Below are 72089 nucleotides of genomic sequence, written 5' to 3'. Positions count from 1 at the left end.
CTCAGAACTGGTCTGCACTTGTTGCCAACAATGACAACATACTACAAGCAATGCCAATGTACACCAACAATGACGTTGCTATGTTTCTTACTACATACATGTTGTGACATACACTTAAAGTTTTTGGGTTTTATTCATGTTGTAAAAGTTTCTTATTCTCGAATTTTCACATAGTAAATAAAGGCTTACAAAGTGTCATAACACCATAGAAGTCCAATTTCAAAATATACATTGGCTTTCTAAAATGTCTAGGGTGTGTTTGATTGTGTAAATCCATAGATTGAAATTTTGTGGAATCGTGATTCTCAATTATTAAAACTCTTTGATTGTGTAATTCCACAGAATTAAGAGAACCACCTGATTCCACTTTTTGTACTAAAGTTGCTTCATTCTTGAGTTCACCTTAAGAGGTGAACTTATATATGGACCACCTGATTCCGTAGTTTATTTAAATATCATGATTCAACGTGGAAGCAACATTTTTAATAATTAATATTTTATTAAAAAATAAAACACTAATAGTTTAAAAAATCTTATATTTTATTAAATAAAATACCATTTTTTAGTTAAATATTATGCTTATATTTTAAATAAAACACTAATAATCAATTAAATAAAAACTAATATTTAATAAAAAAAACTAATATTTAATAGAAATTTTTAAAAAACTAATATTTTATCAACTGACAGACTCAGGGTAACCAAATAGTTTCTCATGAAGATTCATGTCACAAAATCATGATAACCAAATAGTTTATTTTCCAAAATAACGAATCCATAGATAGTAATTCAGTGGATAACATCTAAAATCAATAGAGGCTCCAACAGATTTACGCAACCAAACACACCCTTAATTTAGCCCCTATAGTAAGATTTGAAAGGGAGAAACCCTTAGACGCCTGCATTAGAAAAACGGGTGTCATCGATGGGAACCGTCTACCTAATTATTATATTTATTATGTGTATATGAAGATATTAATCTAAACAAGGATGCACATTATGCAAGCAAGTGGTTGAAAGATAGACAAAGAACCTCGTTTAGAAGATCCTCATCTGGCTCAAAGTCCTCATTCCCATCTTGAGGCAGTGCTATTTGACGAAACAGAGTCATGGAGTCTTGGTGACTGAGTGTTTTCAAAATATGCTTAGAATGATGTTTGGAATCATATGTTTTGAAAACTTTTCTTGATGTAACCAGTATCTTATATCCTTTCGTTTCAGAGAAAAACTTCTTAATAATTGTTTCGTCCCAAACACCATCCAAGACCAGCATTACTGGCTCTGAACTCTGCTCCAGAAGCTGTCGAAATTGCTTAGTTGCATCTTCTTCACTCAAATTGGAGTGAGGCACCTCACCACCAATCTCTTCAATAAGTCGCTTTAGGATCTCCAAGGTGGTAGCAGTCTTTTTAACGGTGACAAAGAATATTTTGTCCCTGAATATGCCTATACAAAACAGAGTATAAAAAAAGTTTTTTTTTTTTGTTTTTTTGACAGTTAAATTTAAAAGAACCGGACAAAAAGGTAAATTTAATGAGAAGGAAATGCTGTTCTTCCTCGGGCAGATGTAAGGTTTCAAAAATAGGGAATTGGATCGGTGAATCGGCTGACACCAATCCCTGTTTCCTTTGTATTTTTCAGTTGAATCGAACCGATTCGATTCCATAATTGGTTCCCAATTCCAAGGAGGATCCCAGTTTCACCCCCATATTTGATAAGAATCAGTTGAATCAGACCAATTCAAGACGATTTCGATCCGATTCCACCCATTTTCATTTTTTAATAAACAGATAAAAAGCTGTAGAATCCTAATTGAAAGTTCGCAGCTGAAAGAAAGCGACAGAGAAATTAATGAGAATTAATGAAAAGATGGTTTTTTTTTTTTTACCTCTGATTTGTTCGTCTCCACAAAGCATGGCAGCTAACGTGGACTTCCCACATCCCACAGGAGCACACAGTCCAAGCACAGTCACATTTTCTTTTAACAATTCAAACTTAAATTCTCTGAGACTTAAATCGAATCCAACAACACGATCTGGGAGCTCAGGAACTGCAATGTTAATGCGGCCCACAGTCCGTTCCTGCTGCAGAGTCATTTCTTTCAACTTACGAAGCAATTGTTGGATTTGGATATCGAGCACTTGCTTCTCTCTTTCGTACCAGGGATCGACGTGCAACTCTTGCCAGTAGAAATTAAGAATAGTTTCATTCAAATTGTGGATCTTACTGGAGTAACGGATCTTCGGGAAGATGTTAAAAGACGAGACTTTGCAACATTTCTGGACCATCTCTTCTCCCTTCCTCAATTTCCCAATGAATCTCTCGAGCCCCTTTGTCTTACGATCGTTTGACTCTAAATCCAATAACCTCCCTTCTTCAAACAGAGGAACCACCCGTTGGAGAGTATTTTGGAGGCGTTCAAGGTCTTCCCTGAAATTGAAGGCTTTATCCTTCATTTCTAATATCACATCCAAAAGCTTTTTCGCAGGAAACAAACCCACACCCACGTTACCGACGGAGCTCGAACCTTCACCCATACTCCCTCCCTGATGCCGAATCAGTCCTTCCACCTTACTTAACGATTGTTGGAAATCGCACATCATCTGTTGGGAGTGACGCATCATCTGCGAAAGTGCTTCCACTTGACTTTCCAATTGTTTGTTGTTGAGCAGAAGCTGTTTGTTCTCGACCCGAAGCTGTTTTTGGTCACGAAACATTTCGGCCTGCAACTCTAGCTGGCAGAACCTAAAAATGGCTTTATCCAAATCGGTGATCTTACCGGAGTAAAGGATCTTCTTGTATAAGTTCCACCACCGGACATTGCAGCACTTCTTGACGAGCTCTTGTCCTTTCCGCAACTTCTCAATCAATTTATCAAGCTCATTCCGGTTACGATCGTCTAACTCTAAATCCAATCTCCTCCCTTCTTCAAACTGAGGAACCACACTTGCGAGAGTAGTTTGGAGCCGTTCAAAGTCTTTCTTGAAATTGATTGCCTTATCCTTCCATTCTGCTATAAAAGGCAAAAGCTTTTTAGCTATGTCAACAAAACTGCTGATTCCGTCCGCCATCTTCTGTTTCTCTCTTTCCCAAACTCAGGAATTTCAAGTCTCAGTCGATGAAGGCAGACTCTCTTCCGATTGAAATTGGAATCGGAAGAAATACTTGCAGAGATAGAATCTGGCTTCACCATCTCAATAATTTCTAAAAGGAAAAGAAACCGCGTATCACATTTCACTTTCTTGACTTTGTTACCATTCTTATTCCCTCTGCTAGCTAGTCCTGGTCGGCCGATGTAATTTACACATTGACTGACTTTCGTTCTGTGCAATTTAACGTGAATTTCCCATTTAAATATTTCGTCCGCTAGATAAAGGTCGTCCCGAGTCCCGACGAGGTTGAGAGATAATCATCAGTCCTATTTTTGTTATTTACAAGGGGAAGAAGGGTATATTGACATAAAAAGGACATGTGGTTACCTCTCAATGTACATTCTTCTGTACCGATGATACATTTTCGTCCAGGCTTGCTGATCAAGGGTATGTTTGTTTGGCAAGAAATATATAGAAAAAAAAAAAAAAAATTTATTTTTTGAATTTAAGATAATAGATAAACACATAAATCAATCATAGTTTTATTTTATTATATATATATATATATATTTCATTTCTTGACAGCCCAAACATAGAATTATAGTTTTAGGTGAAGTGATTCCTTCAACCTACGTTTGGTTGGCAAGAAAACAAAAAGCATAATAAAAACAAAAATTATGGGGAAATAATGATTGAATTATGTGTCTTTCTTTCTTTTCGATTTTGATATTTTTTTTTTAATTAATCTATTGTCATATATGCCATCAGATGAGGAAACTAGAGGGCCAGTTGTGGATATGAATGTAGACTAGTCCAAGACCTAATGGATTTTCAGGTCAATTTTATGTTTCGTGTTGAGACAATATCAAATGGGAGCAGTTTTTTGTACGAGAGTGTGGCCTACGTCAGTACTCCCATGAGTCTATCTCTCTCCTCCTTAAAACAAGGTGGCAAATGTGTCTTTTCACATGGGGAGGAGAGAGATAGACTCATGGGAGTGCTGGCATAGGCCACACTCCCGGACAGAGATCTTTTTCCCATATCAAATTGGATCTTTGTGCGATTTTTAGAGAAATTATCTAAAGTGGCAACATGCCGTAAACAATCAACTTAACATTGATCTTTCTTATTCCAAAAAGGGAGAATACAATGAATTTTTATCCACTGTTGTAACTAGAGCGTTGCTGTGCGCATCGTGCGGCACGACCGCTATTTTTAAGATTCCATTGGATCGTTGTTTATTCCCACTGAATACTGCTGAAGCTATTTTTAAGATTCCACTGAAACAATGTTGATTGCTAGGATTCTTGATATTGCCCTTTTGCGAAATCAAGGATTTTGACAACCAAAGCTACTGCATACAAATACAGGAATTGCATTGGAGGTAGTATTAGTAAAGTGGTTTCTTGTGATTATCAAAGGTGGTGGTCTTTCATTTGGAAATTAGGAATCCACCCTAAGTTGAAAACTTTTTGGTGAAAGTTATTTATTCAAAGTTTACCAACCCAAAATAGAACCTTTAAATGGTCTTCAGATTCATTGTGCGTTTTTGCAATAATGAGGTTGAGTCTGATTGGCATTTATTCTTGGCCTGTCTATTTAGTAAACGTATTTGGGTTGCAAGAGTACTAGGTGTTCACATGGAAGGCTGGTCAAATGAATCGCTATTAATCTTGTTTATGTCTCTAATTCATTCTCACTCTACTATATATGTTCTCATCAGTTTTAGACTGCAAATGGTTTATTAGTGTTGCGTTGATTACTTATTATTTCATTTGGGCTCAAAAGAAACCATGTTGTTTTTCGAGGGATGACTCCTAATCCGTTGGTGATTCTTCATAATGTTTCTAACTAGATCCATGATTTGCATTTATATGATCTTATCTCTTCTCAGTCCCAAGACTTATGGGTCTTGAATTGTTCTGACTTCATCTTTAATAGTTCTTCTTTGGTTAATTTGTTGTCTGAGCTTCCAGATGGGGATCAAGATGTTATGGTTGTGGATGGTTTTTTAAATCATGCTAATGTGGTGGCGGGATGGGCTTCCACTATTTGTAAAAGTAAAACGGATAATTTTTGTGGGTAGTCTTTTCCAGTAGATTCAAGAGACAAGAGTTAGGATTAACTTCAATTGAGATCAGAACTAATTCGAATTAAATGATCCAACTCGCATCTTCCTCTAAAGGCAATGGATGGTTGTGGACCTATTTCAATATGCTTTTGGATATAGTCTTTTCGAAGAATTTCTTGTGTCTTTGGTCTGAGATAGTGAACAATGATATGGTTTTTTCTATGGTTTCTTGATTAGTTAAAAATACTATACACGATAGATTTAGAGGGGATGTATTTGAGAATTGATTTTGTAAGCTTTATTTTTTAATGATTTTTATCATAAAAAGTTACAATAGAATAAAACATAGGAATTTTTATCCTCTCAATTACACTGTCCGCACTTGACCGTCAAACACATCTAATAAAAGGAAGTGGACCTCACCTCAAATAATGTATTCGGACAGGGGATAGGATAATCATTTCAATCTCCTCTGTTAAATGTACGAACAATATAATTGAGAGGATAAAGAGCCTCAATTGTCACATCAATTGAAAGTCTAACGAAACTTCCTACTTCTACTAATATTGAACTGTCCATTCATTTCCTTCTAAAGATAAAAGATAGCCTCAATTGTCACATCAATTGAAACTCTAACGAAACTTCCTATTTCTACTAATATTTGACTTTTGACTTTGTCCATTCATTTCCTTCTAAAGATAGCCTCAATTGTCAATTGCCGTGGAAACTCTAATAATAATGTCAAGACTTTAAACAAACATGACAAAAGTTCCTCCTAATACCAATATCTAATATCCTTCTAAAGTGCATATATAGTTTTTGATAAAAATCCTCAGCAGTACAAAATCAGGTAATGCATGAGCTTGTGTGGTTTGTGTGATTACATTTTCATCAAAAAATAGAAAAGGTATGTGGGTTTAGTCCCACATCGGGTGTGTGAGTGTGATGTGTGTTGTGTATATTTATCATTTCACGGTCCTAAAAGTCGATTAATTTTTTGGGATTAGTGTATGATTTGTGTGATTACACTTTCATCAAAAAAAAAAAAATCTGGCAATGCAGCCTCCATTGAGCACCTCGTGGCAACTACAAATCGTGCGGTTGAAGATTGTTGCACATAGTTTCAAATGTGTAGACCCATTTCACAACCCGTTTTGGGATCTTACCCGCCTCACTATGGAAATCAACTAGGTTTCATGATACCCAAATCCCCTGCAAAATCCGAGCTTTCTCCTAACCTCTTCTGCAATCAAAACTCGAAAGACAAGTTAATTTTAAAGCCCATGTCATCACTTTACGTGCTATGGTTAATGGACTTTTTTTTTTTTTTGAAAAATATAAGGGGTGTACAAGCGGATTTTTTGAAACTTCAGGTTTATTAGTACTTTAGGCAAAGTCCAAGGGGTGTACTCGGAATTTTCCCTAAAAAAAAAAATAATTTAAGAATTCTGTATAATAATGCGTTTGAATGGTACTATAAAATTTTAAGACATTAATGATGGAGCGGTGGAGGGGTGCATTTGTAGGTTGCTTGGTTAAAAAGGGTAAATTTGTTATCACTATGTATAGAACTGTCTCATAGATAGTTGGACTCTGGTTATGCAATTCAACCATATGAATATATAATCATCCTTGTATGAGTATTTTCTTAACCTTTTATACAGTCTTGTTCCTTTCTTTTCAACTATTTTTTAGAGCTTTCTTTTGGAAAAAGATCCTGTCCATAATCTCTGAGTGCGGTGCAGTTCGGGGTCTGGAGCTCAACACATGGAAGATGCTAAATCCTACGGCACCGAGCTCGATTTGATTGAGTAGTTTTTTTTTTTCTTTTTCGGAGCTTAGCACCATTGGATTTAGCATATACCATGTGTCGAGGTCCAGACCCCGAGCTGCACCGCACTCGGAGATTAAAGAATTGGTGTTGTATTATTATTTTATAGATGCACTTTGGGTCAAAGCACTTGTTTCAAAAAGCACTTTTTCAAGTGTGTGTCAAAGTTTCAAAATTGTGTTTTGTTTCATTCCCTCCTTTTTTGTTTCCCTCCTCTATTTTGTTTGAAATTGGTTGTACTCTCTTGTGTGCAAGAGGCTATAATTGAGCTCAAGAATAATCCCACATTGGTTGTGGGAGAGTTACTTGAGGGGTATATATATAGGATTGTTTCCTTAAGGTGTGAGCCTTTTGGAGAGGAAGACACCCTACTCTCTAGTGTGTGGGGGGTCCTTGGGATGCTTTTGAATCGCGCGCGCGTCGAGCCGAGCTGGGCCGGGCCGTGGCCGAGGTCGAGGTCGGGGTCGGGGTCGGGGTGTGGGTGTGGATGTGGACAAAACCTTATAGGAGTTTTAATGTTTTGTTTAAAACTCGATTTGGTTCACCCGTGGTTCATCTATACGGTTGAACCACACTTGTCTATTCGTACATATATATGAATAGTTACACCCCCTCCCTGTACGTGGAGGTATACATACTGTATTTTCGTTTAAGTAATAAGAGGGTTGTATAGCCGTTTGATATCCTTGGTACTCGTATTAGGTTCTACAACCTATACGTTTAGGAGTTGTATTTATCTTGGAGGGTAAGGTGCAAGGTCAACCCCGCTGCGTAAGAGGGGGCATCTAAATCCTTAAGGAAAGTATCTTACGATACGACTCAACTCGATTGTCCGTGCTTCTTCCTTTCTCGGTTCGTTTCACTCTGCAATCGGTGTGCGATAACGGTATTTCTCTATTTCAGATATCTGCTTTGTCTTACAAGATATGCCTAGTATAACAATCTTAAGGATTTAGATCTTATTTGGCTTATTTTCTGTGTAAGACTATGGTGGGAATAATCTGTGGATACTATCACATCGTGGACCTTCCCCTACTGTCGCCGCGCCCAAAATATCTCTCTACCATACAACCGAGTATGGAGAAACCGAGAATAGTCTCGAGTTTGATAAGATAGCACAGTTCACCGGCAGAATTTTAAACGGTGGAAGAGATGATGCTATTTGCATTAACGCAAATAGGGGTGGCGTTGCATTGATCGATGCCAAGCCTTCGGATAGTGAGGATATTGATCTCGATATGAAGAGGCTTGCTTGGATCGGCTGATTTTCAATGCAAGAACAGGATTCTAATGCTCTATCGAATGAATTGTATAATGTTTACAATTCCTTTGATCATGCCTACATGATTTGGAATGCTTTGATCAACAAATATACTCCGGAAGATGTTGGCTTAAAGAAGTATGTGGTGTCAAATTTTCTCGAACTTCCAGATGATCAAGGTGAAACCATCTCTTCTCAAGTAGATAGATTCCAGGTTATGGTTGGAAATTTGGCTAAAGAGAACATGATTTTACCGGATCTGTTTGTCACGAGTTCTTTAATTGATAAACTACCGACTCTTGGAAGGATTTCAAAACTACAATGAAACACAAGAGGAAGGACTGGTCTTTTGATCGGTGGCGTTCGCATCAAAATAGAGGAACGGAACCGCATTAAAGACAAAGGTGAAAAGCCCATTGGATACATTCGATCCAATGCCCATCCGGTGAAACAGAGAAGAAACCAAATCTTAAGAGGAACGGCAATCCTGCTCGAAAAAGTTCAAACTCAAAGAGGAAGAAAGGAAATTGCTTCATGTGCGGCAAGCGGGTCACTTCAAGAAAGATTGCAGGAACAAGAAGAAGGTTTTGCCAGATAAGGCAAAAGTCAATCTTGTCAAGAGGAAGTCTTTGCAGCAATGATAACAAGTATTTTTGGTTGAAAAACCAAATGACTGGATAATAGACACGGATGCTACGAGGCACATCTGTGGGGACCGAAACTCTTTTTTGAGTTATTCTATTTTAGATGATAAGGTCTATATGGGCAACTCTCAATCAACCAAGGTTATCGGCAAAGGAAAAATTACTTTGAAGCTCTCTTCAGAAAAAGACACTTGTTTTGGACAATGTGCTGCATGTGCCGGAAATAAGACGCAATCTTATTTTAGGGCCGCTTCTCAACAAGGCAGGAATGAAGTTACTTTTTGAGTCTGACAAGCTTGTAGTTATGAAAAATGATGTATTTGTGGGCAAGGGGTATCTTAGCGATGGTTTATTTGTACTAAGTGTTTCGAGATAATAAAAGAAAAGCCTAGTGCTTCTTCCGCTTACTTTATTGATTATTATGATTTATGGCATGGTAGATTAGGTCATCGCAATGCATCTTATATTTCTTATATGCATAAGAAAGGCTTAATAGACAATCATATTAAGCAACCATTGACAAAGTGCCCCACATGTGTGGAGGCAAAATTCACTAAAAGACCACATAGGTCAATGGAACGACAAAGTGGCCTTCTTGATTTAGTGCGTAGTGATCTTTGTGACTATAAGTCACTTGAATCTAGAGGAGGTAAAAAATATGTTGTTACATTCATAGATGACCACTCTAGATTTACCATGGTTTACCTTCTTAAGTCCAAGGATGAAGCAAGTAATGCTTTTATATCCTATAAGGCAGAGGTGGAAAATCAATTAGGAGGAAAGTGAAAAGGCATAGAACCGATAGAGGTCTCGAATACTCTAATCTTTCTCGGTTTGTGAGGACCATGGTATTATTCATGAGACCACCGCCCCTTATCAACCTGAGTCTAATGGGGTGGCAGAAAGGAAGAATCGAACATTGAAGGAAATGATAAATTCAATGCTCATAAGGTCAGGGTTACCCCTAGACATGTGGGGGGATGCCATGTTATCGGCATGTTATATTTTAAATAGAGTTCCGCACAAGAAAACCGTATTGTTACCCTTTGAATTATGGTATGGAAGAAAACCTACCATAAAGCATTTAAGGGTATGGGGTTGTCTAGCCAAAGTGGCTATACCAGAACCAAAGAAAAGGAAACTAGGACCAAAGACATGTGATTGTGTTTTTGTTGGATATGCACTCACAAGATCTGCATATCGATTTATGGTTATTAAAACCATAGATGATGTGTTTGCGAAAATAATATCATTGAGTCAAGGGATGCGTAATTCTTTGAGAATGTATTTCCTCTTAAGTCTAACCTATTAGAAAGGAAGGTTGATAGTAGTGTATCATCTTTTGGCCAAGAAGTGTCAAAGAATATTGAACCTATATCTAGTGATTCAAGTCAATTACGGAAGAGTAAAAGGCAAAAGAAAGCTACTTTTTCTGGATGGTGATTGGGTTGCCTATCTTTTAGACAATGATCCTTTATCGTATAAAGAAGCGGTGACATCTTTAGATGCCGTGTTTTGGAAAGAGGCCATCAAAAGTGAACTAGATTCCATTTTAGCCAATCACACATGGATATTAGTTGACTTACCTAAAGGTTCCAAAGTGTTGGACATTAAGTGGATATTTCAAAAGAAATTGAAACCGATGGATCACTAGATAAGTTTAAAGCCCGGTTAGTAGTAAAAGGCTTTAGACAAAAGAAGAATATAGATTACTTTGACACATTTGCTCCAAAGAGCAAGAATAACTACTATACGAGTAATGATGGTGTTGCATCTATGTATAATTTGGTTATACACCAAATGGACGTGAAAACAGCGTTTCTAAATGGCGACTTGGTAGAAGAAATATACATTAAGCAACCTGAAGGTTATGTTGTGCCTGGACAAGAACACAAGGTATGTAAGTTGGTTAGATCACTTTATGGACTCAAACAAGCTCCAAAACAGTGGCATGAAAAACTTGATTCGGTACTTGTATCGAATGGTTTTCTCATAAATGATGCTGATAGGTGCTTGTATAGTAAGTTCAATAAAGGCAAAGGTGTGTTCATCGTACTTTATGTAGATGACATGTTGATAATGGGAACGAGTTTAGACATTGTAAAGCAAACTAAAGGTTTCTTAATGTCTAAGTTTGATACAAAGGACATGGGGAGGCTGATGTAATTCTTGGAATTAAGATCATCGAGAAAAGAAAAAGAGATTATATTATCCCAATCCCATTATGTTGAAACCATACTAAAAAGTATGGTTATAATGATTTATCATCGGTTAAAACACCTTTGGACATTAATTGTTTTTACAAAAGAATTTGGGGGAACTGTCTCCCAAAGAAATACTCACAAATCATTGGTTCATTACATATCTAATGAACTGCACTGCACCGATATCACTTTAGCGTTGGGAAATTGAGTCAATACACTCATAATCCAAGTATAGAGCATTGGCATGCTATGACAAGATTATTGCGATATTTAAAGGAACGATAGCCTATGGCCTTCACTACAAGGGAAGACCAGCCGTGTTAGAGGGCTATTGTGATGCTAATTGGATTTCGATACCAAGGAAACATTAGCAACTAGTGGATATGTTTTCACACTAGGCGGTGGAGCGATTTCATGGAAATCGGTAAAGCAATCTGTGGTACGGATCCACCATGGAAGCCGAGTTTATAGCTTTGGAAAAGGCGGAACAAGCAGAGTGGCTCGAAACTTTGATGGCGGATATTCCATTGTGGCCAAAACCATTGCCTTCGATATCACTTCATTGTGATAATCAAGCGGCAATAGCTAAAACTAAGAATAAAATGTACAATGGAAAGAAGCACCACATCCGCCTAAGACATAATTTTGTACGGCGATATATTAATGAAGGAACAATAGCTATTGATTTTGTGAAATCGAAAGCAACTTAGTGATGTTTTCACAAAACCGTTGCCTACAAAAATAATTCATGATTCATCTAAGGGAATGAGCTTAAGGCTGTGACATAGGTCATGTGATGGACACCCAACCTATATGAAGAGGTAAATTCCTGAATTAGGTTCAAAGGGTACAAACGAAGTCACTGGATGACCTGTCTAGTACTACTACATTTTTTGCTCATTCTAGATAGATAGGAAAAGTAGTACCACCACAAAGGAAGGAGGATGAGTCTTATAGACTCTTAATCTAGTCGGATCTCATGTAAAGTGGGGTGTGTTAAGCGTGGTGCACACTATGGACTGACCTAAATAGATGTAGGAGGTGAGGCCGCCTCGATGAGAATTTTATAGGCGAATTCTCTAAACATCTATGAGACCAGGATAGGGGACAAGGCCGTTAAAAATGTCCATCTTTATAAAAGGGATATCACAAACGGCACTAGTAGGATGTGGGGTGAACTAGTCGACTACACCGATGAGGAAAGGTTCAAGAAGTCGACTTCACCGTGATTCTGTGGCGTAGTTCATCGGACCTAGTGTAGGTTCAAGCCACGAAGACACCGCAACGATGTGTCCTACTATGTCTAATATACTTATCACTCGATATGTATCACTATTTTGAAACTTGTGGGGGAATTGTTGTATTATTATTTTATAGATGCACTTTGGGTCAAAGCACTTGTTTCAAAAGCACTTTTTCAAGTGTGTGTCAAAGTTTCAAAATTGTGTTTTGTTTCATTCCCTCCTTTTTGTTTCCCTCCTCTATTTTGTTTGAAATTGGTTGTACTCTCTTGTGTGCAAGAGGCTAGAATTGAGCTCAAGAATAGTCCCACATTGGTTGTGGGAGAGTTACTTGAGGGGTATATATATAGGATTGTTTCCTTAAGGTGTGAGCCTTTTGGAGAGGAAGACACCCTACTCTCTAGTGTGTGGGGGGTCCTTGGGGTGCTCTTGAATCTCGCGCGCGCGCGCCGAGCCGAGCCCGGCCGGGCCGTGGCCGAGGTCGGGGCCGGGGTGTGGGTGTGGGTGTGGGTGTGGACAAAACCTTATAGGCGTTTTAATGTTTTGTTTAAAACTCGATTTGGTTCACCCGTGGTTCATCTATACGGTTGAACCACACTTGTCTATTCGTACATATATATGAATAGTTACACTCCCTCCCTGTACGTGGAGGTATACATATGGTCACACCTCCCATGTAAGGGTTACACCCCTGTACGTATATCACCTGTATTCATACGGATGTATCCCTTCATGAAAGGGTACTCCAAGATATATATATACACCATGTCATGCCTGTTTTTGATATAGACAACAGAGACGTATTGTCCCCGCAGATCCGTTCGAGACGGATACTATATTTTCGTTTAAGTAATAAGAGGGTTGTATAGCCGTTTGATATCCTTGGTACTCGTATTAGGTTACGCAACCTATACGTTTAGGAGTTGTATTTATCTTGGAGGGTAAGGTGCAAGGTCAACCCCGTTGCGAAGAGGGGGCATCTAAATCCTTAAGGAAAGTATCTTACAGATACGACTCAACTCGATTGTCCGTGCTTCATCCTTTCTGGTTCGTTTCACTCTGCAACTGGTGTGCGATAACAGGTATTTCTCTATTTCTGTATATCTGCTTTGTCTTACAGTATATGCCTAGTATAACAATTGGACAGGATCGTTATCTCTTTCTTTTGCCATTGCAAACTCTAATGCCAGATTTGGGTACCAGGCAACCAGCCATTTGGCAGTTAAAAATGGTCAGTCATGCCAAGCTTGCAGAATGCTAACTTTATGTGCCTTTATTTTAGTTGGATCAAGGTTCACTCTCTAGCCATGATCTTTTGTATTGGCAAAGACCCTCTGTATTCAAGTGTGGTAGTCTTGACCACTTGTAAAAAATAAAAGGACGCACGTTTTCTGTCCAGGAGCGCATCTAGGCGCAGCCTGTGCCCAGACACATGGGGCGGGATTTTGGGCATTCAGGGGGCAGGCCGGTTATTTAGCCCACGCGCGATGTGTTTGGGTGCACCCTACGCCCCCCCGATGCAGAGAACTTTACCCCAAAATAAAATTATGCAAATAAAAAAAACACTGCTGAGAAATACACCAGAAAGGCAACTCCCAACTGCCCTTTCTTTTTCTGCTTTTATAATGGCAATGGATTTCCATAACTTAAGGTGAACAATCATTGAAGCTATCATATTGTTCATAATAAGAGACTGTCTCTGAAGGCATAATGTTATTATTCTACAAATAAGAGACACTAACCTTTTATAAAAAATAAAAAAAAATTTGATAAAACCTTTTATAAAATTGTTGTTCTCACCATTAAGCAACTCTTCATGGATATTCTTGAACTAAGAATGGACAATCCATTTGACAGACCATATTGCTATGCAGACAGAAAAATGAATTCAATTTGATTAATGTGGTTTCAGAAATATGCTGATTGCTTCTTCCACTTGATCAAATTACATGGAACTTTGGTCTTATACTAATTTTAAAAAGAAGAAAGAGGGAATGTGAGAGTATTAGAGAAGTAAAGCAAGAGAAACAGAGGGCTTTTTTTTTTTTTTTGGGTGTGTGGACTTGTGGAGAGTTAAGGGAAAGAAGGAAGAAGAAGAATGATAAGGACATATGTTGTTTTTCTAAGTTCTCTTTCTATATGAATTTGGAGTATAGGTCAACATATATATATATATATATATTATTTTTTCAAAGTTCTATTTCAATTTGAACTTTGAGGTTAGCTTTTGTGGTATATATGATACATATAAAATAAATAAAGTTGAGTTGAAAATTTGAATATTGAATAAGGATTTGATTTATTTTTAATAAAAATTTCTATATGATAGTGGGTTGCCGGGATTCAAACCCGGAACTAGTCGGACGGAGAAAATTATATAACAGGAAGGTACACAACTATATAAACTAATTAACACACTCTTTGAACTCAACTTAAACTGAACCTTTTCACAACAAAACAGAGCTGCTGCACAGATTCTATTTTGTCCTCCATTTGCCCCTCCAGGATCCAGTCAAGTTAGTCATCATTTTCAATCCCTAACCAATCCAAGTTGATGTCCCTTTTAAGAGAAACATTTATTTTTTGGTCCCCAAAGACTAGCTTTGCCTTCATAACAGATCACTTTCTCTAAATGAATAAGATTCATGGCTAAAGGTGGCAGGCAATTCCTTCAATTTTGTGCAACCTCTCATGCCAAGCTTTTCAAACCATGTAACTCACCCATACCTACAGGCAGCATTTTTATATCAAGAAAACTTAGCTTCCGAAGTCCTTTTATCGGGTCTGGTAACTTAGGTAATCCAGTATATAAGAAGAGTTTTATCTTTGGAATGAATTCCACCTTATCATTTGTTGTGATAAGGAGAGGTATTTATAATTGTATTCTCATCTTTTATAACAGCTAGTTTAATTACAATGGATAGGAGGAGTTTTCTCATATCCTTTCCTATCTTGTAGGAGAGATCAAATCCTGAGGAATAGCAGCATCGTTGGCCAGCTCCGACTTACTCAACGATGAATCCAAATTTTGAATATTTGAATTATCCGTTATACAGTACATGCATGCAGCCTGAACAAAACTAAATATGTTATAAATCCAATTCTTTCAGGTAGTGCAGATAAGTTCCAACAGTAAGTAACAAGGAGTCTCTGTAAATTGATGATATCGCAGATTATCCAAGGAGGCAATTCCACCAGATCATCGCAATGACTCATGTCCATCTCAACAAAATTAGGTAACACGGAGGAGATGTTGATGGTGCATTCCATCAAAGCTTGGCCAAAAGCACACATAAATAAAGATTCTTCTGCAAATTCATCAATGGCATTGTGAATTCGTGAAGGGTAGGAATCGAGATTTTATCCAACCTGGGATATTAGTGTTTATTGTATCCTTGCAACAGTTCACCATGTCAATCTTAGCAATCAATAGAACAAAAGGTTGGATCTGATCGACCTCAAATGCCAGGTTTAGGCCTATTAAGGACCCTTCTTTATGACTTGTGTAGGAGACTATTAGAAGATCTTTAGTTATTAAATAGTATTTCTATTTTCAGTAGTTTAATGTAAACAGAATCAACCACATGAGTGGACCTTTTATTTAGGAGTATATGTTTTGTTTCCTTCTTTTTTTTAGAAGTAGGACATTGCTCTATATATTTGTAAGAGCCTTAGTGCTCAGAGATGATTTGGTGAATAAAGAAATGTTTGGTTTTAGAACCATGGCCGTGAGATACAGTGAAGGAGAGAGTCCTTAGCCAGTGAGAGATTGACCAAGGCCATAGGTGAGAGGTCTTGATCATATCCCCATCTTCTTATTCTTCTTATTCTTCTTCTTTATCGATTTCTTTTGTTTCTAGTTTTGTTATCCTATGATAAACAAGTATTCAGAATGGAGTCGAAGCTCTGTTATCAACTACTGAGTTGCTGTTCTGATCCACTGAAGCTTGGTCAATCAAGTTCAATCAGAAACTGCAATTTTTCCCATGCGGATCTACAATTCTGGCTGGGGGTTCTAATTTCAGCAGACTTCAAGACCAAGATAGGGCATCCCCTGTGGCGTGGGGCTTCTCAGTAGCGCGACACAGTGTGTAGCGCATCATCCAATGGCCTGCAGTGCTTGGGCACGCAGCCCAACACAGTGTGCCCAAGCATTGCAGCCAGTTGGATGTGCGCTACACACTGTGTCACGTTTCAGAGGACCCAAATCCATCCCCTGTGGAACTACGCTAATTCAGCCAATCACCTTTTGCGTGTATCTCTTTTTATGGGCGTCCCCTGTATCAGACCTTTTCAGTTTTTAAGGAATTCTTCTCTTTATTGTTAAGAGAATGGTTTCATTTGTCCAATAAAGCATACAACTGTTAGTGGTGAATTGCTTTTAATCTCTTTTCCCTTATTCTATGATCTTCTACAATAGGCTCATAGATTGCCTCACTTCAGTTACTTTTTATGTGACATATCAGAAAGCCAAGTATAGATTTTGAATTCGGCATTTTGTGGGTTTATGGTGTTATAATTTTATTTATTATGTGCATATGGAAATATTACTATTAACAATGATGCATATTATGCGAGCAAGTGGTTAGTAGATAGACAAAGCACCTTATTTATAAGATCTCATCTGGATCATAGAATTCATTTTCATCTTGGGGCAGTGTTTTTTGATGAAAAGAGTCATGAAATCTTGGTGACTGAGTTTATTCAAAATATATATAGAATGATGTTCAAAATTATATGTATTGAATACTTCTCTTGATGTAACCAGCATCTTATATTTTTCTATTATGGAGAATAACTTCTCAATAATTGATTTATCTCAAACATCATCTAAAACCAACGATAGTGTCTCTAAAATCTCTCACTTTATTTGCTTCAGAAGGTATTGAAATTGCTTAGTTGCATCTTCTTCGCTCAAATTGGACTCAGCACCTCACCACCAAACTCCTGAAGAAGTCACTTTATGATTTCTGAGGTGGTGGGTAGTCTTGAAAGAATTACAAAGTATATATTATCCTTGAATTTGCTTGTACAAAACCGAATATAAGAAAATTTGAAATTTTGGACAGATGTATTTAAAAGAATAGGAGAAGGGTCAAATAAGGGGTAATGCTTGAATTTTCTTGTACAAAACAGAGTATAAAAACCGTTTTTTTTCTCACCCCTAAATGATTTGAGATTCTATAGATCCAAAAACATATTGGCATATGGGCTTTGGGGTAATTCAGTTTTGTCATTGTTCATTTTGATATAACATAATTTTGATAGGATTGACAGTAAAAACTAAAAAGAATCAGGAAATCGAATGGGATTCTATTTGATAAATTATAACTTAAAAGTTAATACATAGATTTCCTTTCTTCTAACTGTCAGTCTCTCGTTACTTTTACCTACAGTCTTACCAATGCCGCCCATACCAACGCTCTGTCTCTATTGTGCCAGACCTTCAACCTCCGCTGGCAGAACCTAAGAATAGCTTCATCCAAATTGATGATCTTACTAGAGTAACGAATCTTCATGTAGAGGTTCTACCACCGGACGTTGCATCCCTTCTTGACGAGCTCTTCTCCTTTCCACAACTTCTCAATCAATTTCTCAAGCTCCTTCAGCTTACGATTGATTAACTCTAAATCCAATACCCTCCCTTCCTCAAACAGAGGAGCCAAACATTTGAGAGTATTTTGTGTTAGGGTTTAGGGTTTAAGCACAAGGTTGCTTAAAGCATTACACCCTGAGTATCTAGTTTGGAATACCCAGACTGCTGCTTCCAGCTAGTATATATAGGGAAACTAGGGTTTAGGATTTAAGCACAAGGTTGCTTAAAGCATTACACCCTGAGTATCTAGTTTGGAATACCCAGACTGCTGCTTCCAGCTAGTATATATAGGGAAACTAGGGTTTAGGTCAGATGGGCTAATTACTAGATTACCCCTCACAGCCTGGGCATTAACATAAGTAGGATTATATTAGAACATATAAAGGGATATTACATAAATACCCTTACAATCTCCTCCTATGTTCTACATATATCCATTACACATGTATAGGAACCATTGTTCAATCAGTAATTGAATAAATTGAATATCAATAATCCAATAAATCAAATAAGAAATAAGTAAACTTCAAGAAATAAAACTAGGATTTTAGATCAAAACTAAACCCAACAATAAATCCGAAGTTCCACATGCAAGTGGCTAAACCAAAAGAAATAATCAAAAGGAAAAGTCCTTACAATCCATGTGACTTTACTCATCAAGTAAGTCATCCTCATCGAGATCCAGATTCAACCGTTCTCCTCCATCTTTGTCATTCTCTGTAATTTGTCAAATATGAATTTCATAAGATATTATGAATTCAATCATTTGCACAATAGTATCTAGTTCAATAATAAGAACTTAGTACATTTCATATATGGCTGAAGGTAAATCAAAAAACAATAAGCATCATCATCAAGTTTCTTTACAAGAACTCGATCCTATATAGTCTCTATCATAAGGACCATACCATGTTTCCATTTGGAATACTGTGTTTGTCATATCAGTCATAGATTTATGTTGTATCATCAAATTTGGAATGATACACCATACTATGAAAGACATGTCATCAAATTTGGAATGACATAAAGACTAGCACAATATCATTGAAACATATCAGACATTTTCCATATTCCTTTGTGGAATAACAAAGTAAAGAGACTTCACATAAAAATTTGCTACACCATCAAGTTTGGAATGGTTTCACAAACCCCCATACTTAGTAACCTAACTAAGTTATCTGAAACATGTAAACTGTCCCGAATGCTTACCAAGGCTAGATGAGATTCGAATAATTCAAAATAATACTGGGTTAGGTTAAGACCTGACTAAATGGTCTTTAACCCCATCTCCCCTGTAGTTTTGAATGTTCGATCTTTGTTCAATCCCTTTGTAAGGGCATCTACCGTATTATCCTTCGATCTCACATCAATCAAAATGATAATCCCTTGTTCTGTTTTATAATTCAGCATGGCCTGTTTCAGCCTGATGTGTCTCCTCTTACCATTAAAGAGTGAGTTATTCACAATCGTCTTTGTTGCTTGATTATCACAGAATATAGATATAGAGTTTAACTTAAAACTCCTCAATGGAATATCCATGATCAGATCCTTTATCCACTTTGCTTCATCTCCCGCAGAAGCTAGAGCATAAAGTTCTGATTCCATAGATGACAGAGCAATACTAGTCTGTCTCTTGGATTTCCATGCTACAGCTGCTCCTCCTAGTGTAAATACATTACCACTGGTGGATCTGCTGTCTCCCAAATCTGAGCACCAAGATGCATCAGAATATCCTTCCAAAGTTGGAGGATGTCCAGTCTAACATAAAGCATAACCTTGAGTACCTTTAAGGTATCTCATCAGCCTCGATAGGGTATCCCAATACTCTTTTCCAGGATTACTAGTGAAACCACTCAGCATGCCTACCGTAAAGGCTATGCCTGGCCTAGTACAACTCATTGCATACATGAGACTACCAATCAGTTTAGAATAATCTAACTGATTCACGGTGTCACCTGTGTTAGGTTTCAACCGTTTGTTATAGTCATAGGGTGTCTCAACCGGTTTACAATCACTGTATCCCCAACTAGAAAGTAGCTTCTCAATGTAATGAGTCTGACTAAGGGTGATCCCTTGCTCACTGAAGCTTACTCTCATCCCAAGAATGGTGTCTACCATACCAAGATCTTTCATGTCGAATTCTTTGGACAAGGTTTCTTTAATGTCACTCACTACAGAGATATCAGAACCTAGAATCAACATGTCCTCTATATACAAGCAAATAATCGCGATCTTGTTTGACTCAGACAAAAAATAAAGGCACTTATCCGAGTTGCTGGTTTGATAACTAAGGCTCTTTACTATCTTGTCAAACTTCTCATGCCACAATTTAGATGCTTATTTAAGACCATAGAGAGATTTATTTAATTTACAAACTCTTTTTTTAGAACCTTCCATGACAAACCCTTCAGGTTGGTTCATGTAGATTTCTTCTGTTAGGTCTCCATTAAGGAAAGCCGTTTTTACATCCATTTGATTTACAACATAGTGCTCAATAGATGCTATGGCAAGAAGAATCCTTATTGTTGCCAAATGGCAGACCGAGGAGTAGATGTCAAAATAATCTATCCCTCTCACCTGTTTATAGCCCTTAGCTACTAATCGTGCTTTATACCTGGCTATAGACCCATCCGGATTAAGTTTCTTCTTCTGTTATACCCGCACTCCGGATCATAATTAATTATTATTTCTTCCCCGTGACGTGTGGTTATCACTGCCACGTGCTGGTGAGCTGTTCTCACTGGTGGTCAAACCCAGTTACAAATTATTGACCATGATACGGGCTTACCATTGACACCCCATGGCAAAGGAAATAGTAAGTTCTAGCCCTTAATTTTATTTATTTACCCTTTTCCTCGATGCCCTCAAAGTGCGGGTCAAGATTTAGACCGCCCGGGCTATTTTAGTTGAGTTGGGAATATTCTATTTGTGGGTCCCACTTATTTAAGGGAGCGTGTGATGGGCTTATAATCCCATGGTGGATGGACCCATCCCCAAGTGGGTTCTTTTCTATTTGAAACCTGTGGGCAAACCCATTTAGTTAAGAGGCCCATTCAACTTGAGGGCCCATTTGACTCTATTTGACCCAAAGATGGGTTAACCCATTCCTTTACCCTAAATAAGACCATGGGTCAACCCATTAAGCCCTCTTGACCCATTTAACTTAATCTATCCATTTGGCCTAATGACCCATTTATCTTGGATCCACCCATTTAGCTATTTGACCCATTTAACTTAAAGTACCCATTTAGCTATTTGACCCATTTAACTTAAAGGACCCAAGCCCATTTTCTATAAATAAGACAAAGGGGGGGGGGGGAGAAGCATTCATTTTCATTTCTTCTCCCATCTAACCTAAATCGTGGAGGAGAGAAAGAGGAGAGAAAGGAGAAAGAAGAAAGAAGAAAGAAGGAAAGAAGAAAGAAGGAAGGAGAAAAGGAGAAGGAGGAATGGAAAAGCTTGGTTGAAGGCTTGAAACCTCACCTTGTGGAGCCCTCTACGTGGAGTTTTTCTACATTGGGGAAGGTAAGCCATTGAAACCCACATCTCTTCATCTATTTTGAGTTTTGAGGTTTGGGAAATGGGAGAGATTCGACCTAGGGTTCTCTTTAGACCTCTAAACCTAGACTATGGTGGAGTTATTTCACTCCATTACAAGCTCTAAGCCTAAGCAATCTCTTTCCATTTGAGAAATTTAAGGTTTCTACCCTATTATGTCATAAATTAGATTATCTTTGTTTTTCCTCTTAAATCCATGGGATTACATGGACCTAATGAGGTCTTAGAACCCTAATGGACCTAGGAGGAAGCTTTCTTGAAACCCCCTACCTTTAAACCCCTTGGAAAATGAATCCATAGCAAGAAACCCTTCAATTTTCGATTCTGCAGGTATGTGGTTTTACATGTGGTTTCAGACCTGAGAAACCACACCGCAACCACCCTTGGCGAGAGACCTTCCTAAGCCCCTGGTTAGCTAGGATTTACATGTGGTTTCGGACACGCAAGAAACCACCACAAATTACCTTCCGAGAAGGCCCCTGTGAAGCTCGGATTTACACTCGGTTTCGTTTAAAACCACATCATGCAACCGACCTTGACTAAAACTGTCACGAACCCCGGTTTCCTAGGATTTACATGTGGTTCTGAGAATTTGGGCATGAAACCACTCCTGCAACCACTTTGTTTCTCGAAACCTTATACTTAAATGATTATGGGAGACCTTTTGGGGATCCTTTCCCTTCGCTCGTTTAACCTTATTTCACTCTTTGTTTAGGTTAATATATTCATCTTGTGGCTTATTGCTTGATCGAGACGACAACTGATAATCTTGGTGCTTGGCGTATACGTTGTGAGTGGGTTTGGTTGTTTGGGCTTGATATTATTATTGCATTGTATATTATGTCATCATTATAAATTATTAAGCATGCTTGCGCATATTGCATACTTTTATATATGAATATTATGATGTTAATTGGAGATGCTTTACTTTGATGGGTCTCGTGCGGTGGGTGCGGTGCGTGCTTGAACCCGGATACTATATATATTTATGAAGAAATTATGTTGAATGTCATGTTGAATCGTATGCGCCGTGCTCTAACCGGGCACTAAACCGAGATGAAAAGTTGATGCGCCCGGATTACCTCTCGAGACGATAGGACTTGCATGTAGTTGTGGCTAGGATTTTACACCCTTATGCTACGACCCTTACCAACAGGGGTTTAGGTGTTGGGTAATCGGTACACCGGATTCTGTGGAGGTGGGAGAGGCCAGATCATGGTAGTATTGGTTATCGAGGGCCCTACCGAATGGTCTTGGAGGCTTCGATCGGCGTAGGTCCCAGGTGACAATTGAGGTTTCATTGTGGCGATAAGTTAAGTGACCCACGTGTCTCCCGAGTTGTCACGAGCATATACCTCGACTTAGTTGTGATGTTAGGTGGAAAATTTACTTAACATATGCATGCATCATTAGACTATGTGAATTGTGTGTTTGTGCATCCCCATCCCCTCACTGGCTCAGTGGAGAGCTAACCCCCTCGTGTACACAATTTTTAGATTATGATGCAGTGCGGAGGAGCCGGAAGGCGTGTTAGAGGAACATGGCAACGGGTGTCCTTGTGACAATTGTGCCTACGGGCCGTGAGAATTCTAAGGACTTGTTCCCCTTTTGTTTATTTTAGGGCGTAGGCCCATGTATAAACATTTACTGTTATACCCTTGTTGATCATTATTAGATGGTAATGAAAAATGGATTAACTACATATTTATCATCTAGGCTTTGATCATCTTGTAACTATTGATTTTATACGCTTCCCCAAAACTATTGATCAATTGGAATATAATATTTTTCTTTCCGCACTCTGATATTATATTGTTTTAATATTATTTATGACTGTGCGTTGGGACACTGTGTCAGTGATCCTGGCAGCTTAGTAGGATGACAATCGTCGTCCTAGTCACCCCTTATAATGTATTTTATCCCTTGTTGGGATGGGGGCGTGACAGAGTGGTATCAGAGTAATGATGCTCTGCACCGACCACAGTCTCGCGGACTCTTGATTTACTCTCCACAATTTGGTTCTAAACTAAAAATCTTCAAGAACATAAATGATTGTGTGCAGACATAGGAGAAGACTGGTTGTGGTGAAACAAAAACTTAGAAGATAATAGGCAACATGGCACTTAGGACTTGAACCATAGGCTGTTAAGCTACAACTTTGAAATTGCTTGGTTGAGCCTTAAGTAGGTCATAAATGAGTAACTATATGTTAAAATTCATAAACAATGATGAACCAATTATAACCAAGCATAATTATCAATAATGATTTAAACAAGAAAGAAGTAAGCAAATACATAGAGATACATATAAGATTAATTACAAATATTCAATCGTTCCAAATCTTCTTGGGAGGCAATCATATCCTTCCCATTTCAATATTCATGATTTCATCTATTCCAACAAAGACATATGATTCTATCCTGCTTAATCAAAAGATACTAATATAAACACCATGATTGTTCCAGATTCTCTGCTTCGGCATAACTGTGTCTTTCCCAACTCAAAATGCAAGATCTCATCTGTTCCAACTCAAAACATTTGATTCTGCTTCATCTCGATTAAATATACAAGTCTACCATTTCTAAAAGTTCCCTTGTTCATCCTAAGACAAGAACTATAAGAACTGATCCGGGATAACTTTAATTGTTGAGAGAAAGCGAGCTAGACATTGCACCACCGCCACCATCGCGACCAAGAAAGCGTCGATGTCATCTACCCTCTCTCGATACCCTCTAGGCGCCAAGTCGATTGGAGAGTTGCTTCGTGACCTCATCGAAGCCATCCACCACTCACAGGTTCAGCCGCCGATGGTCGTCAAATGTCAATACCTCCCACTTGATTAAGGTATAGGGATTCCTTCTAAGTGAACAATAGGTCCTTGCTCCTCCAATGGACACGTTGATAACGCCGGCCAACTGTGCTGCAATGAAGGCTATAGGAACCCCCTTGACACATGAAACAACCCGATAGTTTTGTGTGCTCAGGTTCTCGGTATCCGATTTGCATAGAAATGGCGAATGAGTTTCAGGTAGTATGGTTCAGGAAGGTTGAGAATGTTGGTCCACCCCAATGCCTCGAATCTCTGCCCCACCATGTAAGCTTTGAGATCATCCAACACTGCATCCCGCCCTTCCACTATATTTTTGAAGCGGCAGTAGTCTTGGTAAAGCTCTTGGTCCTCTATCTTTTGAAACCATAATGGATCTAGGACAGTTGGTGCAACTTGTTTAACGCATGCACGCTGTGTTCTTGGAGCCATTGATTATTTTAACTTGTATCCAAAAGCCAAGATTGATAGCAAATTAGTACCTTGAATGCTAAGGCCTAAGTAGATGATCAATGTAAGGTTGTGAAGTTCAAAATCTAGCCCTTGATTTTTCTTTCAAAGCAAATTGAATTACAGCAGGATTCTTAGGCTAGAAAATTCTGATTTTATCCAATTGTGATCTAAGAAGTTGGGAAAAAGGGAAGGCATGGCCATTATGTGAATGACATGATAAATAATGAAGATTCATGGTCATATTATGCCTAGGACATGATATATTATACAAAGTAGTAAGTTCAAACAAGAAGTAGACTTGTTCGATCATGGAGCATGCCTTGGGCTTCAAAAAAAAAAAATTTCAGATTTTGTGATTGGAAGTTTGAATTTTGAGAAACAAGTAAAGTTGGCTTGTGACAACTCAAAGGATGTAAACTAAGCCCTATCTAGTAAGACCGATTCATACATGGCAAAAGAGAAGAGGAAAATTCGAGTAGGTTTTGGTTTTTCCAAAATCCAACCTAAATCCTTGAGTTAGATGCCAAGATTGTATGCAAGCCCTTGTATAGGTTGCTTATGATGAGAAATTGGTTAAGATTAGGTTGTGAGTAACCTACCAAGCAAAAGGAAACAAAAACCCCAAGTTTTATAAACCTGAAATCGATTTTGGGGTTTCTCCTTGAGAGAAATCAATGGGAGAGAGATCTTACCCGAATGCGATTGGATGTTGTTGAGGAGTAATTTGGAGCACTAAAATCCACCAAGGAGTGAGGAGAGAGCAAGTATGGTCGCAGTTGGGGTTTCTCCGGAGCTTTAGAGTTGTGTTTTGAAGGAGGAAAATAAACCTCTAAGTCACGGGTTTTAAAATTTTAATTTTTGGGCCATGCGGTTTCACCCGTGGATTCAATTTTGTGAAATCGACTGAGAATCCATGAATTTCTGAGAACAAAATTTGATTCTGTAAAAGCTCGGATTTACCTGTGGTTGCAACTTACTGAAACCACACCTAAAACCGCCCAAGCCAGAAAGGGTTTTCTTGCCCTGTCTTGATGAACCAACCTATGTTAGGCTTTTATTACCTCTATTTGATGTTTTCCTCGCCCCTCTTGTGGCATATCTTACCCCGGTAACTTAAGCTTTATGCTTGACAAATAAAAGTACGGAAGTGAAATGTATACAAGATGTGGAAATGGTATTGTGACAAGAGCATGTAAGGGAAATGAGACATGATAACCATAGGAAGATGTTTGGAGTAAAGAGAAATGAATAAGATCAATGCACATGTAAAATTCATGTGACATTCCTAATGTGTGGATGTGAATAATGAGATCAATGTGAACAACATGTACTTTTGGCTACTTTACATTCCAACCAATGCCAACCAAGCAAGTTGCTGGATGAAAATACCTCAACAAGAGACAAGAATTATTTATTTGAGGAAGAGAGGAAAGATTCTAAGGATTTTTATCAACGATCATGTATACAAGAGAATATGCTTGAAGATAAGACAATGTGATAATTTTCTATGAGATTTTATGGCATGTAAAAGGATTAGATTTGAACTTGAAGAGTTTCTCCAAAATATTGTGAATTGAGGATTTTACCACAACCAAAACCTGGGCATAATCCAAGTAAAATTCAACTAGACATGACAGCATAGTGATAATCTCTAAAATGCTTGCAAAGACTTGAAAGTTTATAAAAGATGCAATAATCAAACAAGGATCCAACAACTTAGTGCCATCGATCAAATAGGACTTGATTTACACCCAAAAACCCTAGTTCCAATCGGTTTGGCATGGATTTGGTGTACATGGTCATGGTATTACAAGCAAAGTCAAGACATGATCACAACTTGAAATGATTCATCCCAAATCCAAGAAAAGAGAAAGTAGGAATGGGAAGAAAGCCATATCTTGAACAAGTGAGAGTTAAACCTTGAGGCTTAAGATTACAAGAAAACCACCCAAGGGAAGCTTGAACGGAAGTCCCTGTAGAGCTTTTTCTCCCTGCGGTTATGTTCCTTTATTTGGAGCCAAAAGTGAGTTTTAAAACTCGCGGCTCTGTTATGTTAAATTTCTGCAAATGACCGAACGAGCGAAGCCACTTATCGTGAATCCGCTCCGCATAAAACTTGAAATTATCATTATAAATCTGTGCGGATCAACGAACGGATCCACACTCATGCATCCGTCCGTAAATCCGTTTGACTTACGCCCTCTCGGCCATTGAGACTTCTGAGATCGGATGAACGGACGGATTTGCATTCCACATCCGCCCGTTAGTCCACTCTCCCTATTTTCGTGGAGGGGCCATCAATGCACCCGCAGTCTGACGTCGCTCGTGAGTCCACCCGATTTCTTTTAGGATTTTTAGCTTGTTTTGGAGACCTTTGACTACACTTATATGTGATGATTATGTGCCTATACCCTAGATCGGACACCCCATTGTGTGACCCATTTGTGGGAACCACCTAAGTCTAGTCAATACCTTGAATTGAAAGAGGTTAGGACTTGTACCCGATTGGGCCAGCTAATAAAAAGTAGCGGGCATTGGTAACCATGTGACTCCTCTCTTACATAAAGGAAGAAGAGTTACCTTTGAGGATAAAGACCTTCGATCCTATGAATTTAAAGACCCGAACCTTATGGATGGAGAAACCTAAACCTATATGGGTAGAGACCCTCAATGGGGTGCGTAGGAAAGGAAAGTAATAGACTGGTTTATTTGAGTAAGCCATGAAGGTCACGTGTATTTGGAAGTCATTCATAATACCTCAAGCTGGTGACGACTCTATTTGAACTTTACTTGGTCCATCCAAACCTTGTTTAGACTCATAGAGAAAGTCCTACACCGTGATTTGACTTTCCAAAAAAAAAAAAAAAAAAAAAAGACTTAGTGAACCGTACCTGAGAACTTCTTGTTCTTGTGGATTGACCTAAATGACAGATATATCCATAGGGATTTGAATGTAATTATTGAATCTATGCCTACATATTGGTGTGATAAATATATATAGATATCCCTTAGAACCCTGGACTTGTGTGACTAGAGTGATTCTCGGTACTACAAGTATGACTTACCTCGACCTTCTTTGTGAAACTAGTTGGAGCGCGACCTTGGTTGACCAAACCTTAGGGTAATGAATAATGAATTTAATGACCGGATAGGTTAAATTATGGAGACTGCTTGAAGAGTTGACTTGGACAAAAGCTAGTAAAGGTTGTTGGTTCTCGAAAGAGGACTGATGTGGACTCTTTCCCGTGGGATAATTGTGTTATAGGTTTAAAGGTTGTGAAAGCTAAAACGAAGGATGTAACAAAACCTTCTCCAACGACAGATATGAATGGGGTAATGGATCACCAAATGCGTTCCCTCCGTCTTGGGAGTGAACAATAGGAGATTCCATTAATATTCCAAATCATTCTAAAGTTGGGTTAGGTAATGAGACAACCAGATGTGAAAGCCTTTAGAATGTGAACCCTATGTTGGGACATGGACAGTTAAATCCTCGTAACCCAAGACTGACCGAGTAGTGAAGGCTAGAATGGTATCACCGATCTGGAAGATTTAGGGAACTCTGTTCCTTGAGACTTAACTTAGTAGTTGGAACCTGTTTTTCTAGGGTTATTGTGAACCACACTCCGTGGTAATGTGACCCTGTAAGGAAAAGAGAATTGTGGAACTTGACTTGTGTGCCACGTAGGCACCGCCTCATCTTGACCGACCTTTGACTTAGTTCAAGATGTGGGTGACTTGGGATGTTGTTATCCAACGTCCTTATCACTTGAGACCCTAGCCGCCTCAAATTTCGGGGACGAAATTTCTTGTAAGGTGGGGAGGATGTTATACCCGCACTCCGGATCATAATTAATTATTATTTCTTCCCCGTGACGTGTGGTTATCACTGCCACGTGTTGGTGAGCTGTTCTCACTGGTGGTCAAACCCAGTTACAAATTATTGACCATGATACGGGCTTACCATTGACACCCCATGGCAAAGGAAATAGTAAGTTCTAGCCCTTAATTTTATTTATTTACCCTTTTTCTCGATGCCCTCAAAGTGCGGGTCAAGATTTAGACCGCCCGGGCTATTTTAGTTGAGTTGGGAATATTCTATTTGTGGGTCTCACTTATTTAAGGGAGCGTGTGATGGGCTTATAATCCCATGGTGGATGGACCCATCCCCAAGTGGGTTCTTTTCTATTTGAAACCTGTGGGCAAACCCATTTAGTTAAGAGGCCCATTCAACTTGAGGGCCCATTTGACTCTATTTGACCCAAAGATGGGTTAACCCATTCCTTTACCCTAAATAAGACCATGGGTCAACCCATTAAGCCCTCTTGACCCATTTAACTTAATCTATCCATTTGGCCTAATGACCCATTTATCTTGGATCCACCCATTTAGCTATTTGACCCATTTAACTTAAAGTACCCATTTAGCTATTTGACCCATTTAACTTAAAGGACCCAAGCCCATTTTCTATAAATAAGACAAAGGGGGGAGAAGCATTCATTTTCATTTCTTCTCCCATCTAACCTAAATCGTGGAGGAGAGAAAGAGGAGAGAAAGGAGAAAGAAGAAAGAAGAAAGAAGGAAAGAAGAAAGAAGGAAGGAGAAAAGGAGAAGGAGGAATGGAAAAGCTTGATTGAAGGCTTGGAACCTCACCTTGTGGAGCCCTCTACGTGGAGTTTTTCTACATTGGGGAAGGTAAGCCATTGAAACCCACATCTCTTCATCTATTTTGAGTTTTGAGGTTTGGGAAATGGGAGAGATTCGACCTAGGGTTCTCTTTAGACCTCTAAACTTAGACTATGGTGGAGTTATTTCACTCCATTACAAGCTCTAAGCCTAAGCAATCTCTTTCCATTTGAGAAATTTAAGGTTTCTACCCTATTATGTCATAAATTAGATTATCTTTGTTTTTCCTCTTAAATCCATGGGATTACATGGACCTAATGAGGTCTTAGAACCCTAATGGACCTAGGAGGAAGCTTTCTTGAAGCCCCCTACCTTTAAACCCCTTGGAAAATGAATCCATAGCAAGAAACCCGTCAATTTTCGATTCTGCAGGTATGTGGTTTTACATGTGGTTTCGAACTGAGAAACCACACCGCAACCACCCTTGGCAGACCTTCCTAAGCCCCTGGTTAGCTAGGATTTACATGTGGTTTCAGACTGCAAGAAACCACCCTGAAATTACCTTCCCGAGAAGGCCCCTGTGAAGCTCGGATTTACACTCGGTTTCGCTTTTAAAACCACATCTCGCAACCGACCTTGACTAAAACTGTCATGAACCCCTGGTTTCCTAGGATTTACATGTGGTTGCAGAATTTGGGCATGAAACCACTCCTGCAACCACTTTGTTTCTGAAACCTTATACTTAAGTGATTATGGGAGACCTTTTGGGGATCCTTTCCCTTCGCTCGTTTAACCTTATTTCACTCTTTGTTTAGGTTAATATATTCATCTTGTGGCTTATTGCTTGATCGAGACGACAACTGATAATCTTGGTGCTTGGCGTATACGTTGTGAGTGGGTTTGGTTGTTTGGGCTTGATATTATTATTGCATTGTATATTATGTCATCATTATAAATTATTAAGCATGCTTGCGCATATTGCATATTTTTATATATGAATGTTATGATGTTAATTGGAGATGCTTTACTTTGATGGGTCTCGGTGCCGGTGGGTGCCGGTGCCGGAACCCCGGATACTATATATATTTATGAAAAAATTATGTTGAATGTCATGTTGAACTGTATGCGCCGTGCCGTGCTGGTAACCGGGCACTAAACCAGATGAAAAGTTGATGCGCCCGGATTACCTCTCGGGACTATAGGACTTGCATGTAGTTGTGGCTAGGATTTTACACCCTTATGCTACGACCCTTACCAACAGGGGTTTAGGTGTTTGGTAATCAGCATACACGGATTCTGTGGAGGTGGGAGAGGCCAGTCATAGTAGTATTGGTTATCGTGGGTCCGCCACTGAGTGGTCTTGGAGGCTTCGATTGGCGTAGGTCCCAGGTGACAATTGAGGTTTCATTGTGGCGATAAGTTAAGTGACCCACAGTGTCTCCCGAGTTGTCACAGTAGCATATACCTCTGACTTAGTTGTGATGTTAGGTGGAAAATTTACTTAACATATGCATGCATCATTGGACTATGTGAATTGTGTGTTTGTGCATCCCCATCCCCTCATCGGCTCTGGAGAGCTAACCCCTCGTGTTCACAATTTTTAGATTATGATGCAGTACGGAGGAGCCGGAAGCTGTGTTAGAGGAACATGGCAACGGGTGTCCTTGTGACAATTGTACCTACGGGCCGTGAGAATTCTAGGGACTTGTTCCCCTTTTGTTTATTTTAGGCGTAGGCCCATGTATAAACATTTACTGTTATACCCTTGTTGATCATTATTAGATGGTAATGAAAAATGGATTAACTACGTATTTATCATCTAGGCTTTGATCATCTTGTAACTATTGATTTTATACGCTTCCCCAAAACTATTGATCAATTGGAATATAATATTTTTCTTTCCGCACTCTGATATTATATTGTTTTAATATTATTTATGACTGTGCGTTGGGACACTGTGTCAGTGATCCTGGCAGCTTAGTAGGATGACAATCGTCGTCCTAGTCACCCCTTATAATGTATTTTATCCCTTGTTGGGATGGGGGCATGACATCTTCAGTACCCACTTACACCCTATTGTCTTGGCCCCTCTAGGCAGATCAACAAGGTGTCAGGTCTCATTCTGCATTAAAGAGCTCATTTCCTCATCAATGGCTTCTTTCCATAACAGTGAGTCCCTAGATCTCATCGCCTCCTTATAGGTGGATGGATCAGCCTGTAAATGGTAAGTCACAAAATCCTCACCAAAATTCTTGGGTACTCGATCTCTAGTAGATACTCTTCTAGATTCTGATTCAAGGAGCATTGTGGGAGTAGTGTCGAAACAATTGGTTCGATTCCAAAGGTGATTCTCAGAATCACTTCACAGACTGTGCAAGGTCGACTTTTATCTCTAAGGAATTTATCCTCAAAGAATATAACATCCCTAGATTCTATCACCACATTGGTTGATAGATCCAAAAACCGGTCTGCAGCACTGTCTTCTGCACAACCTAGATATACACAAGTGTTTGTTCTAGTTCCCACCTTAGGTCTCCTAAGGTCTTGTATCCTAACATAAGCTATACAGCCCCAAACCTTAAGAGTGTCATATCTACAGTGATGATTATGCCATAGTTCATAAGGTGTAGAAGTCAGTTTTGAATGTAATAGTCTATTTAGAATGTGATTTGCAGTCAACACTGCTTCTCCCCAATAGCAAAAGGGCATGTCAGCTGTCAATAACATGGAGTTTAACATCTTTGTTAACGTCATGTTCTTTCTTTCAGCTATGCCATTTGATTAAGGTGAGTAAGGAGCAATAGTTTTAAGGATAATGCCTACAGGGGCACAGAATTCCTTGAACTCTGTCAATTTGTATTCTCCTCCCCTATCACTTCTAAATCTTTTAATTTTCAAGTTCAACTGATTTTCTACCCTATTCTTGAAAATTTTAAAATTTTCAAATGCTTCATCTTTAGATTTTAACAGGTATAAATGACAATATCTAGAAAAATCGTCTATAAATGTTATCAAATACTTCCGATCTCCTTTAGTTGTGTAACTTTTAAAGTCACAAATGTCAGAATGTATAAGTTCAAGAAGTTGAGTGCTCCTAGAAACTGGTCTGAACGATTTTCTAGTTATTTTGGTTTGAGCACACACTTCACATCTGTTAAATCTGATTGAAGTGTCTAATGGTAAATTATGAGTTTTAGCTAGTTTGAGCATTTTTCTATAGTTCACATGTCCTAACCTACAATGTAGTATTTTGGGATCAAGTGAATTATGGTTAACCTGATTTATTGTCTCATTAGCTAAACTCAACCTAAACATACCATTCAAATTATAAGCACATCCAAAATAAAAGAAGTTAACAGACAATGTTACTCTACCACTACTAAAAGTAATAGACATGCCAGCATCAAGTAAAATTCCAATGAAAATTAAATTCTTTTCAAAACCAAGAAAGATTTTAACATTTTTCAAAGTTAATATTTTACCTGATGATAGAACCAGGTTCGCTATCCCTTGTTGAGCCAATTCCACGACGTCTCCATTTGCAACAGTGACAGTCTCTGCTACTTGAACAACATCAGTGAGCATGTCCTTGCTATTGCAAACATGACAAGTCGCTCCAGAGTCTAACCACCAATCTGAAGATGTACTGGCCAACCTCTTACCCTTGCCAACCGTGGTAACAAAGTTAGTAGCCTCAGTCTTGTCCTCCAGCATGTAAACTTCCTTTTGTGGTGTGTCAGTGTTCCCTTTCTTAGGACCCCTACACTCAAATGCATAGTGACCCCATTTTCCACAGTTGCGGCACTTGCCCCTCTTTTTAAAATTAGTCTTTTTGACCTCCAACTGTTGGGGTTCTTTCTTAGGTGGCTTGGACTTCCTAGGATATTTCTTGGGTTGTGAAACCAGATTGGCAGATGCCTATTGTTGTTTCACCATCTCCAAGTTATTCCTGGCTCTGTTCTCATCTTTGATTCTAATGAACCATTTCAGATCATCCAGCCCCACTTGTATTTTCTTTCTGTGCATCTCAGTTTTAAAGGAATGCCAGGTAGAGGGTAACTTAAAGATAATTGCACCCACTAAGAATGCATCAACAACAGGGATGTTTTCTTGGTTCAATTTTGTTTTCAAGTTCTCAAAGTCTGTTACTTGTGGAAGTATCTCCTTATCTTCTTGAAACTTGAAGTCCATAAACTTGTCAACCAAGTGAGTTTTTGATAGGTCCTCCTCTTTTTTGAATTGGGGTTCTAGGTTTTTCCAAATCTCTGTTGCAGACTCATATTTACTATAGGTCTCTGCCAGCCTATCTGACAGACAGTTCAATAGGTAGTCTTTGCAAAAATCCTCATCACTTATCCATTGGGCTTCAATTAGGTCCGTACAATCAGAAAAAGTATTTACTACAGTGTAGAAAATATTGAGATACTTCAGTCCAAACTAAGTCCTCATTTTCCAAGAACTGAACTCAGAGCCACTAAAGCTTTCCAATTTGATCATCTCAATTAGAACAACATGTTTCTCCATTGTTAAGTGATTTGTTTGTATGCCCAAGTAAAAAATTTAAATAAAAATAAATACTTCAAGGAAAATTCACACCTGAGATGGAGAATCTTGAATTCAGACAGCGGAGGAAAGATAACGACGATGCAGCGGTGTAGACACTTGTAACGTACACGCTAATGCAGGCTGCTAGCGCGAATGTTGGCTGCTCGCAGATAATGGCCGAACCCAAAAATAAATTTCTGCCAAAAACTGCTTTTATCCTTTTCTCAAATAAAAAAAAAAAAGAAAAACCAATCGATGCTCTTTGAAGAAAGCTTTCTGGAAACCACTTCGGCTTTTGAAATTGAATCAAAAGCAAAGAATCCAAAAGCAAACGTCCTTCTCTGACAAGTTAATGTTTTTTTTTTTTTTTATAATCTATCAAATCAGCCTGACAAAAGCTAATAAATTGCTTTCTCTCACTTTGGTCTTCTTTGCAATCAAGAGTCTTTTGTCAAACGAATATCTCTGACACAAAAGACAAAAGGGGTTTGCTTACGAATAAACAAAATTTGGATGTTCTCTTTCACAGACACAGAAGCACGATAACCAAAGTGTGAAAGGCGCAAACATAATTTCGATTCAAGGAATCAACCGCGGTTTCCACTTTGCAATTAACACCTGACACGAAAGCTTCATGAATGATATGCCTACGCCAAAACCAATCAAAACCAGAATTGTAGAATCAAAAATCCAAAGCCGATCGCATAGGTCACCTTGCCGTGAATGATAAACGCCAATAAAATCAGAATTGCAAAACCAATCTCCAAAATCAGATTTGTGAATTTCGAAGCCGAACATGAATCCGAAAATCCAACAATCCAAAGCCGATCTTGATCGTAGAGAAATGAAAATAATAATGCTTTAAGATTGTTAGGGTTTAGGGTTTAAGCGTCAAGGTTGTTTAAAGCATTACACCTGAGTATCTAGTTTGGAATACCTGCATCGTCGCTCCAAACTAGTATATATAGGGAAACTAGGGTTTAGGTCAGATGGGCTAATTACTAGATTGCCCCTCACAACCTAGGCATTAACACAAGTAGGATTATATTAGAACATATGAAGGGATATTACATAAATACCCTTACATTTTGGAGCCGTTTAAGGTCTTTCTTGAAATTAAAGGCCTTATCCTTCCTTTCTAATATCAAAGGCAAAAGCTCTTTAGTAATGGCAACAAGGATGGTGATTCCATCCGCCATCTATTAGGGGTGTCAATGGGTCGGTTGGGGCCTCGCCTAAACCCGACCACGACCCTAGAGGCTTTAACCTAAACCCGACCGACCCAACCCTGGCGGGCCAAGAAATCCTCAACCCCGACCCGACCCGCCAGGGTTTTTCCTAACCGCCGGCCCGACCCGACCCGATAGGGTCTCAGGGCAGTTGGCCCCGATTGACCCTATCCCTCGAATCGACTTGACTTTAATTTATTTTTATTTTTTAAATGGTTGTTATGCCCGTAATTTTACTATGCCAAAGTTGATCGATTGTAAGATTTTAAAATTGTCTCCGCACTGCGATTGTCATATTCCACCTCTTGCAAGTAAAATATTTTAACTTAATTTAAAGCAAAAAATGAAAAGATTATAAACAAGTGCACTCAATGAATCTCGTATTCTCGTTAGCTTGAGATCTGAAATTTCTCTCCATTCTCGCTCCTTTCTAAGCTTAATTATGTACAAATGCAACAGGAAAGAAAAACCGTGAAAATCAAAAGATAGAAGATGGATTACAAGAAGAAAAATAAGAGCAAGCATTACAAGTCCTCGCAAATAAAATCAAACATGTTCATACCATCACACTAACCCGAAAGTCGGGTTCCTAAAAGCCACACAAAAATATTCAATAATCCAAAATAAATTTAAGAAAGAAAATTATCTAAGAAAAGACCTGGATTTGGTATGTATCCGTTTCCATCCATTAATTCAAAAGTTCAAGAGATCTCTGCTTTTACATCCTACACCTCCATGCCTTTGGCCTCGCCACAGTAGAGTCGTAAAAATTTATCTACAACAGCCCCATCTCCCCAACCCCTTCTCGATTCCAACAAGAATAACCTATTCTCCTTTTATTACCCCTGTGTAAGCCTATAACAAATGAACAAACAAACAAGCAAACAAAAACCCCGGACTTCCATAGCAAAACACTCCTCCCTTCGACTCTCATTCCCATCTAATTACTTGACCCCAAACCGGATAACCTCTTAAATTTTCACCTAAAATCACCACACCCATTTGACTTAAAAAAAAAAAACACCTGCTCGATTCCCACAAAACGCCCACCACGGCACCACCCCTTTTTTTCCTCTAAAACTTGATTAAACCCTTCTAGGGTTCAACCCAACGAAAAGAAAAAAAAAGGAGAAATAGCAAAGAGAAGAGAGCGAGGACAAAACCAAGAGAAAATACACAAGAAGAAGAACAATCGGACATACCTAATTGGTCCAAACTCGCCTTGCGTTCTCCTCCTCCCTTCTCCTCCAAAGTCCAAACGAGAACGATAGATGAAGCTAATCCAAAGATTCCGTATATCCGGACATCACAGAGGGTTCTTACAACTTCCCTTCCAGCCACCTTCAAGGCGCAGATGTTCAACTCCTTCAGTTCAACGATTCTTCCCTATTATTTTTCGATGTGGGGATAATTTGCGTAAATCGCACAATGGGAAGATGGAAGGCCGAAGGGAAAGAGAAGGGGGAAAGAGAAAAGAAAGAAAAGCGAAAGAGAAGGGGGAAAGAGAAGAGAAACAGAAGGGAAAGAGAACGGATTTAGCCATTTAGGCTGTTTCGTTTGAAGAAGATTTGGAGAAGATTGCAGAAACGGCGAAGGAACAGAGATGGGGTGAGTGAAATGTGATAGGGATTTGAGGGTTTTGAGTGTTTTTTTATTTTTTATTTCTTTAGTGTTAGGATAAAGAAAAAGTATAATATAAATAAATATAAATATCTATATAAGTATATATTGTATATATAAAAATATAAACATGCTTATAAACAATACAGGTCGGGTCGGGCGGGCCGGGCTTAATCCGAGGCTTAAACCCGATCCCGACCCGACCTCGCCAGGGTCAAGCAATTTTAAACTCTGACCCGCCCTTCGGGCTGAAAAATCAGGGTCGGGTCCGGGCAGGGCTCAGGGCGGGTTCGGGCCGAGCGGGCTTTATTGACACCCCTACCATCTATTGTTTCTCCCTTTCCCAGACTTCTCCCTCTCATGAATTTGAGTCCCTAACTCAAGAATTTCAAGTCAGTCGAGGAAGATTGACTCTCTGGCCGATTGATGGTAGGTCGTTCTTGTCTGCTGGCTAGTCTGTCTGGCTCTGGCATGCAGATGGGGTTTCCCACGACATTAATGTGAGAAGAAATCTGTTTTTTTACCACCAAAAAAAAAAAGAGTGAAGGAATCTGCAGTCAGCACACTGCAATAGTGAGGGTCCCTCAGATGCTAATACCATACATTCATATTGATATGGAGCAAAGTTCTCTATGGGGTGTGTGCACCTTCTCAAACACATGGTGGGGGTGAAATGACCGTACCACCCTTTATGAATGGTGGTATTGATCGCCCAGTTGACGCTGTCGCACTCTATCCCATTGACGCCCACATGATTACAGGAGCCACACTCTCCCACAGAGAACTCTTGCCCTAATGATATATAACAAGTTCAACACTTTTTGTAAGGATGTTGCCTTTTCTCACCTCTTTTTATTTTTGGATGAAGAGCTTGCTCTGTGTAACCATATACTAAGACTATCAAATTTTCCTTCCGTCGAACGTGTAAGGAGGAATAATAATGATTGTGCAAGAGATCGTAGCCTGATCACGTAACCCTTGCACCAGCATAGGGGCCAGTGGAGCACGCATAGGGGAATCAACATGGAAAAAGAATGCTGGTTACTGTTTTGAGAGACTTTATATGAGACTACAGTTACTCCATTTTACAGATACATGAATCTCATATAAAGTCTATACCACAGATACAGATTAGATACATGTGGTTACTGTTTTGAGTGATTAGCATGCAGTGGTTACTGTTTTGAGAGACTACAGTTACAGATTAGGCATTGTAGAACCTTTGACTTAAATTAGGGTGAGAGCTCTTGTGTTAGCCTTTTGTCACTCTCCACTTCCATGGTGGGTGACATCTATGTGATTCACACCAGTAAAGTATAGAAAACAAGTTAGGCAGACCAGCCACCATGAGAGGTTCTGTGCTTTTCATCCTTTTGACTTCGAAGAAATGATACGTGTGCACAGTACCACCACTAAGTACATCTGAAGAGAGGCTATAACAAGAAATGGTTTAAAAAGAGAAGCAACTCCATCTGATAAAAACCACAGCAACGAAGGTTTATAGACATGGCAGTCTCTGTGCTTCATCTTCTAGTTACTCTATTAGGGTTCTCTCACCTTCTCTCCTTGAATGCTGTCCCAGTAGCAAGTAAATGTCCCTTAAGCTTTCTCTTTTTTTTTTTTGTTGACTTCACACTTTCTCTTCTTTATTTCCTCTATAAGCATTTATTTTTTATTTTTGTGGTTACAGGGACTAGAAGTCTATTGTCCAATTCTCAAGTTCTTACAGAGTTGGAGACTAACTATCAGGTATTTAACAAATTTGGTGATCAGGGTATTTAGCAAAATCAATGCAATGAGGTTCTTGTGGAATTGTTAAGACCCACAAAATAAATTCGAATTGCTAGTCAGATTCAATTAATACATACTTATTTTTCAGGGAATCACAGAGGAAACCTGGGAAGAAGAACTCATCAATGGCAGGATGGATATGGAGAAACTGGATTATGTAGGATCAGGAGCCAATGACCGCCACACTCCACATCCACCATTAGGAGAAAAACTGAACTAGCTAGGAGTTGGTCTCCTTAGGAGTTTTCTGAACATGAATCGGCTCTTCTAATCGTACCCAAAGGTTTATTCAGTTAGAGGGGAGTGAAGTAGCTTTAGATATTATCAGAACAGAGAAAGACACTCTGTTTGCTACTAGAGTGGCTGTAGTAGTATCTAAAGGTCTAAAGTTTATTATTAGTTCAACAGGAATGTAGGGTGGGCTTGAATCTTTACATGTTCTGTTTTCTCAAAATAATTGTAAATTTCCTTTGAGAAGGCTAATAAAGTCTCATGGAATGAAGGATCGAATCATTTGTGTCCAAGTGAAATAAGTTTCCTGCTTGACTTGACAGAACAAATCTAAATGGATAAGAAAATTAATAAAAGGTTTATAAAATAACCAACTTCCATTAATCTCCCTCCCCAACTCCTAAGCTAGCATATGGGTTGATTGCCGAACTAGTACTGATCCTCTTCATCTATGTGGCGAGTAATTACTTTTCATGTATATATATATATATATCTCTTTCGGAAATGCAAATTTAGTTTTGAGCAAATCTATCTCTCTCCCCCCTCTGCAGCTGACGAAAAACAAATGGGACGGGGTAGAGGAGGGTGGGACGTTTTTACTCGATTTGCATGGTGGGTAGGAGTGGTCGTACAGGGTGAAGGTGAGGGTGAGGGTGGAGCGGGATCTGCAGGGTGGGTGGGATGGTCACGGGTTGCAACAGGGGGTGGAGTGTGGGTGCAGTCAAAGGAGGAGGGGGATGGTTCCCACAACTGCCGGAGAAAGAAGAAGAAGAAGAAGAAGAAGAAGAGGGAGAAGAAAGAACAAAAAAGTAAAAAAAAATATGGGAGAAAGAACCCCACCCGATCGTGCGAGACATGCCGCGCCCCTGTATCAGGACACAGGGACGTGCGAAATGATCGCTGCACCCCTGGTCATTTTGGGGTTCTCAGGGGCACATCGATGGTCATTTCACATGCCCTTGTATCAGGGCATAGGAGTGGCGTGCTCTACTCGACCGGGTGGCGTTCTCTTTCCCAAAAATTTGTGTTATGTTGAGCAAAGAAACAAAATTTGGAAATGAGGAGATGTAAAGTTAAGTGGTGAAAATGAGAGGTAATTTGGTCTTTTCAGAACAACAAGGGAGAAGGAGATATAAAAGTTCACTTTTTGGGGGAATCCGATGTGGAACTTCTGACACGGGAGTTTAAATGAATAAAAGGTAACTTTAGGGGAGTGATAGAAAATTTCCCTACTCACTTCATGTGATTTCATTATAGATGTGATTAATCCATAACTATGCACCATCAAATCCCTGGTTCAATGCTGGGACACAAGTGTTCGGTGTGTTAGATTGTGTGGCAACCCAAGAGAGAGTGAATTGGGTTTAGCACAATAATATGGTAAACCAAAAACTTTTTGGGAAATTTTCACGTACCAAAATGTATGCAAACACCTAAAAAATAAAAAATGAGAAGAGGAAAGATTCAAAAAATTCATCTTGGAGAGAGTTGCAATGCTCTTGATAACCCAAAGATTTCACATATAGGGAGTAGGGACAACGAGGCCAAGAGCTAGGTAGCAAATTATTTATTTATATTTGGTTCTATTCCATTTTTTTCCTCTTTCTTGTTTCGAGTTTAGGCTTGAAGATCTAGTTACAACGCTCTCAACGGACGTGTTCTTTAATGGGAAGCTTTGTTAGGGGTTAGGGTTTAAGCACAAGGTTGCTTAAAGCATTACACCCTAAGTATCTACTGTGGAATACCCAGACTGCTGCCTCCAGCTAGTTTTTATAGAAAAACTAGGGTTTAGGTCAGATGGACTAATTACTAGATTGCCCCTCTCAGCTTGAGCATTAATACAAGTAGGATTATAGTAGAACATATGAAGGGATATTACATAAATACCCTTACAAGCTTGTACTTTTGCATTTCACCATGGTTTATTCTGTTGTTGCTTCAGCTGTAATGGCAAAGAGGGTGGTGGGTGAGCCAGAGAGAGAGAGAGAGAGTTGCAATGGGTTGGGGAGAAAGGGAGTTGCAAGGGGCATGACAGAGAAATAAAAGTGGGAGAGAACAATTTGGATCGACCATTGTTGAGCTGTTCCGTAGGACCGTGCTACCAAAACACGGTGAGGTGTACAATGATCATCTTGTCCCCACTAGGGCAAGGCTCTCAGGCAGGGGTAAGGTGGTTATTGCACACCTAACTATGCCTGGGCAGCACGGTATTAAAATCCTCTGCAATACCAGCAGGGTAGCAGTGCATATCCGATGGCATAGTGGAGGCCATGTGTGCCATGTGTGCCACCTAGCCTCTGTTGTGCCGTCGGATGTGCAATGCCGGCCACCGGTACTACAAAGGATCCTAGTCCGAGCAGCTCGGCAGTAAAGGATCTGGATCCGAGGAGTGAGAGAGAGATTTGCTAGGGTGGGGAGAGAGAAAAAGATAGTTTAGGTCCCGTTTGGTAACACTCCGGTAACACTCCTAGAGAGTGCTTCTGGTGTTCTTTTGTTCTATAGGAGTGCATATAGAATGAAAACACATTTGGCATACATGATCCAATCTTGTGTTCTCCAAAATTGAATCGATTGGAAAAACATGAGAAGATCAAGAATTGAGAAATATCAAATTGAAGCTGCTTCCATTCGTCGGCACAAATTAAAGATGGGAAATTTACACATGCCACCCTTGAGGTTTGACGAAAGGATATTCCCCCCCCCCCCCCCCCAGTTTTGGAAAATTCTGCGTATCCCCAGCAAACGGTAACAAATAGGCCCATTCCGTCAGTTCATGACTAACACTATTAAAAATTAGACTTGAACTGACGGAATTGCCTTTCTAAGAAGAACCCAAAAAAAAAAACAAAAAAAATCTGCAACTCATCTTCCCCAAAGCAGCATCGTCAGAAGCTCTACCAGGAAGGCCGCCGGACTTCCGAGCTCCACCACCTTCTCCCATCGCCAACGCAAGTAGTCATCGATTTGGTATGATAAACGATGACGAGCTCACCGAATTCTTGGGGCAATCGACTCGAGTTCCTGCTCTCGTCTTGCCCGATTTCCTCTTCCCTCGACAAATCTCGATCCAAAGCTTGCCTTAGATCGACTTCCGATCATTGATGTCCATGGACGACGATAACTCCATCAATATCCTAAACTTTCAAGAATCTGTTGCTGCGGTCGGCTGTTTTCAGATCGTTAACCATGGAATCTCTCGAGATTCATTCCAATCGATTTTGGTTGCCGCCATTGAAATATTCCGGCTATCACCGGAGAACAAAGCGTTTGCTTCGAGATCGTCTGAAAAATTATTCGGATTCGAGGAATTCTCAGGCGATGAAGAGGTATCTGATGATGGAGATGCCAATGAAGATTTTTTTTTTTTTTTTTTTGGGGGATAATAAAAGTTTTTCACTAGTTTATTTATTTCTGTTCAATGTAATCTGAGTACTGGAGGCTAACCAGATAACTGAAGCTCAGATTACAGTCATACAGTTTAAATAAAGAGAAAGCTCAGATTACAGTCATACAGTTTAAATAAAGAGAGATCATAAAAATGATTAATGAGAATTAGTAAATACACATATTTTCTCTCCTCCAGCTTGCCCACGAGATGCGATAGTAAAATGGATTTCAACAAACTAATAACTTCAGATGATATCAAATCAAATTAAAAGCTTGCTAGAGCCACCAATTCAAAGATTGCTAGTTTGTCTCTTTCTTGGTACTCCCTAGCTCCAAATATGGTTGAACCAATTCTCACATTGGTACTGCCCATTTCAATCGCTTGCTCAAAGTCACCAGACATCCTCATTGATAACTCACTGTTTTCCTCTGCTATTCCAAGTGCTTTGCAAACCTCAAGCCTACAGTTTGACATTGTTTTGAAATTCTCTGGAGTTGATGTGTAATCCAGCATCCCTATTGTCATTAGTCCAGAAAACTCAAGGTTCGGGCATCCAAGCTTAATATGCTTAGCAAGTTCTACGCAACCTGATGGTTCAACTCCTGATTTTGATGCTTCTCCACTGGAATTTACTTGGACCATAACCTTAAGAGGCTTTCTTCCGATGTTTGCAACTCCCCGATCAAGATAATTTGCAATCTTCTCATCATCTACACTCTCAACCATGGCCAGATTTGGGACAGACGAGAGAAGCACTTTAACTTTGTTGCTCTGCAAGTGCCCAATGAAATGCCAATCGATATCATCAGGAAGCTGAGGTGCTTTTTCAACGATCTCTTGGACGTAGTTTTCGCCGAAGCAGCGATGACCAGCGTCGTGGACTTGGCGGATGACAGAAACAGGTTTGGTCTTGCTGACGGCAACCACCTTGATTTGATCGGCCTTGCGCCCTGATCTCTCGGCTGCTTGTTGGACTCGGTGGAACACCGAAAGCAGACTCGTCACCGCTGCACTATCCATGGCGGGAGCAGCCATGCCAGAGTTCTGCTCTTCCTCCTCTGTTCCTAGCTCTGTCTCTTTCTGGTTCGTCCCGCTCGATGCCAGTGAAGAATTCGTCTGGTGTAGAGACGATGGTTTGACGTCGGTAATGGAGGGAACATGGCCGAATGGATATTCAAATTTCAGGTAAAATCACACTCTCAAAGAATTAATAATTCCAAGTTACGTAATAATAAACATGAACTCGACTTCATTATATCTTCTTTAGGGTTATCATTTTTCCTTGTATTAATTTCTATTAACAACAAAACTTGTCTCAGCCAGAAAATGGAAACCCTCTCCAAGGAGATAGAGGAAGTGGCCATCAAAGTTCTACAAGTGCTCTGGGGAAGAAACCTCGAAAAATCAATCATGTTGAATCCATTTTGGGTAAGATGAGTTGCAGATTTTTTTTTTTTTTTTTAGGTTTTTTATAATTACCACCTCAAAATCTTTTGTATTTATGATTATCCCCCCCAAAACTTTGAAACAACTGTTACCTTCCTCTATTGTATACTAATAACCAACTGGCCCCATCGCTACAGACTCCTAACAGAAGAGGTTAATCGTGAGAGTGTGCCGTTGTCACAGATTTTTTAGGACCAAAATGCCTTTTTAAGATCATAATTGTAAAATACCCCCACTCCATCACTGTCCCTCCTCCTCTTTCTTCCATGGTGTCGGTTGCAGAGAAAACGGTGGAGACTAGGGGAAGATTGTACAGTGATAGAAAATCATAAAAATAAAATAAACTAAAGGAGAACAAAATTCATCAGGGGGAAAATGCAAAAACTCGTGAAACCAAAATAACAACTCCTGAAATCATTCCCAGCGAAGCCCATTCGAGTTCATTCTGGAATGCAAAAAACTCAACCCATTTGCAGGCTTCATGGTCTTTTTGATTCAGTAAGTCAGAAAGTTTATAGTGGCTTAGAGCCATACTGGAATGCCATTGTTGAAGCCCTGTTTCGTTATTATTTGAAATTGGGGAGAATGGATTATACAGATCTTTTTTCCCCTCCCTCTTTTTATGTGTGTGAAGGAGGCCATGGCTCGTGCTTGCAATATCGACCTCAGGGATGATTGAAGCGGGCAATGGGAAAGAAGACACCTTGCGCTTCAAATACTGAACCACGAGCTCTTCGTCAGTTGGATGGAATCTGAAACCTGGAGGTAGTTTAACTACTCCGTTCTTAACAAAATTAAGTTTCTCCATGTTGATAGATAAAACCAAATACTCTCTAAATTAAAGATTGCAGACTCACTCACCCACCCTAGAGAACTGGACCTCTCAATTCAGCTCAGTTTGGGCGGTGGAGTCAGTTGATTTCTTACAATCTTAACATAATCAGATTCAGAGAAACACAGAAGCAGAGAGACACACAGAGAGAACAATAAAAAATGATAAGCACAAGAAGATGGGGAAAAGGGGAGATACAGAGAGTGAGAGAAAGAAAGGAGAGGTTGGGTTTAGAAGGAAAAGGGTTGATTCTTTATAGTAATGGCGTTGGAGGGGTGGAGAATGGAATAGGACGACGACGACCTATTTGGCGTAAACGAGACTCAAAACCTTCATTTTGACGCCTCTTAATAATCCGAATCCATGCTTTTAGGTTCAGATCGTTTGCTTTCCTCAGATTCTTCAAAACCCACTTCGTCTCTCACATCACCACAACCCAAATCGTTTTTCCTAGAAACCGATTGTTCACTGCTCCAATCCGACCAAAACTTCCCCGAATTCTTATGCGCGCGAGAGAGAAAGAAATCCATGAAAGTTGGCTTGTGAGCTGCCATGGATTCTTCGCTGATGTCCATTTTTGCCTTTTTCCTGCTTCACAGAGAGAGAGAAAGAAACCCACAGAGACAGCAGAGAGACGACGAGCCGAGAAGAAGGGCTGGAGGGGGTGGCGGTGGTGGTGATGGTGGTGGCGGCGGCGGAAGAAACAACAGAAGGAGGAGAAGGAGAAGGAGAAGAAGAAGGGGAGAAAAAAGGAATAAAAAAAAAGTATTGGATGAATTCTGATGAATTTTGTTCTCCTTTAGTATATTTTATTTTTATGATCTTCTATCACTGTACAATCTTCCCCTAGTCTACACCGTTTTCTCTTCAACCGACGCCATGGAAGAAGGAGGAGAAGAAGGAGGAGGAGAAGGGACGGTAATGGGGTGGGGGTATTTTACATTTATCACCCAAAAGGGCATTTTGGTTTTAAATAATCCGTGACAATGGCACATTCTCATGACTAACCTCTTTCGTTACGGGTTTGTAATATTGGGGGTCAGTTGGTTATTAGTATGCAACAGGAGAGGGTAACAGTTGTTTCAAAATGTTTTGGGTGATAATCATAAATACAAAAGATTTTGGGATGATAATTATAAAATATCTTTTTTTTTTATCCGGTTATTGCAATTCCATCAATTCAAGTCTAATTTTTGACAATGTTAGTCATGAACGGACGGAATGAGTTTATTTGTTACCGTTTGCAAACCTCAGGAGTACACGAAGAATTTTTCAAACCTAGAGGTGAAAATATCTTTTTGTCAAACCTCAGGGGTGGTATATGTAAATTTCCCATTAAAGATCAAAATGTTAAATACCTAAAACTACTCCCGATAAAATAGTCTTCAGTGAAAAGGGGCTCGTCTCTCACGCCATTCTCCTCCACGAGCTACGCACAACCCATCAGCTCTTTTCTATAGTTGGTATAGCTGGACCCACTCTGCAACAACGAAGGTGATTCTCTCTCGCAAAACCTGCCGCCAGACCCTGCTCTCGCAAACGCAAAACCCAAAACCGTTCTCTCTCACGCAAGTCCCTTCTCTCACGCCTGAAATCCTCTAAGTGTAACTCCATTGCAAGAGAGGCGAATCCTCTGAAGCTCGACTCCCTTTTCCAACATTCGCACACACTGCTGAACTTGTCTCCCTCTGCAACTCCATCGATTCCTCCACAAGGTAGCTTCGATCCCCTTATTTTGAAGAAAAAAACTCCCTAGTTCAAAATCTGTTGTAGGTTTTATCCACCAGTAACCACGTTTTGTTTAATTCTTAATTCTACGATTTTTTCCCATGTTTTAGTTCATGATATCAAAGGAGGTTGCGGAAGAGATCATTAACCATTTTTGCAGATAACATAATTTGGTGCATTGATTACGATGGGTGTTTTGGGTTTATCATCCCTGTGTCCTATTTTTGCATTTGAAAATATTAATAAACCCTTACTGAGCCCTATTATGTGGCTTTATATACCTCTCGCACTCATAGCTCTACGATAATACTACTTAAGAACGATCTCTTGCTTCTCTTTGTTTTTTTCCTTCTTTTTTATATTTCCTTTTATAGTTTAGGGATATTAATTTTGTGATATCTCGGTAATCGACTTGGCCGGGTAGGAGATCCACTTGGATCGGCTGGCCAGCAAGTGAATTGATTTTCCGAGTTCTCACTGTTACAAACTCCAAAACCCTTACCCCTCAGGCTAAGATCAGAAATTAAGACTCTCTCTGGTACTCATATATTGGAAATATTTCAGAGGTGAATCAGTAAGGTGGAGCATAAGTAAAGGGTGAGCACTAAGACTTTTGGGCGGCGACTGCTAATTACTATCTCTGCCAATGGGTACAAGTGCACCTTCCCCTCTTCTCTTATGTTTGTGTTTTTATTGTCCTTTTTATTTCTGGACAATATTTTGCCCGATGGGTTTCTTCTCATATTTCCATTGTTTTGTGCTTTCAGATAAAAAGTCTGTTCGAGAAGCGAAAGCCCGGAAAAGTGATCGGATTAAATTAAAGAGGAGGAAGGTGGATGATAATGAAAATCTCGTCATATCACCTGCCCATAATCAGATACGTTGTGAAGATGAACAAGAAGTAAAGTTCATAAAAAGTACATTTACTTTCCTCATTTACATCTTTCTTTAAGCAATTAACCTAAATATCTTTTAAGTGATTTTACAACTTAAACAGCTTGATACCTCTACTTACCTTGTTTATTCATACTGTTTTATACTGGAGGCATCTGGGAATATTTTCGCTGTATGAACTTGTGAATAAAAAAATAAACTCAGCTCATCCCGACTACTTGGCATCAGCTACCTAACTCATTTCCAGCTTTCTGTTTGTCTCTTCATTATCATGTGTACACTCGTTGGTCTTTGTTCCACATATCCATTCCCATCGATGGCTGTTGCTCATCATTTCAACCATTGGGACCACTCCTAAGTTGGCCTATTGGTGCATCGATTTTTAATTCTGCCATTAATAGAATAGAGTGGTGAAGCATGATTTATGTAGCTGCCACTTTTTGTTGGATAGTGCTTATTGAATTGATTGTCCTTAGTATCTTAATCATTCATCCATCTCGACATTCTTATGCATTTCAAAGGGTTAAAATCCAACAACTGATATACTTTGCTTACTTTTTCATTTAAATGACTGGTCTGAAAGTTTGATATGTTTAAAGCTGTTTCCTTCTTTTTTATTTCATATAATGAAGAAATAATTTAGATGGTAGATCAAATCAGATTGTAATACTAAGGTTCACTATAGGGTTCTTCTGAAATTTTCATGAAAACAGAGGTAGTTCTTATCAGGTGTTTTTTTTTTTTTTTTGTTTCCAGGTGATGAGCCAAATACAGTAGAAAGAAAGAAGACAAAGGACAAATTGGCGAAGAAGAAGAGAAAAAAGGAGAAGGGAAGTAAAGCTACTGCTGGCAAAAGTTATGAAAATGAGAACAACTCTGCAAATCCAAAATGTGTGTTATTATGGCTTGTACAGTAGGACGTTCTTTTCCATCTTCATGCACCCCAAATTCTTTGTTTAATTCAATCATGTGTTTAATTCTTTTTGGTTTGAAAGATAAACCGAATGCATAATTTCAGTGCAAACTTGGTTATAAATATATGAAAGTGCACATAATTGTACTCTTGTCCCGATACAGTATATTGTATTTTCATGTATTTATGCACATTAAAAATAAATTTTGTGTGTATTTATTATTAAATTTTATCATCTTACACCATTGACCAGTCTCATGTATTGGTCTGTTTGCCCCAATGGACGGCATTCTAGGTAAACTGTTGGATCATCCTGATTACTGTATTGTAGCATTGTCACATTTTTTGTTTATTATTATTTTTTAATTTGAATCTACTTATTCCAAACCCTACTATTTTACGATAAGTCTGGACTTGGTAAAATGTCTTTTTTTTTTTTTTTAAAGGTACTCTGTGAGTCTCTGGTCATTTGAATGCATTAGTTTTGATGTTTCTTTTTCTAGTTCTTCCTGAGCTTGAATCTTGGATTCTAATTAATTGCAACATCTAGATACCAATGGAATTGCATGCTAATATCAGAAAAATATGTTACTGCTGCTGTCAAATTCCAAAATAATCTTAATTGTGGGAAATATTAAGTTGTGACCCAATCTTTTTGTATCTCCTTCTGTGATGCAGATAAATTGGCAAAAAATGGGCTTATTTTAAGCCTTGGGTTGGGTTCTATACATGTTGGGTCTTTGGTCCAATGAGTTTTCCTAAATTATGTGGATGAAGTAGGAATATGGGACTTACTTTATTAGGTTAGTTTGAGTGTTTTATTTTATTAAGTTATTGTTATTTCCTTGTTGGTTAAGGATTGGATAGTCTTATATTAATAAAACTCCTATTCCTACAATTGATAGAGTTTTAATTTTGTTATTTCCTTTTTAGTATGTTGTTACCTTTGTTTAATACACCCTTCAGCCAACTGTTTACCCTGTTCTGAATTCTGGTTGCTTAGATGCTTTATTTTTCCTATTCTGAACCTACAACTCTGTTTTGAGATTTCCTAATCTCAGTAGGAATATTTTATGGGACAGAATCCAATCGTTGGATTGCTTTGAGGTTTCAGTATTCTATTCTATCCTATAGAACTAATATTTGATCAGAATCTTAATTATATGAGCCTTTGACTCTGTTGTTTTCTTTGATTCGGGTTCCTTTTTTCCTGCGATTCTGGGAATTTCTGTTGGTTTCTAAATCCTGATGTCTTAGGTGACTTAGAACCACATCAATTGACATCAGCACTGTGGCCAGCAGTGAGCCAAGGAACCCTGACATGGCTAGTATAGCAAATCAGTTGGCTGAAATGGTTAGGCAATTATCGGAACCTGTTGAGATGTCTAAGCAATTGGTTAATATACTTGATGCTCTAGCTCAGTGAAGAGGGGGTAAAAATAAATCATAAGATGTTTAATGATCAAACTGTTGAGATTTGTTATTATAGGGGCAAAACAGTCTTTGGATTTATGTTTATTTCTGTCCTTAGTAGGGTCGATTATGTAATGACATACTTGTCCTTTTGTATTTTTTACCTTCTATTATATTTATATAAGGGAGCAGACCTGCGGCAGATATACTAATTCTGTCCGCAGGTTCTCTCCTCTATTGGGACTTGCGGAAACTCGTCTCTTCCCTTCTTCTTTCTTCTCTTCTTCTCTTCCTCTTTCTCTCCATGATCTGATCTGATTATAAGTTTCTGGTTTACTAACATGGTACCACTTTTAGTCAGATCAGATTCCCCCCCCCTATGATTCTCTGCTGATCTCTTTCTTGCGATTCCCTCTTGTGGTGTGCAGCCACCTATAGCTGTACTTCTTATGGCTTAAAACCACTCCTCTCTGGATATTAATGGAGTGATTTCTGCTACTTTATACCTACTGTTTATGGCGTATTGGAGTGCTACATCCCTGGTTTTTGAAGATTGTTAAATCGATGTCAGGATAGAAAAACCCTGACAAATCAAATTTTTTTTTTTGGAGGCTTGTTTTTGGAGTTCTTCGATTCAGCTCTTCTTCGCTATAATGAATACAAGCTGAGCTCGAATTTGCATCGCCAAAGGAAGATGGAAGAACACTGGTCAACGAAAAGGAGCCTGAGGTCGAGGAAGAAACTGAAGAGATTACGGTGACCTGCAATGATAAAGAGGCAGTGCTTGATGATTCGAAGACGGAAGACGTACAGATAGAGGATTCTAATGTGAAGATCTACGTCACAGAGCTCAAAGAAGATACAGTCAAAATAACAGTGGAAGAAGAGGTCGTGAATAAAGGCCAACTTCCAGAGTGATGTCACGTAGCAATGACAATTCCTAATGCTGTTCTTATTGCCAGGGAGTTTGGTGAATTTGTGATTCCATCTCCCTTCTTTGATGAGAAGGCTCCCAAGGTTGAAGATTACATTCCTAATATCTGTGAGCTGCCAGAGTTTTATTATGGGCTGAAGTTAGATGTACACGTGAATTTGATTCCATGATCCTACAAAACTCGTGGATGAGTTTTTTTTTTCAAGAGGGGAGAATTGATGCAGATAAATCAGCAAAAATGGGCTTATTTGGTTGGGTTCTATACATGTTGTGCTTTTGGTCCAATGCATTTCTTTGTAATAGGCTTCGTTAATGGGCCTAAATTTTGAGTAGGGGGTAGGAATACGGGACTTACTTTATTAGGTTAGTTTGAGTTTTTTTATTTTTTATTTTATTAAGTTATTGTCATTTCCTTGTTAGTTAAGGATTGATTAAGTCTTATATGAATAAAATTCCTATTCCTACATTGGGTAGAGTTTTAATCATGTTGGACACTTACCCTATCTAGTTAGTTAAGAAGATAGAGTGTTTTCCTATTTTCAAGTACCCTTTCCTTTCCTTTTGTAACTTTTACATTTTAGTTGCTGAAACTCAGGTTGGTACACTTTTTTTTTTTTTTTTTCAGATTTTGATTTACTTGTTTGACTACTCATAATTGGCTCGATTGGTTATTGATTGTTCATATTAATCTTTCGTTAGTACACCAGCAATTTCAGCATATTCTGGCCATCGATTGTTCTTGTTCTTGAGTTTTCTTGCTCAAGTGAAACTCTTCAAGATCTCCCAATTCCACCATTAGAATTTGCTGAGATTTTAGTATGTTGTTACCTTTGTTTAAGACACCCATCGACCAACTTTTTACCCTGTTCTGAATTCTGGTCGCTTAGATACTTTATTTCTCCTATTCTGAACCTATAACTCTGTTTGGAGATTTCCTAATCCCAGTAGGAATCTTTATATCATAGCATCCAACCATTGGATTGCTTTGAGATTTCAGTATTCAGCCTATATGTTAAAGATTGCAGCGTTAGGGGGTGTTTGTAGTTAACCATGATAAGGGGAGCGTCCCTATCATGGTATATCTTAGTGGTAGATTTTAGTACTTGTGTTTTATGTTATTTGTGTTTCTTTCCTAGTTAGACTAAGGCTAAGACTTCTACTGCAAAGTTAGTCCTTGCTGTTTTGTATTTGGATATATATATATAAAACAGTCCCTTCTCTTCCTCTCCCTCACTTTCTCTCTCTCTTCCTCTTGCAGGTACTGGTTACAGGTTCTGGGTTTGTTACACTATAAAACTAATTTTTTATCAGAATTTCAATAATATCTGAGCCTTTGATCCTGTGTTATTGAGTTTTCTTTGAATCTGGTTCCTATTTTCCTGCGATTCTGGAAATTTCTGTTGGTTTCTAAACCCTAATGTCTCTGGATACCTGGATTGTTTTAAGAACAGTTGAGCATTTAGAATGAATGCTCCTCTTGAGTTGTTTTCTCTGTTTCTTTAATTATCATCTCGCTTTTCTTAACCAGGAGACTAGTAGGAATGAGTAAAAGATTTATGTGGAAGTTTCTCTTTTCCTTTATTGTTCAACATTGTGGAAGCTAATTGTGTTATCACGTTTTTTTTTTTTCCAGGCATTGGGGAGATGGACTCTAGTTATGCAGCAGATTTGTGTCAAACTGAAACACAAAACAAGATAGGGAACAATACAACAGCACCTGAGGAAGCTGATATTGGAATTAATAGCAAAACTTGTAAGCCTGCTGACTTCTGTTTTAACCACCTTGAGGGTTGCAACTGAATATCTTGTTTGGTGTTGTTCTTAGCTAATAGATCCAAGAAAGCTGCAAAAGATAAAAAGAAGGATCGACTTTCATCTAAGATGAGTAGTAAGTTAAAGAGAAAGGCAGATACAGTTCACCAAGATGGAGTTTATTACATCTCTTCAGAGGATGAGGACTGCTCAAAAGGAATGAAAAGTATGAACGTAACTCTTTATGTCTCCTTATATTTTTTTGCTTCCCCAGGGACGAGGGCTAGAGGCGTTTATAGCCTATTAACAATATGCCCTAAAATAAAAGAAATTTATACTTATCTAAGTGCACAGACCATTTAAATACACCACTATGCTCAAGGAGAATGAGTTGGTGATAATACTCATCCTCATTGTTGTCTGGAGAATGCTTACCTGGATATAGTTTCATTTTTCCCATTTTTGTTAATTAATTTCCATGGAAGCTTGAAATGTATCACTATATATCACTTGGGACCATTTTATGATTGGGTACTTATTGATGCTTTTCAGCTCGCCTTCCCTTCTTAAAAATTTAATTAGAAGTATAAGGTGAAATATCACTTCCTCAGTTGGAATGCTTACTGAACCTCATACCACCAAATGACTCATGCTCTTCTCCCTTTGTTTAAAATAAAATTGAGAAAAAAAAAATTCTGTCGCAATTATCTATATAATTATGCTTATTCGAGGATTAATCAACTCTCTTCGAGTAAAAACTCTTTTTCTTATGAATTCCAAAAAAGGAACCCACAGAAGAAGAAGATAGTCAATGTATACTAACCTGAAGTTTCACATAATAGCCTATATCATATAAAAGGTCACTGATCTAGTGTTTAATTACACAGTATTTACAAAATAGAAAAGAAACATTTAACTTATAAAATTGATCTGCCAGTTACATTGCTTGCCATGCTTATCTGAGAAGCTTCTTTGACTGCAGAGTGGATAATGGAATACCATCAAAGTAGACCAGGATTGAAGATACTGCAGCAAAGAATTGATGAGTTCACAATTGCCCATGAGGCACAGGAGGAACAGGTATATTTCTTCTTTCATTCATGTGGGGTTTCTGTACGACTTGCAACTTAAGTGATGTATCTGGGCAAGATTATGTTCACGTGCAAAATTTATTATCTATGGCTCATTTGCACGTGTTCTGGTGTTCTTTGTTTGTTTTCATATACATGCAAATTGTTCCTTTTTATGTATATAAGGATTTGTGTGTGTGTGTGTGTCATCTTCTAGTCATAAGATGACATATGTGTGAACCTGTCATGTGTTCCTTGGACATGGTTGTTTTTTCTGCTTTTATATTTTTTTATCATATTCATAATTCCATACATTTATAGGTATAAAATCCTAACAATTTATATACTCTTACCCCTTGTATTTTGCATGCAGTTCATAAATTTTTAAACCAACTCATAACAGTGCCCTCACTTTTGTTTTCATCTAATTTATTGTGAAACACACAGGCAAGAAAAGAGAGAGAAGGTCAAGCTGCAGAAGGAGGGTGGACTGTTGTGGTACATCATAAAGGTAGGAAAAAAACAACAGATTCTGAAAGTGGGATTACTGTGGGCTCTGTTGCCCAGGCTGCTGTGGTCGATAAAATGAGCAAAAAGAAAAGCAAAGACGTTGGGATAGACTTCTACAGATTTCAGAGAAGAGAAGCTCAGAGAAATGGTACAGTGTAAACTATCATCAATTGATTTATTTTCAACTTCTTCAATGTGAACTGGCATCTCTTTGTGCTAAAGTAGATACTGAGAGAAAAATTGACAACTGGATAAATTTGGAAATCATCTTGGTTTTGACTTAGTTGAAGAATTTTGCCCTCGATTTCTGATTGGTCTACTTGTCTTCATGGGTTTCATTTAACTATCTAATGGTTCCATGTCTTTTTATTTATTTTTATTAGCTTGAATCAACCCTTTTGGCATGGATCCTGAAAATTCATTATTTTTATCATGTGGAATTCAATGGTAGAACAGGATTCATGTAGTTGACTCCATTTATGGTTGGGATAAGACATGGTAAGTTGAGTAGAGTTGTAAATCTTCACTAAGTCATAGATTGTCTTGAATCCAACAAATTCTAGAAGAAAGGTTTGGCGCAAGCTTGTTGCCTCTTAGGGAAGAACTTTGACACAATTGGAGATCTTAATAGATTTATTAGGGGATCCAAATTCCTCTATTATTGTCTAGGAGCTTAAATAGATTCTTGAATGACCGTAAAATCTCTGATACTCTCCATCATATTTTAGTCGTACTTCCACATTTTGTGGTTGTCAGCTCAATTGCTTATTGACAGTTGTGTCAATTGTAATCTAAATTCTAAAAGCACCATACTGTAGAGCAGAAGGTTTGATGCATGTAGAGTTAGTTGCAGGTATGTGCTATGGCAACTAAAATGGGATATTGTAGTAGGTCTGGCAGATGGCTAGAAACCATAGTTCAAAAACTCGTCTCAACTTGGTGTCGAGACAACTGAAATCTCGAGATCTCAGCGAGACAGTATTTTTTTTTTTGGTTTTGGTTTGATGTTTCGGTGGGCAAATGGTCATAGTTGGCTCCGAAATTTTAGGGGAAGCTTGTTTTAGGCTTAATAAGCATAATTTAATCTTCAAATTGTAAAAAAAAAAACTCCCAATTTGGTGTTTTGGATTAGCACCCTTGGTTGGCAGTAAACGTTGAACCCATGTATAATATTGCCTATTCCACACTTTGTTTAAGTGCTATGAGACATAATTGGCAAGTAAAACAAGTAAATTATGCAATAGTGGATGAAGACACATAATATTGAATAATTATTTAAGAAACAGGTAAAGACTTAAAGTAGAAACTACAAAGTATAGTGAACAATGCATATTACATAAACACCCAACCCAAGTTCATTGAACAATCCTAGTCAAGATTTCATAAAACTTGACTGAAATCTCAGAAAACTCAGAAAACTTAATCAGTCAATGCAGGTTTGATATTCCGTATGCAGTTTCATCTCAACCAGTTCGAGATTTTCGAGATCTCAACGAGTTTTTGAACTATGCTAGAAACATTTGCAATGAAGAATTTCTCAAGGTGATATCGTACTCCTGGTCTTGATAGTCTCTTGCAGGCATTTGGGATGTGGTTGCAGCTCATGGCCATGGACTTGGAAGTATTCATAGTAGAAAAAAGTGATGGCCCAAGACCAAAGCCTATTCGCTCGGATGTCTTGTCACAGGGATGATGAAATTATTGCGAGACTAGTGAGTCCATTTGAAAGTTGGCTGCCTCCTGCAATAGTGGGGTTACCTGTTAACATGCAATGGACACTGATTCTTTAGCTACAGTATTCATGTAAAAGTTTGTTTCTGGACAACCGAAGACGGCCCTAGTTAAATTTTTTTTGGACATGCAACCAAGATTACATTGCAAAAAGACAACAATTGGATAAATCTCCTTGTATGTGTGTTTTAATTCTTGCTTTTAGCTATTTTCAATGTTCATGCGCTTATGTAATTATTTATAGTTTTATAATTTCATTAATTTAGCTAGCATATTGTGTTTAATGTTACATAATCATAGTTGTCAAGGCGACGCCTTGGCGTCCAGGCGCCTTTCTCTCACCTTGAATTCTGGTGTCGCCTTGGTCGCCTAGACTATGCCTTGTCGCCTTTTTGGTGTCGCCTAGGTTTTAAACCTCCTCGCTCACCTTGGTTCGCCTAGGCGCCTTAACAATTATGGTTACATATTGCATGAGGTGAAGCTGTTTATTCCCTTACTGCATTTTCTCTCTCTTGGTATTCTAACAGTTTTAGTTAATTCCCTCATTTCAACATATGTAGTCCTGTAAAGCCGTGTATCTGCTTCTCATATTTAAATATCTGTGGATGTCATTTTTTCTGATATATATGTATACTAAATACAGAACTCCTTCCTTGTGCAGAGATTATGATGTTGCAGAGCAAATTTGAGCAGGACAGAAAGCGGATACAACAGTTGAGAGCTGCAAGGAAGTTCCGGCCCTACTGAATCATGCACACCCATCACTGAGGATGTTGCATCAGAAGTACCCCATTTGGATGTTCAATGTTACATTGTGAAAGCCGAAGAGAATTTTTCCTACCGAAAGGGTGAGGTGTTGAAAAGAATGCAATGAAATGACTCTGAATTACTTGAATTTCAGAGAGAATTTGTTATTTTTTGCATATTTAAGGTGAGTATGCTACCCATTTCCCCCAAATTGGTTGATACAAACTTCAAATTTCTTAGTGCTGATTTGATCTTCTATATGCTGCTCCCTTGGCATTTATTTCAATGAGAACTTCCTTCAAATGAAAAGGTGTGTTTTTTCATGCTTGTTTCGTGTTGTGAACTAATATGTTCTGTTATCCTGCCCATGTTTTATGTACCAAAGGAGAAGGGGAGGGGCAGGGGAATTTTCACTTATTTTACATGAATATGTATGTGATGGCGAAAGGGATTCTGGTCTCTTTTTTTTTTTGGTGGGGGGGGGGGGGGATTGTTATTAAGAGAAAAGGAGTAGAAAAAGGCGAAAACCGAATCTGTGCCCATAGGTCCACAGCAGAACTATTAGGCATAAACCTAAACAGGAAAACATAGCAAAGCCATGTGCAGACTAGGTTACAATAAGTATCAAATATTTGTCCAAAATAACTAGCTGAAACTCCACAAAAAAAAAAGGGGGAAAAAGTCTCTCTGAACCTGAGGCGTTTTCGATTCCATCTCACACAGGGTTTTTTTTATTATATTTTCTCTCTTGCAAAAATAAATAAAATATTACACTGTATGATGGCGTAGGAAATGCCTTAATTTCAGAGACCCCTTCCCTGAAAATAAAATAATAGAAAATAAAACCTTTGACATTAGCACCAACAAGCAATAATCCCTAAGATCATTGAGAACATTGACTTGCTCTTCAAACATTCTGGAATTGCATTCCATCTAAAAGTCCATGCTATATAATGAAGCAGCAACCTGAGTTATGCTTACTTGCGTTGGTAAGATTTAAATGCCCTGCTGACTTTTCAGTATTTTGCTTCCAGCCTTGTTGTTTCATGTGGGTGGGGGGAGGGGGAGGGGGAGGGGGTTGGGGGGTGAACTTCTTAGGCCAAAGGAGGTTTGTGCACGGCCTTGACCATGCATGGTCGCGCACAAAACGTTGGATGGGCATCGAGGACAATAGGGGAGTCGAAATGACCAACCACCCCCCCTCCCCCAAGTAACCTTTTTTTTTTTGTTTTTTGTGTTTTTTTTTGTATGATCATATGAAAACTCAAGACACTAAATTGTAATAATCCCTAAGATCATTGAGAACCTTTGCCATTAGCACCAACAAGCAATAATCCCTAAGATCATTGAGAACCTTGACTTGCTCTTCAAACATTCTGGAATTGCATTCCATCTAAAAGTCCATGCTATAATGAAGCAGCAACCTGAGCAATGCTTCAAGATTTAAATGCCTTGCTGACTTTCAGTATTTTGCTTCCAGCCTTTTTTTTAAGGGCAGGGGACTATATTATTATTGTTGTTGTTGTTGTTATGCCAAAGATTGTCCATGGTCGTGTATAAAACGTCAGATGGGGACAATAGGGGGTCAAAATGACCAACCCCCCCCCCCCCCACCCCCGATAATTTTTTTAACTCTGGCTTTTACCCCCCCCAAAAAAAAAAAAAAATGTAATACTGGCATTTCAATTGTAGACAGATTAAACTAAGTTATTTCTCACCCTCTTCTTCAACTATGGCTAATTTTCCGCGGCTAACAGTTTCTTGAGATTTGGTGTCTTCCTCTTCTATCTTTTCCATCCCCAATGGGACTATTTAAGTTGACATGGGAATTCAAAAATCTTTTAGCATGTCAACTTTCAATAGCAAGATTGATTTAGTAGCTGCAAGATAGGGAATAAGCCATCCAACTTGTGTTATGTCCAAGAGCTCCGTTAGAAGCAACCGAACAATTACGAGCTGTTAGTTTCCTAGAGAACGACGGTACCACTAGTAGGTTGCTGATACTTTGGATAAAACGCAGAGGCAACAGAAGCAAAGGCACAAAACTTTTCTTTCATTGGAACTTTATGTGTTCTGCCTAGTGAGGGTCAACTTCTAGACTTTTATCTGAATCTTCCCGGGCAGGACCTAGAGTGGGCTCAGTTTGTGTGCGAGAGGCTTGAAACAAGTCCACCCGGCTGATGCCACTACTGTGGGGGAGATGAGTACGCACAAATTAATCTGTATCTATGGTGAGGGTGAGATTGGAGAATGGTATTGCAAAGTAGATCCGAAAAATCGTCAAAATAAAAATAGGGCATGGTGAGGAAGATATGAAAATACTAGAACAAGTAGACATCGCAAAAAAAGATCGACCGAAAGGAACAGACCCTTGAGGGGGTAAAGGTCGGCTAGGATTTAGCAAAAGATGGCGGATACTAGGGTCTACGTAGTGGTCTACTACCACAGATATCTATATCTCACACATTTAGGGAAAATATTGGGGTGGTTGATGATTTGGCTAAAGCAGGATCTGTCCCCCGGCGAAATGAAGTGTTCCTTTCTGATTCGAGCTTACCAAGTTCGATTCGGGCGAAGGTTAAACACGATAATTTAGGCAATCTTCACTCTAAGAGAGGCGGTTTGATAGTAGGGAATCTATATCTAGGTATTAGCTAGTGGTGCCCTAAGAAATAATAGACGGAATCAAACCCAGAATCAATGGAGAAGAAGCAGTTTCTGGTGAGGGAATGAAACTCTATTATGAGACTATCGACCCCCAGCTCTGTGTATTATTAGCGAGGGATTATACACGTCCAACTCACGGAGCTTCAGTTACGAGAAATCATGATCATCAAATCTAGTCCGCCCACCAGTAGATATAGAATCCGCAATCAGTAATAAGTAATAGCTTTATAGTGTTGATCCTGTTACCCTTCCAGTATATCTCAATACAGACTACCATTCCAAAGTTCTAGTGCCCACCTCCAGTGAAGTGATAGGGAATTGACAAATGAGAATAAGAGTTCCCGGGCCCATATATTCATTCTAGTCCCCCTCTCCAGCATCATCTAATGGGGCGAGAGCAGACACTAGTGGATGAGGGCTGCAGGGGGGAGGATAAGGGGAACTATCCCTCCCCCCCCCCCTCCCCAAAAAAAAAATAGGAAGAGAAAACATCAGGTAAGTCCACTGGCAACTTCAAATCCGCGTCTAATTCTGCTTCAAAGCCCACCCTGCTCTTAGACTTTACGTAGCGCCCAGATGAACCACCTAAGCTCGACATCAGATAATGCAGATGGAAAGTCACTTGTGGACCAACCACTTCAGTTCAATCTACATTTAATATCTCTATGAAAAAATTTGGCTTCTTTATTTCTATATTTGGACCATAAACATACTCATTTAGAAGCACCCTCCTTGTTTTTTTTAATGTCATTCCACACTTCACATTAGTGGACCAGGAGGTGCTTTACATTTTATCTTCTGTGAATGAATCCTGATTGTCTGGTCTTTTCTCATCCAATCCCATCTCTCACATATTCCAGTGAAATGCATTCATAAATCATATTGTACCTGCTTTCTACTGTCTCTTAGCAGAGAGATCTCTACCACTGTCACAGTTAAGATTCCATTCTAATTTTCTCTACTTCCTTGTTGAAGTACGTAGATAACCTGTAGATCTTGACTGAATCTTATATTGCTTCTTCACGTGACATTCACCCTTCCATATCTGCAGCACTTCCGTTAGTTTCAGATTCCACTCCAAAAGAAACCCCAGAGAAAGGTGAACATGGGTTTCAAATACAGGGGCTTCAACTCTGATTTGGTCCAATCTTTTCCTTGTTTTCTTTCCCGATTACTGATCTGGGAACAATGGGTGGGAGCAGAACTTCCACTTGTGAATTCATATCAGGTGTATAAACATGTTTTAGAGTTGCTCTTCTTATATCATGAGATGAGGAATGTTCAACATTGGATCTCCACTGAGTACATCAGCCTACAATACTAATCAAAGGTGGGAATTTTTTTGGGTGCGAATCGTGACATGTTAGACCAGCAGGTTTTGATCTTAATTCGAGCCATATTGAGATTAAATACAAACTCGGTTTCTTGATTTCCAAGAATCCACCACCAGATTTCCAATTTAGGTAAGAATTTCCCATTGTCACAAGTTGAAGGGAAAAGGAAGGCCCTTCAGATTGATCAATCGACATTGCCATAGAACACTTTAAGAGGGCTCTGTTGTCAGAATTTTTGAACCTCTTCTGACCACAAGAAAAAAGAATATAGCTCTATGAAGAGAGAAGAGCTTGAGAAAAGAAATAATTTTGCCCCAATAAGCTTCAATCTGTAGATAGCCTGTCACAGAATGGCATTTGCACCAAACACCAAAACATATTTCCTGATAGGTATGAAGCTTCAGCATATTGGATCCATCTACTGACGGGAAAGGCATGTATAATTTCACTGCTTGGAAGAGGAAAGAGTTCCCAATATTCTAAAGCTTCTGAGTACTTAAGAAATGGATGGTTGTCCAGCATCAGCTGCAAGAAAGGAGTCTAAAGAGATTCTCTGAGAAGACCACACCATCCTTGAGATGGAGAGCCCTTCTGTAAGATTTATGTTAACTGTTTCCTCCCACTTTAAATAACTCACTTGCCTTGATAACCTTCACCTGTTCGAATTGACACTTGAAACAAATCGTTCTGCTGGAAGATGTCATCATTCATGGTAGGTTTCAATCTTAGGAGTTCTTGATGAGTCTTCTGCACAAACTTCTTGATGCAGGCTAAAGAATCATTTAAAACCAGTCATTTAACAAAAACTTTCCCTTTAAAGTAATTTGAAGGTTAAATTTGCTTCCAACCATATTTTTTTCCGACAGGAAAATTCTTCCATTCTCCTGTGAGTGTTTTCCAAATGCATTCTAGATAGAATCTATCCTGAGAATGCATGCCAAACACAATTTCAAATGCATTACGTCTAGAATCTTTCCAGAAAATGCATTCCAAACACAAATTCAAATGCATTAGGTGTTTTGGTTGTCTTTTTGTTTTGAGGGGCAGGTATCATTTCAAAGGGGGACGAGAGAGATAGACAAACCACAAGGTGGGCGCTAACTTGCACCATGCAGGTGATGTGACCCATTGAATTAGAATTTTTTTTTCAGACTACATTATTGTGAATTTAGACACTCCCAACATAAGAGCAGAGAAAAAGTTTTCTTTCACCCAATAGTCCACCACTGTGTTAGTGTGCTCTCATAGTTACCACCAAAAATGGTTGTTGAATTCATTCTCTCCTCACCTGGGTGATGAAAAGCTAGGTCCTATATGTAAAGGTCAGTTTTATTCTTTTCAATTATGAAAGATAAAGGTCGTGGTTTCATTTACCAGTTTAGTGCAGCAAATATGAAATCTTTCTCCTACCCAACACCCCCCTCCCCACTCTTTAAAAAACAACAGAAATGTAAAAAGAAGTCACAGAAAACTTTTCTCCAAAATTCATTTAAGCCCTATTACACTATTCCATGCACAAGCACCATTCTATAAATCGAAGTGAACAAATTCTTACCAAAAAGAACAAAAAAGTGAAAACAAGTCTTAGCTCTTTTACCCATGTAAGAAAATGAGTGAACCACCCCGCTGAGGTTTTATCCTTTATTTATTTTTGTGTTAAGGAATTGAACCTCTTTAATCTAAAACCACTATTAATTAATCACAATCAAAATTGTACTGAACCACATTAAACATTGTTTCATCCAAAATTATTAGAATTAATGACAATAAGCCATAGAAGAAATCAAATATAGAAACTTATACCAAAACCATTATTAATATATTACTAACATAATTCCATATTCAAATTCCAAACCACAAAATCAGAATTGTACTTTCCTACTACTCCCCAAACATACCTAACACCTTGTTTATTCCTAAATAATAAAAGGTGCAAATCAACAAACTGGCACTGAACTACCCTGCCACAGCATCATCTTGATCATCTTCTTCCTCTTTCCAGAAGGATTTCAGAATTGATCTGGGAGACCCCAAATCACCATTACCAACAAAACTCTGATAAACAACACAGCCACCCATTCCAAGAGGTTGAATGCTCCCCTCTCCACCGTCATATCCCGAGACATCTAGTGGACAATCAGAATCAAGCCCATTGCTCAAGACATCAGTAGCATGAATAGCTATAGAGAACTCCCTCGGTTGGAAACATGCTAACACCCTGCCTATCAGTTGTTTGAGGTTCATAGTCTTCAAATTGTAACCCGCTGCTTCAAAGCTCGCATAACTGAAACCATCTTCCGGAGTAACATGAATTGTAGAGATTGCAGCACCTTCGATGGAATTCATGGAGTATCCACAAGGATCGAACTCAAAATCAGAGATTTTGGAATGGGGAAGGATGTTCCTTATACCAGAGATATTAGTCATCTCAGCTGCTGAGCTTGCTTGAGTCTTGTAGAAGACAGACGCCAACTTCTTGTCCAAGCCAGTCATGCACATCTCAAGGGTACAAACTGGGTTTTGGTGGTTGTCCATTTCTGCACAAGCAGAGTATGTGTGCCACTTCTGTGACTCGACAAGACTACCCATCACATAAGCTCTACCACCTGATCCAAGCTTCCCAAAATAACTGTCAAGGATCTTGACCTCCTCCGAAAAGTTACGGTGTGGAAATGGCTGAGCTCCTGGAAATGTGAAACTTCCACGAGTGTACCTCACAGCTCTTACAGAGAGGGAAAGGGAGCTAGCTAACTCCAGGATTGGTGGAATTGAGAGAAGAAGCTTTGTGGTGCCACAAGTTTTGATGATTATCTTGTAAGCGTACACAAAAAGGCTGGACTCAGAGAGGACGTATGAGTCGACATCTGCATTTGACAGTGATGCAACTATAGTGCATTCAGCAGGTGTAAGGATCTCATCCAACTGAGTTTTGGTCAGATTACGGAGGCCCTTCCCTCCAGGATCAGCAAAGATTCCAGGCTCAAAGAAAGATATCTCGAGCCTCTTCTCATAGCCTTCAAATCCAATTGCAGAGACCGGGAAGGCCATCTTTCCTCAGGGGAAGTAAATAATGATGCTAAGAGAGCAAACAAAGATAACAAGAAGGGTAAAAATGGGGAGCAGGAACAAAATAAAATAATGGCTTATTAATCTAAATTGGTTATGAGGAGGCTCGTTGAGAATCAGGATGGCTTCCGCACGCACTGTACATATGGAAAACAACATCCCAAAGTCAGTATTTGCAAAACATTTGAAGAATAACATAAGAAATAGGATCATAGTCATTGGTAAACCTGAAAAAACATTGTAGACTCTGACCACTTGATAATTAAACATTATTAATTGGACCAGCTATCTAGTGGGATACAAACAGGATACAAACTTACGTTGGAGTAGGCAGCAGATCTGAACTTCTTGATTCCACCGTGAGGTCGGATGTCTTCAATGCTGTAGCCTAGAGGAGCTTCATAAAATGAGGATTTACTGCTAGACTTCTTCTTCCCACCTTTGGTCTCCATTAGATCATTCAGTCTTCTTTAACAAGAGATGAAAAAAGAAATTAGAAACAAAGGATTAATGAACGACTCCAAATCCAGGACAATAAAACGGAAGTGAAGTAGATAGAGAAATCAGCATGATGGAACCCTAAATACAATTAAGACTTAAGCTGAAAATTCATCATTATGATAATAGCAAGAAAGATATCACCGTGTTAACATTATATTCATAGGCCATGGGTTGCAGTAACAATTATAACAATTACAACAATAGAAATTCTCTATCCCTAAGGTTCCGGTTGCAAGGGAAATAAAGGGAAGAGAAGTTTCCTTTCACTTGCAATCTGATGGAACCTTACAGAAATATAAACACAATTCTAAATCCAAGCATAGTTGTCACGGCGTCTAGACGACCCACGGCGTTGCAAAGGGTCCAAAATCAAGGCGCCCAAGGCGTCTGAATGAAAAAAGAAATTAGAAACAAAGGATGAATGAATGACTCCAAATCCAGGACAATAAAACAGAAGCGAAGTAGATAGAGAAATTAACATGATGGAATCCTAAATAAAACTAAGACTTAAGCCCCCCCAAAAATGAAAATTCTTCATAATGATACTCATTATGATAGCAAGAAAGATATCACTGTGTTAACATTATATTCATAGGCCATGAGTCGCAGTAACAATTATAACAATAGAAATTCTCTATCCCTAAGGTTCCATCTGGTTGCAAAAGAAATAAAGGGACGAGAAGTTTCCTTTCACTTGCAATCTGATGGAACCTTGCAGCAATATAAACACAATTCTAAATCCAAGCATAGTTTTCACGGTGTCTAGACAACCCCAGGCGTTGCAGAGGGTCCAAAATCAAGGCCCCCAAGGCTTCTGGATGCCACCTTGACAACTATGAAGGGTAGGAAAATAGAAACTTAACAATGATAGACATGTCCATTTCATATGTTATTGTTGGTTTTCACACATTAAAAGTTTAATCTTATCTATTACAGATTAGAGAAATTACTAGGGAGGATGAAATAAAAGAATGGGGCAATAATTCTATCATCATCACATCTTTGCAAAAATATCATATACCACCATGACAACATATTCAAAAAGGATTTAATTAATTAGAGAAATGCATTAAAAAAAAAAAAAACAACTCCAAAAACGTTGTTTCTAAACATTCAAATGGTAAAAATCCATCCTGACATACATCCAATACCAAATGTTAACGATAAGAAGATTGATTAAAAAAAACCCTAAATAAATAAAAGAACCTCACGATGATTTTCAAAATATGCAGGGGGAAAGACAAGGATATAAAACCTGGGAGTTATTTTAACATGAACTCTATTATTTACTAGAGAGCTTAAAAGAAATACATCAAAATCAAGCACGATGAGAATCAAAACTTACAAAAACAGTTTTTGTAATGAAAACGCCGATCAATATGAACTCCTCTTATTCCCCCACGCGCAGAGCCTGAAATCGAAATGAAAACCATAAATCAGATAACAAAGGAGTCAGATCAAACTCAATAAAGAACCAAAATATCATGAACAAAATCACACTTACAGAAATTGATTCCACAAACCCTAGATACGAAAATTGAGATTTGAACCTTCGCAATAATTCTCGGCTTCTCCTTTTTCTCTACTTGAACGTGGGAGGAGCTTATATAGTGAGTTCAGAAAGCTCACTCAAAAAGCAGCCACTAATGTTTAACATAATTACGGTTACACCACAGCATCTTCGAGGAAGCTGGTAGGGTAGGAATAGGGATATTGTGGTCATTATAGTACAACCGAAAAGGTAGTGGCTGAGAGGCGTTTTCGAGGATGAGCTGGAAAACAGAAAGCCAAAAACAACTAAAATCGTATCACGCTATATCTAGATGTGTTGACATGGCGGAATGTGTGGCCACATTTGAGAGAGAGAGAGAGAAAGATGGATGTGGGGTGTGAGCTGTATTTATTGCTTTTTAACCTTTTCCCCTTGGCTACTCTGAGAGTGGGGCCTTCATCTAAAAAACTCTGAAGGTGGGGAATCTTCACGTACACTATTTACATGAAATGTGTCATTGGTAGGTGGGTCACATTATTAATTTGTTAATCACTTCACTTCACGTACGTAAAGATTCCCTATACTCGGCTCTTCAATCTATTTTTGGATGATGATGAATTGATGATTTTTTGCCCGGTCGAATTCCCTATTGCCTTTAATAAGAGGGGGGTGGACCTCACCCGCGCAGAGTGGTCTGGTAGGAGTAGAATGGTTATTGCACAAGAACTAATTAGGGGCACTAGGAGAACTGGACCGAGCAAAAAATTGCAGGGGATAAAGATCTGAAGATGATTGTGATGATATTCATGTGGTCCTCATGCATGCATGGTGGATGATGTTATCCAATACATGATTTAGATATCAATATCGTATTAGTTTTATTGATCGATACATGTTGGTATCTATGAACACTATGTATCAGTATTGAGGGTATTCGATTTTAATACTTGATCGATACATTATTAGTGAATGGATTAAAATGCGATGTTTTAAGGTACAAAAGTGGTTTTTGACCTAGATTCGGTCCAATCTGGATCGATACGGTTGATATATATTGATATCAACAATGATCAAAACTGAGCGGATACTAATACCATTGTCCAATCCCCTAAAGAAAAAGAGATCTCTTTTCTCCCACATCTCTCTCTCTCTCTCTCTCTCTCTCTCTCTTTTTGATGAAAAGAAAATTAATTAATTAAAAAGTAAAGAAATATCTACATTGTTTTCTTGGAGAATAAAAAATTGCCTTTCAAAAGTTAGCCACACTAGTGACTAGAGAAGAGATAAAGAGATTCTTAGCAACACAAAAATAAATCCCTAAGCATAGGTCAGTGATCTTCAAAAAATAAGGGACAAGAGGTGACAACTATGTTTTTTGAGATGGAGTGGGAAGAAAGTCTGGGATCGCTTTGTTGATACACCGAACTTCTTTCACCGTCAATACCAACTGAGAAGCATGCTGAAGACCTCTGACTATGCTAATTACTTCAGGTTCAAAAAAAATGATGAGTAGTTAGGTATCCTGCAATGACTAAGATGAGTTTTCCATCTAACAGAATGCAATATGTCCAACCAGAGGAGTTTAGACATATGTTAAATAATCCTGCGCAAATCAAAATAGGGAAATTTAACATAGGAAGATATTTAGGAGAAAATAAAGTCATGGCCTCCTCATGAGGCTTAATAATTACATTACCAGAGGGTAAAATGGTGGTGGGGGGGGGGGGCTGTAATACTCAAATTACAAATCCATCGTTCAATGTTCTTCGGGGCCTTAATCAGGTGAGGCTTTTCTAGCCCTTTCACTACCTTGATTTTACTGTTACAAATAAAGTAGTTAGTAATTATAAAAACAAAAAATAACCATTTCAGAGAAGACTTGTCAAGTTGTTTATGAAAGAGGGAGAAATGATGAAAGTTCTCAATCCCAAAGGACTAGCAACCCAAATATGCTTAGAGCAAATACACAAGAGGAAAAGGTGTCAAGTGGACTCAGCACAAGAGCCACAAAGAACACAATGGGGTCGGGATCCATTTCGAAAGAGTCGCTTGATTGGAATTCTTGCATTTAAAAGACGCAAAACATATTTTAAATTTCGGATCGGATGTAAATTAAGTTTACAAAGGAAATTCTACCAGACTGCATTCTTATTATCGAGAAACGTAATTCTTTGTTAAAAATTTTGCAGCTAGACTAGTACTAAACCGACCATCCTTGGCAAGCATACACCATCTGCTGTCATCAGTATTAGACATTGAAATATTAAGAATATTATGCACTAAAATAGTAGGAAGAGAAGACTCAAAGTCTCTTTGGACATGCAAAAAAAAGTCAAATCCTTTATCCATTTAATATATAAGGATGTATTGGTCATTCCTTATTTTTTTTTTTTTTGGGGTCAAAGGTGTTTTATTTGGATAAAATTAAAGGCCAAACTAGAGTATGAAAAAAAGTTTGTATCCTCTTAATCCTATTTGTCATGAAAAGGAAAAATAGGATGCAATCTAACAAATTATTTAGAGAAGCAGTTTTCTGTACGGGAGTGTGGCCTACGCCAGCACTCCCATGAGTCTATCTCTCTCCTCCTTAAAACAAGGTGGCAAATATGTCTTTTCACATGGGGAGGAGAGAGATAGACTCATGGGAGTGTTGGCGTAGGCCACACTCCCGGACAGAGATCTTTTTCTCAATTATTTATTTAGGTTTCTTTTGTATGTAACAACTAGAAAATTAATGTTTTTATCTTTTTTGTACTCCACTAAGAGATGTTTGTTTAAGTTTAAGTTAGTGAAGCAATTTAAGTAAAGAGAAATTGTAGAAGATGGAAGAGCACAAGAGAAAATTAGGTGCCCGCTTGATAACTTTACGGGTGTTTCTGTTTTGGTTATGTACTGAGAAACAGTAAAACAGTTTTTTCATTTTCTATGTTGAGAAACCGTTTTTGACCCGCTTGGTAAACCTGTTCTTGGAAATAAGCAAAATCTTTTTTTTTTTAAAAAAAAATTAACAAAAGGATATGTTTGGTACCCTTTTTCAATTTTACAAAAGAGCATAGTGAACGAATATAGGAGTTTTTATCGGGCACACTTTTTCAATTTTCAGCCAAAAAACGACAGAACATGTCCAACATGTTCTGTCAAAAGTCTTACAGGGAGCATAAATTTTGATTTATGTTTCTAAAAACAATCACAAAAAACACTTCGTTACCAATCGATTTTTAGGTGTTTTTCTGTTTCTCAGAACAGAAAAATATTATAAACTGTTTCTCGTAAGGTTATCGATCAGGCTCCAGGTCAACTAGATGGCAAAAACCCTTACTTTATTAAATACTCACTTATTGGAGTACTAATAGTAAATAGAAGGAAACCTCCCTCTCTCTCTCTCTACTCTAATAAAATGAAGAAGTATTTTTTTCTTTTCGAGAGAGGAATAGACACATCGCCTGTCGTGTGGTAAACTAACGGGTAGCACCAATGGAGGCGTGAGATAGGGTATGCTTTGACACGCCCATTGTACCAACTATATGGTTTTGAAGTAAATTAGCATACTCCATAATTGGAAACAAAAAATTCTTGTTGTCATGTCTTTATCTTTTTATCTTTGTTCAAATCCCTTGGTTTTGATCAAATGTTTCTATAGCCTAAGCTATAGCATAGAGTTAGGCCAATAAATATAGTGTAGTACATTTCAATTTTCTTTGCATATATAGAGTGTCTTTTCCACCCACTCTCAACATGCGACCAAAAACAAGCATTATTCATGTAACAATGGAAATTTTCGTTTTCGAAAATCACAACACAAATCAAAGCCATCTAGTTTTGTATTTTATTTAATCTAAATTGTCTATTCTTTCTCAAAGTTGGAGATGAAGGACGTTCATGTTTAGAATACTTGTACATATACATGGGATGCATGCCAATACAAAAAGGGGTATTTGATTGAATTAGATTTTGGAACTTGATATGTGACTAATCTAGACCATGTCTTCTCTATCCAATAGTCAAAATGGACACATTGTTTGTCCATGTGGCAAAATAGATGACATGTAATTGAATAAATAATATATCATTGTGACAATAATAAATCACAATTAAATAAAGGAAGCAATTTTTTGTCAGGGAATGTGGCCTACACCAGCACTCCCATGTGTCTATCTCTCTCCTCCTCAAAACATGGGAGCAAATGTGTCTTTTCAAATGGGGAGGAGAGGGATAGACTCATTGGAGTGCTGGCATAGGCCACACTCCCTGACAGAGAACTTTCTCCCATTAAATAAATAGAGAGAGAGTTTCCCACACTGCCAACATGAGAAAGAATTTAGATGCTACCATCACTAATAATTAATGGTTTGAAAAAGATATCAATCCATGTAGACCCCATATTTTTAAAATAGATAAAAAAAAAAAAAAAATACAGTGTAGTACCTCACTTTTCCTCAAATAAACATTAAATAAGTGTTATTGGATCCTTGTCTCCTAAACAAAACCTAGAGGTATGTGTGGCCTCCTCTCACTTAAAATGCCATGACTTCACCCACAAGGAAAAGAAATCATAAAAAATGAACAAAAGAAATCAAATGAAGATCCTCAATCGTGGTCATCTTTTATTATAGTTATGGGAAGTAGTTCTCTGTCCGCTACGCCAGCACTCCCATGTGTCTATCTCTCTTCTCCCCAAAACAAAAGGGTAAAGATGTCTTTTCACATAGGGAGGGGAGAGATAAACTCATGGGAATGCTGGCATAGGCCACACTCCCGGACAGAGAACTTTTTCCCTATAGTTATTGTGAAATATTTTTTTTGATAGAAATAGTTATTGTGAAATTTACAAGAGAAAAAACATCTCAGACTATGCTTGTAAGGGATTTTCTTGTTGATATCTTCAACTTTTCAAATAATTTAATCTTTTTTTTCTTTTTTTCTCTTTTAGTATAACACAAAATTTTCCAATAAAAGTAAATATTGTCATGTCATTTCGTATACTTTTTTTTTCTTTCTAAAAATACAATCACACAATTTTAACGTCACTTTCAAATTATTTTTAAAACCATTTTATACCCTAGCTTAAAAAACTTTTGAGAATAAAAGATTGAAAAGAGACTAACAAAGTTACTTGGAAGAAAAGGAAATACATCCTATAAAATAGTAATTTGATCATTTCCAAGTTCCAACCGGATCTTGAAATACCGGTTTGAGTTGTGGGAGCATAACTGTGACCTCTGTTGCTTTGGTGGAAAGCATACAATAGATGTTCCTGGCAACTACTTACAAAAAAAGTACGAATGGGCCAGAATCAAAATCGGGATCGGACAATTCAACTGGAATCGATAATCAGATTCCAATTCCTCGAACCATTGAGCTGCCTGCCTCGTCATGAAACAAACTTAAAAGTATAGTCTTTTGGTCTGCATGCCACAATCTATGGTTGGGTCGGATTATTATCCTCTCCATTTCCTAAAGTGTGGCATTACTGCAGTGCTAGGTGGAGAAGTTGACATCTGGTAACTGTCGCATCCAACGATCCGAACTCATTGATATGGACAGTTGGATGTGACAGCTATCAGGTGTCGACATCTCCAACTAGCACTGCCACATTACCACACCTTAAGGAATTAGAGAGGATAATTTTCCGGATTGGGTGACCAAAGAAGATGGAAAAAGAAAGATAGCTCAGCATAAACATGAGCCCATGCTTGACCGAGTCCAACTAAAACTATACAAAAGCCTATGCCTGGCCCTAGAGGCATTACTGCTGGGATTACATTTGGTCAAAAAGTGCCACAGAAATAGTAGGGTTTACAATAGGCTGAGTTGTGTCCGGTCTGGTTCACCTTGTGTGGAAATTTATTATTTACTAATTGCATGGAAGTATCCTAAGCATTTTAAGGTTTAAGTCTCAAGATCTACCACCCCAAAAATAAAAAGTATCAGGATCAATGATGTCCAATCTGGTCTGTAATTCTTGGCTATATTTTCATATAATACCAGCCACAGCTTATCATGGTTTTATTTCCATAGGTTATGAGTGAGAGAGTGAGAGAGAGAGAGAGAGATTTGTACATGTTCAAGGCAAGGGTCCTAAATTCCAGGTTTCAATGGATTTTGGCCCCTGTTGAAACTGAAATATTTCGATAAATTTTGACATTTCAATCAAAATTTTGGGCCACAATTCAAGGAAGTTAGAGTCAGGAGAGAGATTGGAAGCAATGGCCTTCAGGATTTAATAAAAGAATAATTATGGGAAGAAACGGAACATTTAGGCTGTGCTTGGTATGTATTCTTGGAATGCATTCTAGGTCAATTTCACATTCTTGGATGATAAAAACTGTTTTTATCATCCAAGATTGTGACATTGACCTAGAATGCATTCTAAGAATGCATACCAAACACAGCTTTGTAAAAGCAACAAAAAACGGGGAGAGAGAGAGCGACAAGATAAAGAAGCCCAATATACTACTGAGATTTATGTGAATGATGCTCGAGGAAGGTAGATTTGGTATTTTTCCTAGATCGTCATAACCTAAAACCGTTCAAGACAAAACCTCAAAAGGTTTTTGCATGTGACCTGGTATTACCAAGATCAGACAGTGTCATTCCTCAATCCTCACCTAGTTCTCTGATTCTCGTCTTCTACACAAAACTTGTACGATGAACATGAGAGTCCAAATTCAAATTTGCAAAAAATTAAGCTTACAGCTTGGGCCTTCTTGAATGCTTAAATGTTTTTTTTTTACCAGCGATGAGCTCCACAAGGGAAAATCATCACAGAGGACACTGAGGACACTAACGTGAATAACTGGGTATGTAAATGGCCCTAACTCCTCGTATATTTACAAAAACCTACACACATA

At 38.5% G+C, this 72089-nt stretch overlaps 4 protein-coding genes and 1 long non-coding RNA gene across 5 annotated transcripts in view; 2 read left to right on the top strand and 3 right to left on the bottom strand.

The window, feature by feature from the left end:
* Positions 1 to 3071, bottom strand: part of LOC122639212 (putative disease resistance protein At5g47280) — an 8338-nt gene extending 5267 nt beyond the window's left edge. The window contains exons 1-2 of the mRNA XM_043832033.1: positions 1889 to 3071; positions 1034 to 1446 (exon numbers count right to left, since the gene is read on the bottom strand). Of these exons, the coding sequence (XP_043687968.1) occupies positions 1034 to 1446; positions 1889 to 3071 (1596 nt within the window). The remainder of the gene's footprint in view (positions 1 to 1033; positions 1447 to 1888) is intronic.
* A 30548-nt stretch (positions 3072 to 33619) lies between these two features.
* Positions 33620 to 56361, top strand: LOC122640093 (ribosomal RNA-processing protein 7 homolog A). The gene is made up of 7 exons (XM_043833219.1): positions 33620 to 33625; positions 47865 to 47999; positions 52002 to 52121; positions 52194 to 52346; positions 53103 to 53200; positions 53638 to 53848; positions 56093 to 56361. The coding sequence occupies exons 3-7, from the start codon at positions 52013 to 52015 to the stop codon at positions 56176 to 56178; spliced, it is 657 nt and encodes a 218-aa protein (XP_043689154.1). The 5' UTR covers positions 33620 to 33625; positions 47865 to 47999; positions 52002 to 52012; the 3' UTR covers positions 56179 to 56361.
* On the bottom strand, positions 42455 to 43313 carry LOC122640094 (pyridoxal phosphate homeostasis protein-like). The gene has a single exon (XM_043833221.1). The coding sequence runs from the start codon at positions 43241 to 43243 to the stop codon at positions 42473 to 42475; it is 771 nt and encodes a 256-aa protein (XP_043689156.1). The 5' UTR covers positions 43244 to 43313; the 3' UTR covers positions 42455 to 42472.
* Positions 46601 to 47126, top strand: LOC122640095. Its single transcript, XR_006329623.1, has 2 exons — positions 46601 to 46864; positions 46982 to 47126. It is a non-coding gene; the product is annotated as an uncharacterized LOC122640095 (long non-coding RNA).
* A 5762-nt stretch (positions 56362 to 62123) lies between the features above and the next one.
* LOC122640177 (S-adenosylmethionine decarboxylase proenzyme-like) lies at positions 62124 to 65175 on the bottom strand. The gene is made up of 3 exons (XM_043833332.1): positions 65092 to 65175; positions 63566 to 63713; positions 62124 to 63382 (listed from the first exon to the last, which is right to left on the bottom strand). The coding sequence occupies exon 3, from the start codon at positions 63225 to 63227 to the stop codon at positions 62136 to 62138; it is 1092 nt and encodes a 363-aa protein (XP_043689267.1). The 5' UTR covers positions 63228 to 63382; positions 63566 to 63713; positions 65092 to 65175; the 3' UTR covers positions 62124 to 62135.
* Between the last annotated feature and the right edge of the window lie 6914 nt (positions 65176 to 72089).

This window comes from Telopea speciosissima, chromosome 9, assembly GCF_018873765.1.
Source record: "Telopea speciosissima isolate NSW1024214 ecotype Mountain lineage chromosome 9, Tspe_v1, whole genome shotgun sequence".
NCBI lineage: Eukaryota > Viridiplantae > Streptophyta > Magnoliopsida > Proteales > Proteaceae > Telopea > Telopea speciosissima.
The sequence above is the reverse complement of the archived record's forward strand: the minus strand, read 5'-3'. Positions and strand labels throughout refer to the sequence as shown.

Excerpts from the sequence above, each read along its gene's own strand:
- LOC122640094 (XM_043833221.1), bottom strand. The coding sequence starts at position 43,243 with ATGGCTGCTCCCGCCATGGATAGTGCAGCGGTGACGAGTCTGCTTTCG.
- LOC122640093 (XM_043833219.1), top strand. The coding sequence starts at position 52,013 with ATGGACTCTAGTTATGCAGCAGATTTGTGTCAAACTGAAACACAAAAC. Across the intron at positions 52,122-52,193 it reads TGGAATTAATAGCAAAACTT|CTAATAGATCCAAGAAAGCT; the intron begins GTAAGCCTGCTG and ends TGTTGTTCTTAG. Across the intron at positions 53,201-53,637 it reads ATGAGGCACAGGAGGAACAG|GCAAGAAAAGAGAGAGAAGG; the intron begins GTATATTTCTTC and ends TGAAACACACAG.
- LOC122640177 (XM_043833332.1), bottom strand. The coding sequence starts at position 63,227 with ATGGCCTTCCCGGTCTCTGCAATTGGATTTGAAGGCTATGAGAAGAGG.